This window comes from Calliphora vicina, chromosome 4 (assembly GCF_958450345.1).
Source record: "Calliphora vicina chromosome 4, idCalVici1.1, whole genome shotgun sequence".
In the NCBI taxonomy this organism is placed as follows: domain Eukaryota; kingdom Metazoa; phylum Arthropoda; class Insecta; order Diptera; family Calliphoridae; genus Calliphora; species Calliphora vicina.
In genome coordinates this window covers 14,927,903-14,998,085 of record NC_088783.1, presented here as the reverse complement: position 1 = coordinate 14,998,085, position 70,183 = coordinate 14,927,903, and the positions used below count along the sequence as shown (strand labels likewise).

At 30.1% G+C, this 70,183-nt stretch overlaps 5 protein-coding genes and 1 long non-coding RNA gene across 10 annotated transcripts; all 6 read right to left on the bottom strand.

Annotated features, from left to right (window-relative positions):
- Nucleotides 1–4,263: 4,263 nt before the first annotated feature.
- On the bottom strand, nt 4,264–6,204 carry LOC135957081 (uncharacterized). The gene is made up of 2 exons (XR_010576398.1): nt 6,093–6,204; nt 4,264–5,206 (listed from the first exon to the last, which is right to left on the bottom strand). It is a non-coding gene; the product is annotated as an uncharacterized LOC135957081 (long non-coding RNA).
- Nucleotides 6,205–8,644: 2,440 nt separating this feature from the next.
- On the bottom strand, nt 8,645–15,507 carry crm (cramped chromatin regulator). 5 transcript variants are annotated; one of them, XM_065508710.1, is made up of 9 exons: nt 15,266–15,507; nt 14,881–15,205; nt 14,419–14,824; nt 13,500–13,703; nt 12,127–13,436; nt 11,902–12,066; nt 9,436–9,895; nt 9,160–9,308; nt 8,645–9,098 (listed from the first exon to the last, which is right to left on the bottom strand). In XM_065508710.1, exons 2-9 carry the CDS (start codon nt 15,130–15,132, stop codon nt 8,997–8,999), a joined length of 3,048 nt encoding a protein of 1,015 aa, XP_065364782.1. In that variant the 5' UTR covers nt 15,133–15,205; nt 15,266–15,507; the 3' UTR covers nt 8,645–8,996. The 5 variants fall into 5 exon arrangements, with proteins under 5 accessions (XP_065364782.1, XP_065364781.1, XP_065364783.1 ...); XM_065508709.1 differs by having other exon boundaries at nt 14,881–15,216; nt 15,277–15,507; XM_065508711.1 differs by having other exon boundaries at nt 15,277–15,507.
- Nucleotides 15,508–17,788: 2,281 nt separating this feature from the next.
- On the bottom strand, nt 17,789–20,528 carry LOC135957822 (syntaxin-4-like). Its single transcript, XM_065508626.1, has 7 exons — nt 20,435–20,528; nt 20,257–20,376; nt 19,910–20,003; nt 19,456–19,698; nt 18,808–18,881; nt 18,055–18,192; nt 17,789–17,990 (listed from the first exon to the last, which is right to left on the bottom strand). Exons 1-7 carry the CDS (start codon nt 20,465–20,467, stop codon nt 17,823–17,825), a joined length of 870 nt encoding a protein of 289 aa, XP_065364698.1. The 5' UTR covers nt 20,468–20,528; the 3' UTR covers nt 17,789–17,822.
- Nucleotides 20,529–22,368: 1,840 nt separating this feature from the next.
- LOC135958940 (syntaxin-4-like) lies at nt 22,369–24,337 on the bottom strand. Its single transcript, XM_065509889.1, has 5 exons — nt 24,122–24,337; nt 23,410–23,483; nt 23,221–23,355; nt 23,035–23,145; nt 22,369–22,552 (listed from the first exon to the last, which is right to left on the bottom strand). Exons 1-5 carry the CDS (start codon nt 24,324–24,326, stop codon nt 22,481–22,483), a joined length of 597 nt encoding a protein of 198 aa, XP_065365961.1. The 5' UTR covers nt 24,327–24,337; the 3' UTR covers nt 22,369–22,480.
- A 9,861-nt stretch (nt 24,338–34,198) lies between these two features.
- On the bottom strand, nt 34,199–47,642 carry LOC135957486 (syntaxin-4-like). The gene is made up of 8 exons (XM_065508234.1): nt 47,324–47,642; nt 47,117–47,230; nt 38,642–38,735; nt 38,147–38,389; nt 35,136–35,209; nt 34,934–35,068; nt 34,759–34,869; nt 34,199–34,691 (listed from the first exon to the last, which is right to left on the bottom strand). The coding sequence occupies exons 1-8, from the start codon at nt 47,354–47,356 to the stop codon at nt 34,617–34,619; spliced, it is 879 nt and encodes a 292-aa protein (XP_065364306.1). The 5' UTR covers nt 47,357–47,642; the 3' UTR covers nt 34,199–34,616.
- A 6,456-nt stretch (nt 47,643–54,098) lies between these two features.
- Syx4 (Syntaxin 4) lies at nt 54,099–64,980 on the bottom strand. Its single transcript, XM_065507717.1, has 8 exons — nt 64,830–64,980; nt 64,584–64,682; nt 57,652–57,745; nt 57,323–57,565; nt 54,756–54,829; nt 54,515–54,652; nt 54,344–54,454; nt 54,099–54,285 (listed from the first exon to the last, which is right to left on the bottom strand). The coding sequence occupies exons 1-8, from the start codon at nt 64,860–64,862 to the stop codon at nt 54,214–54,216; spliced, it is 864 nt and encodes a 287-aa protein (XP_065363789.1). The 5' UTR covers nt 64,863–64,980; the 3' UTR covers nt 54,099–54,213.
- Nucleotides 64,981–70,183: the final 5,203 nt, after the last annotated feature.

Below are 70,183 nucleotides of genomic sequence, written 5' to 3'. Positions count from 1 at the left end.
CTAGAAAACGATTCGAAAAAGACTATAATACCATTAAAAAAAGGGTCGAAAATTACTCTAAACTAACAAAAAAAAGGAATCATAAATGACTCATCAAGAAGAGTCGCGGTAAGGTACAATTTTCTCCCGACAAAAGTATTATTTGCGATCAGAAAATGAGCGCATATTCCAGCTTTTTAATCGCGCTGAAGTATCAAAAATTACTCGAATTTGAATAAAATTTTCAAAAAATGCTAGCTGGGACCTACAAACACACAAATACAAAAACTGAAAAAATAAAGAAAAAGTCATACACCAGTGCTCATGCGTATTCCTAGTTGTCTCGTTGAGTGGACAACGACTACTAAAATGTAAGAGCATAAGAATACGTGTGATTTGATTCTGCACAATTGTGCTATGGGCTGCGCATTACTGAATTAGAACTAACTTATAAACAAATTATTTTTATTGACTAGATCAGGGAAAGGCAAAACATGGGCGCCGCGTTTTTCATTTACTCTTCTCTTACGTACGTGTGCACACGCATTGTAGAGAAATAAACAACTTTTAATCAGTCTAGCTCAGTGATGTTCAAAAATAAAAATGAAGATATTTGGTGAGAGAGCTACCCAGCAAACATAATGTCAAACACTTAAAATAACAACAAAATGAAGAAAGTTTAAATTTAGAATTTTTGTCAAATAAAACCAATTTATTAAATGAATATAATTTAAATTTTAAGGAAATGATAGAATATACATTATACGGGCGAAATACTCTCAAATTTTTTATTTATTTTTAACTTTGTTTTTTTGTGTTCAATTGTAATTGAAACGCGTGTGTTTGCTATGCTTCATCCAAAAACCAACCAACAACAATGCTTATTGAATTTCTGAAAAAATGAGACATTTATTACGCTCTTTAAAAGAGCGTAACAAATGTGTTTAAATCCGGGATCGGCAACTCCTATGCACTGTGCATTGTGGGCGTTACTAAAGTTACACAGACTTCTCACACGCATAGAAAACACAATTCAGTCTCATATGAGTTGTCACAGAAGAAGGTTGTGTTGTCGCTCGTTTCTTGCTTTTGTTTATGAATAAATGTTAATGCAGAGGTGGATAATTCATATTATTGTTGTACCTTATTTAGCATCTACACTACATATTAAGTAGTTTTTAGAATTATAAACTATTTTAAATATTTTTTCTCTTACCTTTTGATGCTTAATTCGGTTTTTAGAAGTTTCTTGTAAATTATTATTTTTTAATACACAATAATTGCTAGACAAATAGGTTAGTTAACATGTTCAGTTTTCCATTCCTGTTTTGTAGTGAAGATGAGAGTACAACTATTTCTCATTTCTTGTTTTTTCGCTCATACACTTATACAAGTGCAAAATGTAGTAGTATATGTCTGCCGATCGCGGATTTACACCATGATTTTTGCAACGTTGCTTTTTCGACGTCTCTTTTTGTTTGTTGGCGAGCGGTGTAGAGAAGCTTGGGGGTAAACAAATAGACTCGATTTGTGTTTTTCGTGTCTTTTTTCAGATTTCTCTTTATACTAATTTGTTTTCTTCTTGTTCCGTTTTATTCTTTTCTTGATTTTGAAGTTTAATAAAGCTGCAAAAAAAGACATGCAACAAAAATTCATCGTATAAACGCAAAGGTTTTTGGAAGCAACTTCAAAAGGGAATTAAGAAAAAACGACGTTGTAAAAATCATGGTGTAAATCCAGTGTAAGGGTCTGATTAAAAAAAAACACGAAAGGAAAACAATTTTAAAATGTCTCCATGAAAAATCTTGCACACAGAGAAATACACATAGAGCGGAAACTAGAAAAAAACTCAACAAACAAAAAAATAATTTCTCAAAACAAACACACGAGTGTTGTTTTTGTTTTCACATAGTTTTTTTTTTACTAATACATTCTCAACACTTATTTTTTTGACAACTGACTTAGGCCTTTGACAGGAGAGTTTCCTATCTTTGTATATTAATCTATGGTTTAGCAAACAAAAATTTTTAAATTTGTTTCTAAATCAGGCCTTAATAGTCTTATAAATCTAAAATTACTCTGACTTTCATTTTAAATTAAAACTAATTTTCCATTTTCCAGTACCTTAAATTTTCTAATTTTTATCAAAAAATAATGTATGATTTCAACACTATTTTGTTAAAAAAAATAAACTTGTAAATTCAAAATCTAATAAAAGATCTTTGTTATTTATTAAAAAAAAAATATATATCCAAACTTTTTTAAATTTTATTAAAAACAAATAAATGTTTAAAATATCAATAACTTATTTATATACTACAATACATACCTTTTTTAAAAAAAATAAGTTTTCAGTTTTAAGGTTATCAAAAGAAAACTAAATAATAAATATTTACCAGTTCCCAAAATATACCAAACCAAATCCTTTACCATTCTCCCAATACCAATCCCTCTCCTTTAAATTCGATTTTTAGCTTAAATTTAAATTCATAAAGAAGAAACACAAATATATATTGAATAAGTAATAACAATTTGTTCCATAAAAAAATAAATGAAAAAAACCTACATATTACAATAAAAAGCAAACATGTCTCTCTGTTCATCATAAATAAAAAAAGAGAAAAATCATTTAATAAAAATTCTAAATAAAAAAAAAATAAAGTTTTTAGTTTTTATTGTTGAAGAAAAATGTTTAAAGAAATTGGGTAGACTCTTTTTTTGAGCTTTTAGCATTATTAGATATTTCAAAGACCTTTCCAATGATGTACATATGTATATAACGGCATAGTAATTCGAACCTACATTGGTCAAAATCAGTTAATGATAATTTCGGTCTGACTTAAATTTAAAATATGTATGTATCCACAAAATTGAGACCTGTACTTTGCGCACAAGGTTTAGATGGATAGCCAGCCAGCCAACTAAACGGACGGACATGTTTAATCGACTCAGAATCACGATGTCCCTTAGCCTGTGTGTGAAAAGTAGCACAGTGTGATTTATATACATACATACATATGTAGCGCTTTATTTCGTTTTATTAGCGATATTCAGACCAAACATGAATAAAAAGTCGCAAGAGTTTTTTCCCTTTTCCTATTCAAATTCAGCAGTGCTAAAAATGGGAAAAAACTGATTTTTATACCCTACACCACCATAGTGGGGAGGGTATTATGCGTTTGTGCAGATGTTTGTAACGCCCAAAAATATTAGTCTAACACCCACCTTAAAGTATACCGATCGACTTAGAATCACTTTTTTCGGCTCAAGGGCCAAGCCAAGAAACTGGCTGAAATCGGTCCATTATTTCACCTAGCCCCCATACAAATGTCCTCCCGAAATTGGACTTTATCGGTCATAAATGTTTAATTTATATATATATCTCCACAAATTACGCTCCAAATAAATTTTATATACACAAAATTCATGTCACCAAATTTTGTTACGATCGGTCCATAATTAGTCATAGCTCCCATATAGACCCGCTTCCGAAAATCGCTTTAACGTGCATAAATCGCTTAAAAATGTTGGTAAACACACAAAATTCAACATAGTTAACTTTAACCTTCGCTTTACCAATACCCACCCGGGTGACCACATCGATTTTATTGGTTTAATATTTTTTTTAATTTTGTTTCGATTTTCTAGAGTTCTATAGAATTTAATAGAACCATTTTAAACTTTTTATAAGGTTTTTTCAATTTTTTAAAATTTCGTTCGTCGCATATATGTATAAGTGTAGTGTCACCCGGGTGGGTATTGGTAAACCATGTACATAAAAAACCTTTGGTAAAGCGAAGGTTAATATAGACATAAATCACACGACCTAATTTTATGGTGATCGGCCCATAATTGGTCATAGCCCCCATATAAGGCCCACTTCCGAAAATCACTCAAAAATATAAATTATTGAAATTTTAAAAGAAAATTTTTTTTTGCTCTTTTACTTAGTGTAGGGTATTATATGGTCGGGCTTGACCGACCATACTTTCTTACTTGTTGTATACATGTTTGGGCTGATTATTAAGAACAGAAGGTATTTAGTAGTAGACATTTTTTTAATGAAAATTGGATTGATTGATGCCTATCAAACTGCTCAGATGAGTAATACCATTATTTTATATTGGGGTTTTCCCCCATTGTGGGTCTTCAGCAAACCCTATCAAACCATAAGAAATACATGGTGTTTGTGTGTAAAGTGTTTCATCGTGAGGCATAGCCGGAGTGTTTCTACTACTACTTTTTTTTGCAATTGTAAGCAGAAAAATCCAAAAATAAAACAAGTTTTTGTATTTTAAAAAATTTATTTCAATAAGTAATAGATGTTAAAATTAAATAATATGAATGTTGGTCTTGTAAAATAATAAAAAATCTTTTCATTTAGTTTTTATATTTTTTCCTACATCTTTTTTGAGTGCTTTCTCAAAAAGTTCCATATCAATATCGTCGAGCTGTAGTGTATACTCATAACCCAATAAAGGATTGTAAATCTTAAAACATTTTATTATTTTACCCGTTTTCTTATAATAACCAAATCCATACAAAATCAGTTTGTAGAAATGTCTCACATGGATCAGTTTATCATTACGCGCAAGTGACTTAAATTTAGAAGTTTTTATTTCATACAGCACTTTTTGATCAAAGATCAGATCAGCATTGCCCTCAAAATATTCACAATCAGTTGCTGCTTTCATTTCGACTCCTGAGTAACGAAGTTTTTGAAAGTATTTTATAACCTCGAGTAGAGCAATGTTGTCGGTCTCGATTTCAGCTTCTGGCAGTGGATCGTGAAATGACAATGAAACCGATAAAGAAACTATTTTAATGCTTTTTAAAATATCCATTGCTCGTTTTTGAGAATCTTTGTAAATTAAATAATGCTGTTGGATATCGTTTTGCAAGGTGCGATCTTTTTCATTGTCTTTAAAATAAGTATCCGAATCTTTTAGAACCAGCTCGGTGACTTCATCTGTTAGTTTAGTTTGAAATTGATTGGACAGCAGTTTACGTATAAAATAATCCATAAATAAGCCATAATTTCTAGAAAGATTATTTTTTATTATACCACTGGGATATTGAAATTTTCTGCCAACTACTTTGGTTTCAACAACAATGTTTTTTACTAAAAGTTCCAAAAATATTTTCAGGTTTGGATATTCATTGAGCAATTTATTGGCGATATTAGTGGCATTTTCCTTTATTACAACTTTGTTATCCATTGTGCTTGCTGTTGGAACAAAAAAAAAAATAAATTACGTTTTTAAAAATTATCAATCCAAACACAAAAAGTAAACATTTATATATCGCACTTGATCAACAAGAGGGTATTAACTCAAAATTTTGTAAATTTCACTTTTTTCAAGAAATCAACTAACAACATCAATATCTATCTACTGTAAAAATTTCAACGTATTCCGATTACTCTTTCATCTCGAAAACAACACTTGAGACCATTCTCATGATAATATAGTGACTATTTTTATACAACAAAAAGGTATTATTTCAAGTTAATACAAAAGTTGAAATAGAAATGCATCGTAAATTTTCATCAAAAAGGTATTATTTTGAGTTGAGCGTTTATTCAAGTTAAAAATAATCAAAGTTTTTTATTTATATTTTGAGTTGATACTGTTTTGTTGATAAAATTGGTTTTATTTTATGATTTTAATTCGAAATGTGACTCTTTTTATAATATAATTGTTTACATTTTGTCAGAAAAATGGTAGGTATTAACTCAAAAAATAGATTTTTTTTTGCAATAATTGGAAAAATTTAAAAGAAAAACAAAGTAATTATTTTTTTAATGGTATTTACATACAATGATGTATTCAGATTATCAAATTCTCTTAAAATGTAACCACAAACAGTTTTTATCCTCTACTGAAAATTTTAAAATTTTTGAGTTAATACCCCCTTGTTGATCAAGTGCGATATAATGTTTGTATGTACATACATATGTATAACCAATTATTGTTTCTATTGCGAAATTGTTTTATTAAAATGATATTTATTACACCATAAAGAATAATATGCTATGTATGTATGTATGTACGAATTTCTAATGCAAAAATTTCACTTGTTTTATAATAAATCCTTTAATATTTATTATTCACCTTTTAATAAACAAATAATCCGAGAATTTATATGTATGTTTCTAATAATTTGTAAAATTATACTGAAAGCTCAAAGAAATATTCTCGATCATTTATAGTAGTAAAATGTGGGTAGTTCCCCCCATTAAATGTTATTAACAAAGCCAAGGCGTATTGAACAAAGCAAACGTCTTGTGTATTTTTTTTTAGTGACACTGCTGTATTGCAAATGTAGTATTTCAAACAATCAGTTTCAATTTGGTACTTTTTTGCTATTTTCGTATCTCCTTGGCTGTTTTCAAGTTATTTTATTGAATCATGAATTAGAACTAACTTATAAACAAATTATTTTTATTGACTAGATAGAAAGTCAATAAAAATAATTTGGTTTTTATATAAAAAATCGTATTTAGTCAAATTACATCTTCCAAAGATCTTACTTAAATAAAAGCCGTTGCAAAATTGAAAATAACGTATCATCAACTGCAAGATTTTCTTATATGAGTATTTAATTATTAAATAGTTCTTTACCATGTTTTTGATAGTATCCTAATTCTAAAAAATCATAAAATATATAAAAAACCTTTAACTGCTTTTATTTAAAAAAAAAAATATTTTTATTTTTTATACAAATAGGGTTACGAAATTGCACTATCAATTTGAATTTAAAGATTTTAGCGTCAGGTTTCAACGTTCACCATCTTTTGTACGTATTGTCATAAGTGGATACTTCTACTTATCAGCAAAGTTCTCCCAACATTAACTGTTAAAGGTGCTAACACTAACATTAAGGCTACTGGAAGCTCTAGATATGGAACATTCTAGTTTTGTCCGTTAGATAGTTCATGAAACTTCTAGAATATAAATAGTAACATCAAGTTGCAGTCAGTATTACCAGTGTATTCTTGGACATTATAAAGTGTGTTTTTAAAAGATAGTGATTATTGGGCAAATTTAAATAAAGAATTGTTACAATTTTTAAACTACTGATCGCTTTAAAAGAATTGTATATATGTATGTATATACAATTCAGAATATGATCAAGGTGGTTGTCAACGAAGCGCGTAAATTTTTATATTTGTCTTTGATGAGAATAAAAAGAAAATAATGTTTTTTTTTAAATTTTAATAATTGATATATAAAATGAAAAAATAAAACTTTATTGAAATGTTCCTCTATTTATAAGAATAGTTTTTAAAATATTGAAATTAATTAATACCTATTTTACTTTAAATATTTTAAAAAATACTGTTATGAATTTGTAGCTTTTTGGTTTTTAATTACCAAAGTTCCCAGCATTACTAAAATGTACTAGTGCGTCTCTGGTTTCAATGTATACATATGGTCCCAAAAGAAGCACCCAGTCAATAGTACTATCGTCTAGTTGTAGACTTCCAATTAAAAGAACATGTTAAATGTCTATAGTAAATAGTTTTGTCTGGAGTATAATAAGTCACTAGTACTGGTTACTGTGTCAATAGAAAGTCAGTACAGTTTCACTATTGACATTTCCTGCAGGCTAACTGTTAAATTTGTATAAACATAGTCTTATATTAATCCTTGAAAGTATTGTATCCAAAAAAAAAAAACGTTATCAGCAAGAGCAAATTTAGTATGATTAAGGTCATTTGTGATATCCTTTGTTCAAGGAAATATTGTTTTTCCTGTGTTCAAAAGAAAAGTATTTTTAGGAAAATATATTGAATCTAAGGTACATAATGGAGGCGTTCGTAAATACAGAAAAGTTGTGAATCACTGATTTAATAACCTGCAAGAGTAAACTAAATGATGCGGTAGTTTCATAAATCTGCAGCATCACTGCCTATAATATGCATTAAAAAACCATTGACGTAAAGAAATGATGGCAGATATGATATTTGAATTTGTTATGTCTCAATACTAATATGGAAAATCAGAACAGTTTATTTTTATGAATATTTTTTTATGTTAAAAATATGTACTTACTCATGCAATAATCCAAAAATTTCAGCTGTTTTCAAAAAGTCGAAAGAGTCGTTATTTTTATAATTTTTATTTGACATTCGAATGTTTCGTTAAAAACTTTTTAGTTAAATTAAAAAACAAATTTCATTTATAAATGTTGTTAATCTTTTTAAAGGTGTATTTTTTCTTGTTCCACAATAGTTTCTACAGTCTATTTTATATGTATGTATATTATTTTTGTTTGATTTACAAAAATAAAATTGATTAAGCTTAAATTAGAGTTGTTTATTTTTTTAGCTTAAACTTGAATTTTGCTTTACAAAATACAAATAAGGGGCTATAAAAGGAAAATACGTCCAAATAAAAATTATTTTAATACTAAAATTAATTAATAATCATTATAATACTTAAATTTTGGTAAAACAAATTAAGGAAGCTAAAAACGAATTGGAAAATATGTTAAAAACAAACAACAACAATGATAGGAATTACAAAAAAAATAGTAGTATATAATAAAACATTGGAGGCATTCACAGTTTTTGATATATGATCTTTTGTTGAACAAAATATTTAAAATAAACGGATAAAAAATGGTCAATAAATTCATTTCAAGCAGAAAACTGTAAATAAGAATTTAGTAAAATCGGTATAGTAAATTTACACTTCAAATAAATGTGGAGCAAATGTCTTAAAATTTTCAAAATATTTATATTGAAAATTTCAGTCTTCGAGAAATACATATGTAGAGGGGTAACTAAGATGTCAAAATGTTTTTAGTTTCATAGTTTACTAATTTAGTAGTTTACTAATGTATTAGTAACATACTTTATTAGTACATGTGCTTTGTTAATTTTGTTCGATTTTCAACTCTATGTGTATTTTCTATGGTATCCGGTCTATGTGTATTTCTCTATGAGTTTAGTTATAACAATACCAAAAATAAAGAATACTCTATTTACTGGGGGAATTTAAAAACACTTGTTAATCTTTATCTTGACTTTGAAATAAGGCTTTTATCTCCTGAAATTTGTGCATATAATCCACACTACTTTCGCTTATAACCGAAAGATTCGAAGAAGGATCCTAAAGAACGAAAAAACATATTAGAAATATATAGAAATTTTAAAGAAAATCTCAAACATACCAGCATATCGCGACTAGAATTGATTTCATCTAGATGGCCCAATAAGCTGGTCAAAGAAAAATCATTAATATTATCCTCCAGCCACTTAGAATTGGAAGAAGTTTCTCTTAACAGATGCATAGGTGTCAAACTATTTAAGAAACTGGTGTCTATAATACAAAAAAGTAAAATCAAGATTTAAAACATGTTTAACTAAAACAAATTTTGTATGGAAATTTTGTTTAATAAACTTTTTATAAATTTTAAAATTGATTATCAATATGGATAATTACTTACTTGAACTTTCGTCAAACGCACTGTCCACCGAAGGTATACCGGATGATGAACCATCGGTATTATCTACACCTGGTTCCTGTAAGTCTCTATATTGTTGCTGATAATGTGAAGTTGAGGTTTGTGGCATTTCTTCAAAATCGTTAAGTGTTAATGAATTTAAAAATGTATTGCAGGCATCATGTTTTTGGGTATTTTGATTAGATGTGGTTGTAGTGGTGATTGTTGTGGCTGTTGTTGTTTGTGGTTTATATTTATCAGCTTGATTCCAAGGCACTTCTTTACTTTGTGCTGCTGTTATTGCAGTTGTTGTTGTTGTGGGTGACATTGTAGCAGAGTTATTGGATGTTGTTAACGTTTGTGTTGAATTGCTGTTCAGTTGACCCGTAGTGTTTGCACTACCATTACTTGGTAGCAAAAGTCTTTGTACGAGAACCTGTCGTGACATTTTCTGACGTGTAAGCTGCAAATAAAATAAAAAAACAAAAATTTTAGAATCAAAGGATGTCTACGTAATTTATACTTTTTTATTTTTTTGTTCAGAAATTTGATTTTTTTTCCAAGTTCAGTAAAAACAAGTAAGAGAGCTATATTCGGCTGTGCCGAATCTTATATACCCTTCACCAAATTATACTTTAAAATAAATATTTTTAGGTAAACAAAAAATTTGTTTTTAATTGTTTTTCAAAATTTTTTTCGAAATTGTTTTTAAAAAGTTTTTTTAAAATTTTTTTTTTGGAAAAAAAAATTTGTTGAAAAAAAAATTCGGGTCAAAAAATATTTTTGCCGATTTTGACCCATTGTAGGTCCAACTTACTATAGCCTTATCTACATCGTTGCAATGGACTTTGAAATATCTATCATTAGATATCCATATTGTCTATATTAATGACTTAGTAACCCATATATAGATCAAAAATAGGCCAAAAATCGAGGTTGTCCCGGTTTTTTGCTCATATCTCCGTTATTTATTGACGGATTTTAAATAGCAAACTTCTCGAAAGTATGTCTGACAGAATTATTGATGATTTGGATCCCGAAGATATCTGGGGTCTTCAGAAAATTGATTTCAACTAACAGACGGACATGGCTTAATCGACTCCGCTATCTATAAGGATCCAGAATGTATATACTTTATAGGGTCGGAAATGAAAAATGTAGAAATTACAAACGGAATGACAAACTTATATATACCCTTCTCACGAAGGTGAAGGGTATAAAAACATAAGAGCTTTGTTCGGCTTTGCCAAATCTTCAGAATTGAAAGTTCGAAAATTCGAAATTAAGTTAGGAAAATTATATCTTCTTTTGATATATAAAATTTGTTTTAAATTTCGAAATTTCAAACAAAATATTTTTTGAAAATAAATTAAAGAATTTTTTTTCTAATTTATGGTTTTTTATGCTGCAATTTGGTATTTACAACATTTATTTACTAAGTTCGAAAATTCGAAATTAAGTTCGAATATGGCTAAAATTTATTAAAATTAATTTGTCACATTTTATTTAACTTTTAATTTGTTTATATTCGAATACTCCAATACAAATGCATCAAAATAAATTTTAATATTTTTAGATATATTCGAAGTCTACGAAGTTTAGATATAAACTTTGTTGAAAAGAATTTATTATTAATTTCGAGAATTCAAAATTAAGTAAACATTTTAAGAACATTTTTGTGAAATAAATTTTAAGATTTTAGATCCCAGTAAATACTTGCAACGAGAGAATAAAATCAAAATTTACAAAATTACTCTCATAAATTCTCAAAAATGAACACATTACCAGTAACAATTGTTTTATACACACAATTTTCTTATTTTATTCCTCTTAAAATGTAAAATGTATTCAATTTTATTGAAAATTCCTTCTTTTGAAATTTTTTCACCACAAAAATAAAATTGTGAATAAATAAACAATAACACAAAACATATGAAATATACATAAGCTTTAATAGTTTGTAACGAGAGAACACTCTCTAAAATTTATACGCTCTTGATTTTTTCTCTACTTGCAAGTTTTTTGAGTTAATTGTTACTAACTAGTAACAACTTTTAGTTATTGAATAGAGCTTTTATTTTTGTTAAATTTAACATTAGATTTTTTAGTAAGTTCGAAAATTCGATATTAATTTCAGACTTTTTCGAACATGGAATAAAATCATTAATAAACATTTATTAAAAACCAAAAAATTTGTCAAATTTAATTTAATTTTTTTTTAGACATGTTCCCACTAAAAACATTGTATTCCAACTTGGGTAATAAAAATTCTTAAAAACTTTTTTCCACTATTTTGGAATATTCGAAATTAAGAATTTTTGAATATTTTATTATCTTATAAAATTTTAATTCCAACATATTTTTTTTTAAATTCCAAGTTTTGGTGAAAACAATTTTCAATAGAACCTCAATTTGGTTTTACAATTAATTTTCAGAATTATTTAAATACTTCTTCCAACTCTTACTTACCGTTGTCAATTGCTTAACCGGATCTATAGATGTCCTTCTCACCGGTATCATAGGTTGTCTGAAAATATTGCCGGTATTACTATCACTGGCCGCTGAACCATTCACTCCACAATTGCCAAACGATTTATTGGCAATAAATGTACGACCCGTTAGGTCCCTCTCAAACTAAAAATAATCAAAAACTTCAACAATAAAACACAATAACAAAAAAAATCTTAATTTTACCTTAACCTTGGCGGCATTATTACGCTCACATGTACAGGGACGACGACGCATGCGTTCGCTTAAATTCGCTATTAACAAAAGTTGTTTAAGTTTATTACTTAAATCGGATGTTTGTACAGAATTTTGTAAATTCCTTTCATCACCATCTTTAGCACATGTATTGGTAGATGGTTTTGAATTACACAAAATAATTTGTTTTGAAATGTTAGTTGCCAGTTCGTTAGGTAGCGATGATTGAGATTCACTCTTTGTCGGCTGATTGGTGGGCATCCAATAATAGTCCAATTGTAATTTGGAATCATGACCAAAAACAACATACAAATCACCGATTGTTATATCGCCGGCATTTGAAGAGGTCCAGCCACTTCGTATGCGTTGTATAACATCGTCATTGAGCAGAGGTTTGAATACTGAACGTGATGTTTTGCTGGCAAGCGAACGTTTAGAACGTACCGCAGTATTTAGTTGTGACATACAATTTGCACTTGTAATTTCTGTGGCGGCCGTAGTTATAGATGGTACTGGAGCAGGTGGTGGAGGCGGTGGGTTTTGAGGTTCTGTTGCAGCCACATGTTCTTTGCTATTATTAATTTCATTCGAATCAGACAGTAACTCTTGTATTTCATCGCTTAGTTCATCACCACTGCTTTCATTTTTAGCATTGTTAAACGAATCGTTTTCATTCGAGGACAATTGAGCCTCCTCCACTGTAACTAGAATGTTTTCATACGAATTATCTAGGCCTTTCACTCTTTTCAATTGCTCCGGTGAACGTTTCTCGGAACCACTTTCAGTGCGCAAACGTTTGTTGCCGCTTGATATGTTTGTATTGGAGGTAGCTGATTGTAGAGCCGATGATGCACTACATCGCTCTGCATTTAGTTGTTCTCCCCTGACCGTAACACCCATGCGTTCCTCATAAGCCGTTAAACATATATTGACGCTACTTAAGTACTCGGTAATACTAAGTAGAGGTCGATGTATGGTTACGCCTGGTTTGGGTAAGAAACAAATTTCACTGTCTTGTACATTTAAATCGTTCAAATGTGTTGTGGCTGATGCTTGTTGAGGTGTAGTGTTGAGGGATTCTTGGCTGGCAATAAGTTTAGCTTCATCGGCTATTCTTACATCCATGCTGCGCCATTTATGCTGAAATGTTTTAATGAAATTTACCAGTTTCTTATGCAACGGCACTGTGGTTCGACATCTCGGATTTTGAGCAATGGTTTGAACACGTCCAAAAGCTTCCATATTAGCTGGACTAATAACAACTTCTATTTTAGAGGGCAAGCGTATATCCTCCAATGTGTCTACACAGACAGTTAAATGTTGATGATTATTAACATTTTTTTATTTTATTTTTTCTTACTCACCATCTAACTGATTTAGTCTTCTCAAGGCTTTACAAGATGGCGTTTTAATGCGTATATTTTTGCCTTTACATCGTACAGATATGTGTCCATGATAAATGAGATTTCGTAATTTCATAAAATGTTTATCGGTTACAAATTGCAGTTTTCGTCGCATTTCACCATAGTTGATAAGGGCATATAGTTCCTGCACTGGTTTACGTACCTCTGTAAGAAATATTATTTAATAAACTTTTAATGCACGTTATTTTCTAAGTTTTACTATTTTAGCATTCAATATTTGGCTTAAAGATACAAATCTGTGACTTTTTAAAATTTGTCACCATTAATATTGTTTCAGATTTTAAGACTAATGGTGTAAATTTATACATTAATAAAAGTATTTTTTTGCACGTTTCGGAAATGAAAATTTCTTCGTTCGACCAAAAACCAGCTATATATACCAGATATACCCCGGAGGTAAAAAACATACTGAGTAAATATTTCATACTGAGTAAATATTTCATTAGCCACCGATTTTTGATAATCCATATTTCAGGGGTAAAATTAAAAAAAAAAACATTTGAATGAATACAGATTTCAAAAATGATATAAAAACATTTAAGATCGATTAAATGTTTTAGAAGTTATTTAACATTTTTATGAGTTCCCTATTTTTTATTTCAGCGTCTGCTGAAGTAATTTATGAGGTTAAAACAATTATAATACCAATTATACATTTTATTAGATTTTGCATTTCTATTATGTAATACACCAAATCTATAGGATCAGAATTTTTTCTGAAAATCTTTGGCAGATTTCTACAGAAATTTTAATAAAGTATGTTTCTGTTAAAAATTGTTCGCAATAAACTTGCTTCTTAATCTTCCAAAAACGAAAATTACGCACAATTTCTAAAAAAAATGTTTAGCTTTTAACTCACCCTCTGAAAATCGTATATATTTACAGATTTTATGATAAGTCTGATAATAATGCTGGCGCACTTGATCCTTCGACTTGAATGAGAAATCGGTGGCGGGACTGCGACGCTTTAGTTTCGTATTAATAAAATTGCCAATGGCTTCGAAATCTTTGCCAAACTCATTGAGGGCATCAAAGAAATGATTACGTTCAACATTTGACCAGGTGGGACGATTGGCACGAACTTGGGAGGGTGTTTTCTGTGCAGCCGAACGTTCTTCTTTGCGGCTCACATCACGTTCAGAGGGCGGTGGGGTTATTGGTCGTGTTTGTTGATCTTGGCGCATTTTCTGTATAACCCGGGCGCTAGTGCGCGTGCCATGACAATTGTAGGTGGTAACCGAACCCAATAGTTCCTCTGTGTCCGCCTGCAAAAACAATACAAAGAGAAAGTAAGTGCATTCAAATTTATGCAAATGCGTACATTATTTTTCTTTACCTCTTGTACAGTCGTCTTAACATCTAGCTTTTTGTCAATTGCCTCTTTGCCACGCGAATGGGGTTTGCTTGGATGTGTTACGACATTTGTTGGCGTTGGAATTGTTTCACTCGATGTGGACATTTCTTGAAATTTTTCCTTTTTTGCTGCTACAGCTACGTCATCTCTATTGCAGCCATCATTGGCATTTGACTCTGGGTTCATTAATTTGTCTGCAGGCAATTGACCTTTATTCATTTGTAAATATTACAAAAATGTTGTGTTGTATTCACCAAAATTATTAACTGGTTAATAATTTATAGATCCTTTTCTGCAAAAAACCTTGAAAATTTTCAATCTATTTTAATCAGAAGGTCTTTAAAATTAATACTTTTCACAGACCTCCTCCAATAAAACACAATAAATACCAAGATGGCTGTCAAATGTTTATTAAGAATTTTCGAGCATTTTCCGCCTTAAAATTTTAGCACTTTGGGATTTTAGAAAACACACACATTAAGCCTATAATTTACACAGTATTTTGCAATAAAAATATACGAAAATGATTAAAATTCTGCTTTATTTATAAAGTCAAAGTGAAAATTTATGCGTTTTTATTTATTGTCCTCTTCAATTAAAATTTGTTTTGTTGTATTTACCATAGGCAAGGATGCCAGATATGTTTATGCAGTCTTTCATTCCATTTTGTTTCTCACAAAGCAACAACGATGTATGAACAAATTAAGTGAGTAACAATAATAATATATAAGTTATCACGTTTAAATTAAAGAATAATTTCTTTTACCTCAGTTTATACTTTATATTCTAACCTGTATATAACTATAAGCTATTTTGCTGTAAACAAATTTAAATTAATTCAATTTCAAATTAAAATATACGGCAGCCTGTTTAAATTCAAGGTTGTATTTAACAATGTCTTTTTATGTGGCAACTCATGTTTTATTTCCTTAGTTTCTTCTTCTTTATAAACGTTAAACGGTCGCAAAGTAAATAGCTCAAGTTAATTTATTAATTTTAATATTAACAAGTGCTGAAACTTTTTCGAAATTAGTGTTATCATGTAGAATAATTAATGCTTAATACGGGTAATATGAAGTTTTGAAGCTAAATATAAATTTCAATCGAAAATATTTTGTGCAAAAAAAAGCTTAAAATTTACTCTACTTAGTGTTGGTGTAATGAAAAAAAAAACAGTAAAAGCGCGCGTTAGAAAAGAGCGTAAGAGAGTTACCAGTGTTTTCTTGGCTTAAAGCGTGCTACCAGCTATTTTGTAAAGTTTTGAAGTGGCCGGAAGTATTAAATTTTTTGTAAAAGATTGCAAATAGAATAACTTCAAATGAATTGTGTTTACATATTTATAATTTGAGAAAGCTGATCAAAAAAGTTTTAAGAATTGCTTTTCTTTCTCTATTGCAATTTCATCCTATTTGAAAACATATTTTTTAATTTAATTTAATACTATTTTGTGTATGTGTGTTTTTTTTTTTAAATTTCTACATATAAATTTATTAATAGTACTATTAATAATATTATGCTGCATCAAAAAAATGCAGGAGTTCTCACATAGCAAAATTATTGTTTGGAGAAAATCGATAAGTATGTATGAACTCTATCATACTCGATCACTTCGTTTATTACTTTTTCTTATTATTAACCGAATCTTAACAATAATTTTCTGTTTAAAAGGCTAAACTTATATTTTCCACACAAAAGCAACAATTTTAAAATTAGTTTCAAAAGAACATACCTATTTGTATATACCCTTCACCTTCGTGAGAAGGGTATATACTATAAGTTTGTCATTCCGTTTGTAATTTCTACATTTTTCATTTCCGACCCTATAAAGTAAAGTCGATTAAGCCATGTCCGTCTGTCTGTTGAAATCAATTTTCTGAAGACCCCATTCAGATTCGGCACAGCCGAATATAGCTCTCTTACTTGTTTTTGTTGACAGTTAAATTCGAAAATGCCTTAAATTTGGAATAATAGAGAATAGACATAGAGCGGAAACTCAGTTGTCAGAAACCTAATTGGTGAGAATGTATTAGTAGAAAAAACTATTTTGAGTAATTTGTTTGTTTGGGTTTTTTCTAGTTTCCGCTCTAGTTTCTCTATGTTTGGAATCCTATACACATCTGGCATCTATTGAAAATAAATTGGAGGTAATAATATAAAAAAAAATAATTGAATAAAAAAATATCTCCATAAATTAGTTTGATCTAATAAGAAGTGAAATACAATATAATAAAAATAAATATAAATAAATAAAAGGCTGACAAACGATTCGAAACGATAACTGTTTTATGGATTAATACGTCAATGATACTGTAACGCAACCGAATGTGCGGTAACAAATATTAAAATGTATTATTCCGTTTCGGTAACGGCACTGTAACGGTAATTTCGAGCCTTAGAAACTATGTGGGTAACGTTTTATAGCGACTACGCTAACGGTAACTAGCTTTGGAAATAACTTAAATATAATAGTTTATATCGTTAGCTAAGTGTGCAAAAGTTCACAAAATCCTTTGTTTTAAATATTTTGGAAATATATTGGTATGATTTACAATGAAAAATAGTAAAAGTTTAGAAGAAGTACATTTTTAAGTCATTTTATATTATGGAGTTAGTACTTTTCCATACTACAGCATAACAAGAAGACACGATATATTTGTAAACGTTTTTTAAACGTTACTTATTCTAACGTTTTGTATTAAAATCTCAGTTTCATAAAAAGTGGACTTAGTACTTTTACTAAGCTAACGAAACAATTATTAATAAAAGTAAAATATAAAAATTATTTAAAAAAATTATTTATTTATAAATACTACAAGTGTAAAGTGATTTATTTTTCAGTCAACAACAAACTCTCAAGAATACTCATTGGTAAGTGTTTTCTATATTTATATTCTTTAGTTTAATTGCATTTACTTTAACATACAAAGTTTTAGATTGCAACAAAAACAACACATTTTGAAAAAACTGCAACATCTTTTCTTTTGTATTTTCTCAGCAGTTTTCAATACTTCTATGGCTTCTTCCACATAATTGCGCGTTGCATCAAAATGAGTTTCAATGACTTGAATTTTGTCACCCTGTATTAAAAATTTAAATGATTTATTTTACAAACAAAAAAAAAAGTTAACAAATCGAATATACCTGTTCTGCCACTAGAGTTTGCAAACTTATGAATAAATTATGAACTTCAGTTATGGACTTTTCTAGTTTTTTCAAATCCTCAAAACGGTCTTGTATTTCTTGTAGAGTTTTGCGTTCGGTTTCGGTATCTTGGAGAATCTGTTGAATTAAAAAAAGAACTTAAAGAAATTTAAAAATATCTATGCTAAATAATAAATGATGCACAATTAGGCAATAGAGCATAAACATAATATGGAACATGGATTAAAATAACATGTTAAGCTTCTTTCTTCTCTTTTGTTCTGACCAGCTATTTATAAAGTGATATTTGTTTCTTATTTGATAAAGGTTATGAACTTCGTTGACACTCGTGTTCAGCCCCTGGAGACTATGAAAGCCGACCACTGTATATAGTACAACTTTTGACATAATAGCAGTTTTGTAAAATAAATTATATCTCTTAAAAAATGCAAATTTAAGCCCTTTTAACTGATGTCCATATCTTTGCAATCAGATTATAATTACTAAAGATATTTAAGTGTACATATTAGGGTTCCTAATTCCTGGCAAATATTAAAAAAATCTGTTCAATCCCGGAAATTGCAGGCAATTTTTACCGATTAGGAACCCTAGTTAGACAGCTCAATGAGTTACTGACATACAAATTCTAAACCGATATCTTAAATTTCTGCACATGCACATTATAACTCTAGTAAGTTTTATTAAAAAATGTTTCAGATTAAATTATATTAAATACAATTAAAATTAACTTACGTTTGATTTAAATAAATTTGTATTTTTATTTTCTATCAACGTTTCGATTTCGTCATCCGACAAATTGCAATTTACTAAAAAAAATTTCAATATTTTTATTATAATTATGTCATATAAACTATATGTATGTCACAGATTAATACAGATATGTAACAAATGACAGTTGTCAAAAAAAGTAATATCGAACCGAATGGTTATTTTGACGTTCTACAACCACGTGACACAGCAATTCCCAATTATACAATTCTTGTAACGTCGAACAAAAGAAAATATAAGAAAAATCAAAATCAAAGTTTGACGTTATAGGAGTAAATAAAAATATTGAAAACTCTCCCTAGAGCAGTGATGTTCAAAAATTCTCTAGGGCCTAGAGATTCTACCTTCTACAATAATTGTATCATGCCACTTTTGTTGTGATTTGCAGAGCAAGATAAAAATTACAATTTTCAATAGACAACGGGTGTGCTTTGACACACAGCAATTTTACTTGTAAAAGCAGACTATATTTGTCCCTCTTTCCAAACCACAGCCGTTTTGACATTTTTTTTATTTGTTTTCTATTGCCATATTACTGAAACCAGCTGATTCATATCTGTATAATTTGTGATATACATATACATATACTTATATTTAGTAATATATACTTACAAATTTGCGATTGCATTTGCAATTTTTTCTTTAACTTCTGCTCAAATTCCAATAGAAATTGTTCATTCTTAGTCCAGATTATTACATACTGTTGAAAGAAACCAAAGTACAGTAAACGTTTCATGCGTGCCAAGGCACTGAAATCTTCTTGATCGGGTAGTTTACTTTCTAGTTTCTTAAATTTCTTAATAATATCGTTACCAATCTTTATACTTTCACTGCGTATTTTATTGAAGTCTTTTGCTGCAAGTATACGGTTTATTAATATACATAAATAAGTTTGTATTTTGATGGGTGCAGGCGCGGATTCAGGTCAACCATTTGGGTCAAAATTTGTTCTACATTTTTCTTCTTTTTTATATGAAAACTTTTCGGTTTTGGGGGGGGGGGGGTGGATAATCCTATTTCTCCCCCTCAGGATCCGCGCCTGGATGGGTATAATATGAATACATACGATTAAAATTATTCATTTTCTCTGCTGTTGTCATAGATTTCATGTTCAGCAAATGACTTTCGATCTCTCGGAGTTGCTGGTGTATGTATAAATACTGAAATTAGAATTAGATATTAAAGTTTATATTTAGCATTTGTCATGATACAATAACCACGTCCTTCATTTGTCTGATGCCTCCAAATAACTTTCGGACATGTAATAGTTAAAGCAAAATATATTTTAAAAAAAGTCACAAAAAAATCAACTTAAATCCGAATTTTCGCAAATTAATTTAAAATCCTTTAGTGTTTATTACGTTAAAGTTTATATGTATATGTCGTATTCAATACAAATATACTAAACCTTACCTTTTTCAATACATGTCCCATTGGTCCATTATATGGCTTATATTCTAGCTCCACTTCTTCCTCATCCTCTGCAACTTCGAATTTACTTAGATCATTTGAAGAATCATGGATTTGTAAACTCTATGAAATAAGTCTATTATTATTGGTTTGAAATAATTCACTATAAAACATCACCCACCTTCTTTAGATCTGTTAAACGCTCTTTAATCATTTTTAAAAAATCTATTTATCTTCACTCTTTCTCTAATGTTTATTCTTCTACAGTTTTCATAATACTAGTTCCATTTGCGTCTACTTAAGAACATTATATTAATGTATAACCACAACGAATGTTACTAATTCAAAATGAATGTATACATGTGTATGTACTGGTATTTATTTAATTTTAAAATAAAATTACAAGATATTTCTAAATTCTCTTACTCGTATTTCTGTATCGAAATGTAAACAAGCGTAAAGAAATATTTTATTTAAACTTTTGTTTTGAACAAGTCGGATACTAGAAATAATATTTTTCTTATTAAGTATAACTAGGATACCAAGTAATAAGTTAAAATTTTAATCATCCTACACAATAGCATTAACATTACAAAGTAATAAGTTAAAATGCTAATATACCCGACTGTTCTGCATTGACAGTCATTTTCTTTGACGTCTTATTACTTGGCTGATACCCATTTATATATTTTTAGGTTACTTTATATAACTTAAGTGGTAACTGACTTCGTTGCCACTTTAGTGTCTCTAAGTAATGTCTCTAAAAATAGGGTGTAGTCACTTTGAAGTCTATTGTCACTAAGTGTCACTACTTGGCATTTAACTCATTATTTTAAAAATTAGTGATCACAGATCAAGCTCCTTTTCTCGATTAAACGCTTATATAAGTTTTTTATATGAAAAATTGATTTTTTCCGAAACATGAGTGATCACAAATCGAGTTTCATTTCCTGATTAAAAGCTTATATACAAAGTTGTGATGGATTTTATTTTTTTGGCTTTTTTCATATGAAAAATCGATTTTTGGTCTGAAATTGTAGTGATCACAGATCGAGCTTCTTTTATATATTAAAATCATATTTACAAAGATATGAAGGATTTTAATTTTATGAAAAATCGATTTTTGGTCTGAAATTTTAGTGATCACAGATCGAGCTTCTTTTCTCTATTAAACGCTTATATACAAAGTTATGAAGAATTTTAGATTTTTGAGTTTTTTCATATGAAAAGTCGATTTTTGGTCTGAAATTTTAGTGATCACAGACCGAGCTCCTTTTCTCGATTAAACGCTTATATACAAAGTTATGAAGGATTTTTGATATTTGAGATTTTTCATATGAAAAATCGATTTTCTTCCGATATATGAGTGATCACAGATCGAGTTTCATTTCCTGATTATACGCTTATATACAAAGTTGTGATGTATTTTAGATTTTTGACTTTTTTCATATGAAAAAAACACTTTAGGTCTGAAATTTTAGTGATCACAGATCGAGCTTCTTTTATATATTAAAATCATATTTACAAAGATATGAAGGATTTTAATTTTATGAAAAGTCGATTTTTAGTCAGAAATATGAGTGATCACAAATCGAGCTCCTGTTCTCGATTAAACGCTTATATACAAAGATATGAAGCATTTTAGATTTTCATATAAAAAATCAATTTTTAGTCAGAAATATGAGTGATCACAGATCGAGTTCCTTTTATAGATTAAAATCATATTTACAAAGATATGAAGGATTTTAGATTTATGAAAAATAGATTTTTGGTCTGAAATTTTAGTGATCACAGATCGAGCTCCTTTTCTAGATTAAAATGTTCTATACAAAGTTATTAAGGATTTTAGGTTTTTGAGTTTTTTCATATGAAAATCTATTTTTGGTACGAAATATGAGTGATCGAGATCGAGCTCTTTTTCTCGATTAAGCGCTTGTATAAAAAGATAGAAAGGATTTTAAATTTTTGATTTTTATCATATCAAAAATGGATTATAGGCCAGAATTATGAGTGATCACAGATCGATCTCCTTTTCTTGATTAAACGCTTCTGCCAGAGTCAGAACGCATGTTACACAGCTTTATTGTTTTAATTGTTACATATTAATAATATCTGTTATCTTTAAGATTTTTTAATACAAATTTATTTTTCAAAATTTACACGCTTATGGGTTTGATCTTACAATTTCTCTTAAACTTATATTAAAATAATTGTATATATCCGGCATTTATTTTTTCTTTCTAGGTATTATTAACGATGTTACGGCAAATATTCCCAATACTATTAAAATTATCTTGTTCTGAAATGAAAATCGAAATAAAATTATGAAGTAACAGCAAAAATGAAAGCAATACTACTGCTTTTGTTATAGCTATGCCTAGAGAAATGGAGCTAAGTAACAGTTACAAAAAGCATACAGATTTAAATTGCTGATCGCCAAACATTTTGAAGCGCTTATGATTGGGAAAGTGCTTATGGAATGAATGTTTCCGATTCTTTGCTGCGTTTCTGTAAGCTTTCATTACAATCTATAACAGAAGCAGTAGTTAGTATGGTTCGAAAGAATTAATTCTTATCTAAATATCAAAATCAAATTAAATTTGTTAATGGAATGGTTCATTAAAGAATTCATTTCGAATTAATTCCTAGGTATAGTTACTTAGTATCTCAACAATGAATGAATTCAACAATGAATGAATTCTCTTCAAATAAAATCCTTGGAATGATTTACTGACATTTTATATTCTGCATTAAGATTTTAGTGAATTTTGGTGAACATACTTTTCGATTTTTATTTTTTAGTTTTTCGGCTTGTTTTAACTCCTGGGCCGCCACTTTCACATGATCACGAGAATCATTAAAATGATTTTCTATGCGTTGTGTTAGAACACCCTAAACAAATATAAAAATCAATGAAATTTATGATAAATTTTAAGATACAAATAATACGAAATTTATTTAAATTACCTGATCTGCTATTAGAATTTGAAGACGTATGAACAAGGAATGAACTTCTTCAATAGATTTTTCCAATTTCTGTAATTCATCCAAGCGTTCCTTAAGAGCATGCAAAGTTTTGCGGGCTTGTTCGGTTTCTAAGATCTAAGAAATGTTAACATAACAGTAAATATTTGTTAATTGAGTTTATATACTCACATTGCCGACATATAAAGTGGTAACTTTATGAGATATTAGAGTGTCAATTTCCTCCTCAGTTAGATCACAATTTACTAAAGTGAAAAATGTTAATAAGATAAATACAATAGTTTTCATAATTTTGCAATTCAACTTATAAAAGTCTTTCTAATTCTTAAATATGCACGTTCAATATAGACACAGCCTCAGAAGTGAGTAAACACTACAAATTATTTGATTTTTTTGAAAATGCGAAAATCTATCCATCGATTAAAATTTTAAAGTTTCGATTTGTTGGAGATTGGCCTGAATAATAGATTCGGACTAAGATTTAAGTCGGACTAATGATCTTCATGATCTTAAAAAAAATCAAAAAATTCATTGGTGTTTACTCACTTTTGAGGCTGTGTGTATATTGACCGCGATCCAGTATCGCGATATTTATTGAACGTTTATCAAGCAGTATTGATGGATCCATATCGCAGAATAGCCTAATATTCTGATAGCCAGATCGTGTATCACGCAATAAATATTGAACGTTGAGCATACTTCGTGATATCAACGCGCGATGCGTTGGTTTTCTAATCAACTACCGAGCCATACAGCTCAAAAATAATGTAAATACGCACGATCCACCAATCCATTAAAATGGATCGCAATCCAATATATATTAAACGTGTAGCAGTACCCTTAAAGTGATCCCTTGATATGTTACAATTTTAACTTTACTTACATATTTTCGATTGCATTATTAGATTTTTCTTTAAATTCTGCTCATAGTCATGGAAAAACTCATTATTTTTACTCCACATTATCACATAGTTCTCAAAGAAACCACAATACATTGAACGTTGCATACGACCTAGAGTGCTGTAATCGTTTTCCGATGGCAAAGTTGTGCGAATTAATTGAAATTTGTTCATTAAAAGGTTGCCCATTTGTAAGGTATTTTGACGTAATTGATAAAAGTCTTCTTCTGTAAAATAATTATCATATTATTAGCTAGAATTTATATCAAAATAAAGTTTAAAAATATTGGTACAATCGCAAGTGATATTTTCTTGATTATTAAAAATAGGAATTTGAATTTGTATTAATTTTAAAAATCATTTATTTGGTTTATTTTTAATTTGTATTCCACACAATGTCTTAAAAAAGTAATGTTTTATTGCTGAATTATTCCTAGAAACATAATTATGTTTAAAATACTTACCAATGAATTGTTTATGATTCTTTGCCTGGGTCATAACTTTCATTGATTCGATATTGGCTAATATTACATCAAATTCATGGATTATTTTGTTGTACTATATAAAATAAGTTAATAAAAGTATTATTTATTATAAGATATCAATGATTTTAAATAAAATATATATGAGAGGATGTTTTAGTCGAAATTAACCCTTTTAATGTATTTAAGAAGATGTTACGACCACAATTTGAATTAGATTTGAATTAATAAAAATTAAAGATCTTAAAAGTGGTTGAATAAATTCCATTATGTATTAATTCAATTATGAATTAACTCAATACGAAAGCAAATATGTGATCGTACTCACTAGCTGATCTTGATCTTTCAAAAATATCTACATATGTTTGTGTGTATTCGTTTACACTTACCATTTTGAGTAAAGCATCCAAAATCGGGTTGTGCGCACAATCTAAGCATTCCTCAATTTCGTCAGTGCCAATTATAACCAAGGACTCCGTTGAAGCGTTCAAAGAACAGGCCACCTGCACAAAAGTGAAATTATCTATGGTAAAAATTTTTCTTTAGCTACTACATACCATCAGTATTACTTAGAATTAGTATAATAATGACTTATTTATCAATTGATATATAAGCACTTATTATTAAATGTAACGAATGATACAAAGAATCACCATAATTCTTATTTAGTTAAAAATTTGCCAAATTTTCCATGTCCTCTTTACTAGAATACATTTATTTCCAAGTACAAACCCAGACACCACCAGATCCCTTTTCATTTTGTTACTTTTTTACCATTAAATAAACCGGATACATTTGATTGCAAATAACAGCAGTTTAGATCTAGTTTCTTACTGGTCAGTTAAACGTAGCTTAAGACGATGTTATATTAAACCAGAAACATATTTAGCCGGCATTTAACAAATGATAGTGTTTCCCACAAATGGAATGGATTGCTGACTGTTAGCATTGCCGTACTTTTCAGTCAAATATATGCAATATTTTAAATATTGGCATCTTATACTTAGGTTTAACTCTTAGTAGTTTAAAATTGTAACAACTCTTTTTTTATTCAAATGTACAACAACAGCAGTTTAAATAGTCACTATGTGTTTTTATACCCTTCACCTTCGTGTCTGTCTGTCTGTCTGTCTGTCTGTCTGTCTGTCTGTCTGTCTGTCTGTCTGTCTGTCTGTCTGTCTGTCTGTCTGTCTGTCTGTCTGTCTGTCTGTCTGTCTGTCTGTCTGTCTGTCTGTCTGTCTGTCTGTCTGTCTGTCTGTCTGTCTGTCTGTCTGTCTGTCTGTCTGTCTGTCTGTCTGTCTGTCTGTCTGTCTGTCTGTCTGTCTGTCTGTCTGTCTGTCTGTCTGTCTGTCTGTCTGTCTGTCTGTCTGTCTGTCTGTCTGTCTGTCTGTCTGTCTGTCTGTCTGTCTGTCTGTCTGTCTGTCTGTCTGTCTGTCTGTCTGTCTGTCTGTCTGTCTGTCTGTCTGTCTGTCTGTCTGTCTGTCTGTCTGTCTGTCTGTCTGTCTGTCTGTCTGTCTGTCTGTCTGTCTGTCTGTCTGTCTGTCTGTCTGTCTGTCTGTCTGTCTGTCTGTCTGTCTGTCTGTCTGTCTGTCTGTCTGTCTGTCTGTCTGTCTGTCTGTCTGTCTGTCTGTCTGTCTGTCTGTCTGTCTGTCTGTCTGTCTGTCTGTCTGTCTGTCTGTCTGTCTGTCTGTCTGTCTGTCTGTCTGTCTGTCTGTCTGTCTGTCTGTCTGTCTGTCTGTCTGTCTGTCTGTCTGTCTGTCTGTCTGTCTGTCTGTCTGTCTGTCTGTCTGTCTGTCTGTCTGTCTGTCTGTCTGTCTGTCTGTCTGTCTGTCTGTCTGTCTGTCTGTCTGTCTGTCTGTCTGTCTGTCTGTCTGTCTGTCTGTCTGTCTGTCTGTCTGTCTGTCTGTCTGTCTGTCTGTCTGTCTGTCTGTCTGTCTGTCTGTCTGTCTGTCTGTCTGTCTGTCTGTCTGTCTGTCTGTCTGTCTGTCTGTCTGTCTGTCTGTCTGTCAGTCTGTCAGTCTGTCAGTCTGTCAGTCTGTCAGTCTGTCAGTCTGTCAGTCTGTCAGTCTGTCAGTCTGTCAGTCTGTCAGTCTGTCAGTCTGTCAGTCTGTCAGTCTGTCAGTCTGTCTGTCTGTCTGTCTGTCTGTCTGTCTGTCTGTCTGTCTGTCTGTCTGTCTGTCTGTCTGTCTGTCTGTCTGTCTGTCTGTCTGTCTGTCTGTCTGTCTGTCTGTCTGTCTGTCTGTCTGTCTGTCTGTCTGTCTGTCTGTCTGTCTGTCTGTCTGTCTGTCTGTCTGTCTGTCTGTCTGTCTGTCTGTCTGTCTGTCTGTCTGTCTGTCTGTCTGTCTGTCTGTCTGTCTGTCTGTCTGTCTGTCTGTCTGTCTGTCTGTCTGTCTGTCTGTCTGTCTGTCTGTCTGTCTGTCTGTCTGTCTGTCTGTCTGTCTGTCTGTCTGTCTGTCTGTCTGTCTGTCTGTCTGTCTGTCTGTCTGTCTGTCTGTCTGTCTGTCTGTCTGTCTGTCTGTCTGTCTGTCTGTCTGTCTGTCTGTCTGTCTGTCTGTCTGTCTGTCTGTCTGTCTGTCTGTCTGTCTGTCTGTCTGTCTGTCTGTCTGTCTGTCTGTCTGTCTGTCTGTCTGTCTGTCTGTCTGTCTGTCTGACAAAACAAGACAACCTCGATTTTTGACCTATATCTGGATTACTAAGGCATTAATATGGACAATATGGATATCTAATGATAGATATTTCAAAGACATTTGCAACGTATATAAGACCATAGTAAGTTGGACCTACAATGGGTCAAAATCGGAAAAAAAAAATTTGTAACCCGAATTTTTTTTTCAAAATAAAATATTTAAAAGACACAAAAAATATCTTAACGGACAAAACTAGAATATTCAAATTCTAAAGCTTTTTAATACAAACAATGCTAATAACTGCGTGCTATCATTGTTGATAAGCACAAACTGATGAACTGTTTATAACCATAATGAATTTGGCAGGCAGTCGTTATAGACCTAATGGAAATTCGTAACAATTAGAGTTTTTCTTTTCCTGCTCTTTTTCATTTCCCCTGAAATCGGGATTAATTTTTAAATTTCCCGAGATCCTGGGAATTTCCGCCTAAAACTAATTATTTTCAATATTAAGAATGTAGACTTCGTTAAAACTCTAAAAACAAATAAAAAAAATCCAATAAAAATTTAATATAAAGAGATAACCTGACTCGATTTCTAATTTTGGTTATATACAAGCCTGTCAGCATTTGTCATTTGTATCGTAATAACTTTTTTAATTTAATTTTGAATTGGCAATGTTTAGCTTATTAAATCAAAAATTAAGTAAAGATGTTAATTAAGCCTTGAAGGTGGTTTTATACCAAAAATTTTCGTTTTACTCTTTGTGAAAAAGCAAAATACTAAAATAATTCCACTTTCGATCGGAATAGAATTCTGTGACAGGCCCGAACATTCACGAGTTTTTGGATTAATTGGGTTAAATCTGTTTTGTTGTATGAATCATCTGCATTTGTTTAGAGATCTTTTAGAGAATATCATGTTCAAAAAACATCACATAAAACTAAGGAAAATAATTCCCGAGAATTCTCGCAAAATTTCCCGGGAATTTGGAATAGAAAATTCTGCGGAATTCCCGGGATTTCCAATATACCAAATTATTGGTATATTTGAATTAAATATTTTTTGTTGTATGATTCTTCTGCATTTGTTTTTTAGCTTTATCTTTTAGAGAATATCATGTTCAAAAACCATCACATAAAACACAATTTCCCGGGATTTCGAAACGGAAAATTCCCAGAATGGGAAATTAAAGTGTCACTGTGTAAGTAGCGAAAAGTCATTATATATATTAGCATTTTAAGCCATTACTTGGTAATGAAAGCTTTATCTGGGAAATTATTAAAAATTTCAAACTTACCTCTTTAAGATCGGGTAAACGATCACGTATCATTGCAAATCTTTTATTTTTTTTTTAATTCGTTTGGATAGACAAAAATATACACCATTGAATACGATAATACGCTAAATTTATTACAATAATTTGAAAATCTTTGTAATAGTAATTTAATTTTTTAAACTTTATGATTTGGGTCTATCAAATTTGTAACCATATTTACAGCTTATCCACAGATGGCATATTTTTTCTATTGCATTACAGAATCAGGCATATTTTGTTGTATGCATCCTTTATCCAAATATTTGTTAAAGTTATTTTATCACTCACACGCTTCGTGGCTCAACTTTGACATGCTATAACTGATATGTTCTTTTTCAACCATTCAAGCAGTTTTCAAGTTTACATTCCCACTGTGCTTGCCTTAATTCCTGTTTTTATATTTGTTAACACTGTTTAAATATTGTATGAATTCGTTTTTGTGTATTACGATTATTTTTAAATTTATGAACTGAATTTTTTCATTCATCCTAAAATGCTGTTTAGCTGGGCGCAGATGGGGATAAACTAAATAATTTTTGAATGTTTACAGATTTTTCAGTATAATCCAAAAAAGGTAAAAGACATTAAATAAATTAAATATAAGTGTTTGTATTGGCATTTTGTAATCAATCGATGGAAATAATTTAATTACCAAATATGTGTGAGGGGATTCCCAAGACAAATATTGTAAATATTTGTCAGCCTAATTTATTCGATATTTTTTGTTAGTTTTAATTTTTCCCTGAAGATGCTACATAATGGGGTAACGAAATATCGGAAATAAAAAACAAATTAAAAACTTTATTAGTCTGACCTCAAGCTCAATAAATAAGAATTACAATTATTTTAATTTTTTTTTGGAGAATTCTTTAATCTTTATCAAAAATCGTAGAATGATAAATCTGATATTGTATTCTTCACCAAAAATCGATTTTCTCATATAAATTTCCAAAAAATTGCTTATATAAGACATTTTTCATTCAAAATTTATAATGGAAATTTATGATCACTGATATTTTCTATACTACTGATATTGATATTGCTAATATTGTTGTTGATAGTATGACGAACATTTTCTTAATTAATCTATTGGCAACTGCTAAGGGGCAACTCTCAGAGATTAAAACAAAGTCGACCAAAACTTCAACAAATTTTATTATTTATTTATTTTTTTAAACACGAGTTGTCTTTGTTTTTATATACCAATACTTACAGAAATATGTATTTAAATAATGCAGTAATAATTGAATTAAAAATAAAAAAACGTGTGGGTTTTTGTTTATAGCCAAATAAAACGCATTCATATTTGTAAATGCTTTCAACTTTCATTGACAAAAAATATCATTATAACACTTAAGCCAAAAGTACTTTAATACCAAAGTGAAATAAATATTGGCATTCGTTGGTAACACATCGTAATATTCAAATAGAATAGAATCAATACTACATCGAGCCCTAAAAGCGAAAATATTGTTACGAAATTGTACTTGAATTCAAATATAACGATTTTAAGGGCTGATTTAAAAGTAGCATAATGCTTTCAAATAACAGTGCTGTAATAGCAAACTGTAACATATCTGTGGGCATTATTAAATAAAAGCTTTCAGTTGATTTGATCGTAAGTTGGCAACGCTGTATTCGAATTCGAATATTCAGTTAAAGAACATTGTAGAAAGTACACCACAGATGGCGTATGTATTAGTAAGATCTACAATATTCGAATTTTGACAGTTAAAGAGCAATCTAGAATGCAGATGACAGTGTTATAAATAGTGGCAGAGGTTGCAGTCGTTAGTGAGTTTATCAGAGACGCTTTTCGAATAAACATCAACTGAGTGCCTTAAAGTGTGTTGTGTTTTTCAAGTAAATTCGTGTACATTATAAATTGTGTCTGTATTTCTGAGAATTTATAAACGTGTATAAAAAACATTGAGTGGCTATTTAATTCTGTGGTTGTTGTACATTTTGAATAAATAAAGAGTTGTTACAATACAAACTACTAAACGGCTTTTATTTGCAATCAAAAGTATCCGGTTTATTTAAAGGAAATAAACTAACGTTTTGAAAAGGTTAAAACGTAACAATATCTTAACCATCAATGTATTCGATTTTCATTAAATGGTTATTCGGGAATACAAAATTAGTATTTTAGTAAAATTGTTTTATGCTAAATTCCCAATTTTTAATTTGATAAATTCACTGAAATTTATTGTTGGGGGATAAGCTAGTTCCTATGAGCATTTCAATGGTTGCTTAGGCCAGATCATCAGGAAACCTTTTTCCAAAAGGCTTTAGAAACACTAAAGATATTATACAAATAAAACTATAGAGTGTTTGACAATTACAGACACTCAAGCTTTATTTGTAAAAATATCAAAGCTTAAACAAAACGCCAACAATAAACCGTGATTTTATCTTTTCATTTTTAAGTTTAACTTGAGTATTCAGGAACAGTTGCTTTTTACATTACATTAAAAATAATTGATGGCTTTTCAAATAAGTGGGTACCGTGCTGTCTTATTACTAAATATCCCCAAAAATATATAAAATTTTCCATTTTCTTAATAGTGAACTCTACTATTTATTATAAATCGAAAGTGCAAACCAAATACAATTATGTAGAGTTCTTTTAAAGTCGATGATAACCGCCTGAGTGCAATCATTTTTAGTACAGATTATTTACTTATTTATAAACCAGTTTCATGTTAAAAAATCCAAATTGATTCAGTCTCATTCTATAAATGTTGTTATCCAAAATCAAAACACTTTTATAAATTTAAAGAAGGATTTTATAACCTGCACTGGTGAACAAACGGTGTATTTTATATTTTAATTGAATCATAAAGTTTACAGAATGGGGTTATAGCACATCGGGCTAGCTTTCACGGGTTAGCTGGCACATACACATTATTTTGTCGAAATTTTACATGATAATTGTGCATAAAAATGTCTAAACTTTATTGATAAAGCCTTGAATTTCTCTTAAATAACCAATTTAAAATAATTCCAATGGTCATCAAAACGAGATAGAGACACTACCAGAAAATGTATCAGGCTGTATGGCATCTGGTTGAAACCATTCACTGCTCTGGATGATATATTTTTAAAATATTTTTAACAATGAAAACACTACTAATCCTGCACAGCTGTCAAACTATTTGTTTGCTTGCCAACCTTTCGTGAATTGTGGTAGACGCTTAATATTAGGGTTAGGGTTCGAACAATCGACTTTTTGCTGAAAAAAGTCGAAATCGATTTTTGGTCGGAAAAAAGTCGAATAGTCGATAAAAGTCGAAAATAGTCGATAAAAGTCGGAAAAAGTCGAATAGTCGATAAAAGTCGAAAATAGTCGAAAAAAGTCGACATTTTAGATTGTTAAAAAAATATTTAATTTCAACATTAAACTAAAACTATTGCAATTTGGCACACTTGCATTTTTTGTAGTGTATGCTAATATAAATAATAAATAAATGTTTATAAAATAAAGCTTTTTTCTACACAAAATTCTTCCAACATTCTTCTAACTATTATCGCCTTGATAAATTTTATTTTTATTGCTAAACATTACAAAAGGCGCATCAATAAATGTAAAAACTATGTATATACTTTTTACAAGAAATGGTAAAAAGTTGAAAAAGTCGAAAATAGTCTAAAAAAGTCGAAAAGTTGATTTAACTAAAATGTCGAAAGTTCGAAAAGTCGACTTTTTAAAAAAACGAAAAAAATCGAAAGTTCGAAAAGTCGAAAAGTCGACTTTTTAAAAAAAGGAAAAAGTCGAAAAGTCGACTTTTTGTTTCAGCTATAGAACCCTACTTAATATGTGTGTTAATATAAATTCGAATTTTACTAGCACAGACAACAACCACATTTTTTAACATTGAACATTTAAATTTGTATGTAATGTATGTAAAACTAGCATATTACCCGCTACTTCGTTAGCATATATTTTGATATTAAAATAAAAGTATGTCAATGTAAAATTAAAAAGTGTACCTATGTAGCATGAAAACATCTCAACTTATAAAATTATTTGATTAGCAAATAACGTTTGTACATAATCTTTAAAATATTTAATTGTCCTATTCCAGCTGATTACTATTTATTTTAATTTTGCTAGGTCCATTAATATAGATATATTCAAAAAGTATCATTAGAATAATGAAAAATTACAATCGGGATGAAATTTGCACCAAAGTTAGTTTTATTGGATAGTAATTCAGACACAATTTTTCAACAAGATCGGTCGAGATCTCTTCGGTCAAAGTTTGACATTTTGGTCAAGCAGGTGTTTTTTCTTATCCATGTAACATTAATTCCTATTGTTCTTAGCAAAATGTGTCCCAAATAGTTTAGATAGCTCTTTCTTCAATCATTCGAAAAAAATATTAAAAAAAAAATAAAAAATTTTTAATATTTTTTTTCCGAAATCAAAAACTTTTTTGACTTTTTTTTTAAATAAAGCTTAGATATTTTCCTTGAACACCTATTTGGTCGCTTAGTGGGATGCGAGTGGGATATCTATCAAAATAAATATTTTGTAACTCAAAACATAAAATTTTTGACTTTTTTCGCAAAATCAAAAACATTGTTGACTTTTTTTTCAAAATGGATCCTTTTTAATTTTCTCTTTTTTTAGCTCAAACAAAAGCTTAGATATTTTCCATGAAGACCCTTTTGGTCGCTTAGTAGGTTGCGAGTGGGATATCTATCAAAATTGACATGAAATGCCCCATATATAAGATAGTGTTGATTTTGTATATTGGGAGTGAGCGTATTTATTCTCAGACAGTGAGACATAACCAAATTGACTTAGAATTAAGGTGCGACCCAGAATAGAATTTCCTTTGAATTTGAATTTCCCGGCTCTTAACTGAAAGGTCAACACTGCTCCTGTCAACAGGCATCGATTTCGTATGTTTCGTAATTATTTTTATAAAAGTTGTTTACTGAATTTCGTTGTGGCCGTACAAGTACGGAAGATGCCGAATGTTCTGGACGCTAAATTGAAAAAATCACAATATGGTGTTGCCCGATCTGAGATTGAAAGTGCGAGAGATCGTGGAAGCCATAGTCATCGTACATGGTTCAGTGATTTAACTTTTTGAATGATCACTTGGTTATGAGAAAGCTTTCCGCAAGATGGCTGCCGCGTTTGCTCGCAATCGGGTACACACATGTGCAGTTCTCATGGCAAAAATCCATTAATTAGGCTACGATTCTCTATTCTCCCTATTCTGACCTATTCTTCGGATTTATACCCGAGTGACTACATCTTGTTTCCAAACCTGATGAAATAGCTCGGCGGAAAGAGATTTGATTCCAACGATGAAATCATCTCACAAAAATCTTTGTTTTAGGAAGGGAAATTGGAGATACGTTGAACTAAGTGCATAGAGACTATGTTCAAAAATAATTTAATTTTTTTATCCAAAAACCTGTGTTTCATTCAAAAAGGCACTGATGTTTGGAACCACCTTTTTCGGTCTTTGTCATTATATATTGGCAAATCATATCAGTACTGTCAGATAAATTGTTTAAAATCATTACCTCATATTAACGAAAAATTGTCAGTTATGAGGTGTAGCCATAGAATTAAAGTTTAGAATTTCTTACCTAAAAATAAATAAAGACAAATTTGAATTTAAACAATTCTCTGTTTTATTTTGCAATGAGTATAGAAAATAATAAATAGATAAATGTATGTTCTTAATTTTATATACTTCACAGCATTAGCAACAAAGATATTATGTGTCGTAGGAACTATTCTTTGTCTAACTGTATACTTAAATATGTAACTTATAACTACATACTAAACTAACTACAATACTATAATAAATTCATTAAATAATTACACTAATAAATATACTTTCAGTATAATAAAAATAAATTAATTTTAAATTTAGCTTAAACTAAACAACATTGCAGCATAATTACTTTTATACTCATACGAAATGTTTTGAATGTACTGAAAGAAATTTAGCACCATATTTATACAAAAAAAAAAGAAATAGACTTATGATCTCTCTATTCTATGATCTTTTGGATTCATAACTCATAGTGTTAATAGGGCTATAAGCATAAATAACGATACTGCAATTATGGCCATTATAATAAAAATTAGCTTGCTCTGAAATGAAAGACATTGTATATCAAATATTTATATTATAAAGCTTAAATTATAAAATACTACACACTTTTTGGTTCTTTTTCTTGTAAATATCGGCTTCTTTAATCTCTTTAGCTCCTATTTCCACATAGTTGCGAGCATCATTAAAATGTTTTTCTATGCTTTGCATTATAACGCTCTACAATGGAATATTAAAAAATTACAATTAATTAAATTACAATTGTTTATTTTGTTTAAATTACCTGATCAACTATTAAGGTTTGCAGGCGTATAAATAACGAATGAACTTCTTCAATGGATTTTTCCAACCTTTTTAAGTCTGCCAAACGATCTTTTAGATCTTGTAAAGTTTTGCGAGCCTGTTCGGTTTCTAGGATCTATAGTAGAGAGAGTTGTACATTGTTAAGAAATATGCATTTTAATCAATTGCATTTGTATACTTACATTACCGGTGTATAAAGTGGTTTGTTTGTAAGCTACTAGAGTGTCAATTTCCTCTTCTGTTAGATCATAATTTACTACAAAGAATTTAAGAATTTAAATAGTAGCGATTATTAATTTATTAATTATTAATTATGAATTATTTTTAATTTATTGTTAGTTAGATTATCCCAATTGCCTAACATTCACCATCTAGGTTTTCTAGTCGGATCCCTTCTTGGTATTTTTATATCCCCCAATTTTTCCTTATTCGAGCAAAAGCTGGTCATTGGGATAATTAGTGTTGCAAAGTTTCGTACTCCTCCCATATGGTCCTAAAGCCCCTTGAATCTAAATGAAAATAAAATCTAGTTCAAAACTATTAAAATGGTATGCTTGACGTTGTTCTCCAATATTTTCTTTAATAATTCAATAATAACTTATTTTCCTTATCTTCTTCTTCTTTATTTACACATCCGTTATTCGGATATTAGGGATCGTACAATTCTATGTTTATAAATATACATATCTATACACATTATATTTTGATGTTATGCTAAAATGGTCAGCTCTCGGTTCTTTGCGGCGTGTAGGAGGGTATTTACATGTCCTGTCCTGGATGTTTTCCAGCCATGATGTTTCTTTATTGCCTCTACCACGTCTTCCTTCAATTTTTCCTTTAAGGATTCGTTGTAAAATGTTGTATTTATTGTTCCTCAATATGTGTCCTATGTATGAAGTTTTCCGTTTTTTTATAGTTGATATTTCTATAGGTAAATTCTCAGCGAGTTGTTAAGTTTTCCCTAATTTATTTGACACGTAAAAAACATAAGGTAGACTGTTATATATCAATGGATAGAGGATTTTGTCTACTTTTCAAAAATGTATATAACTTTTGACAATTAAAAAATTCATGGAATACTTTTTTGAAAAATATGACCAAAAATGCTTTTTATTGAATTTTGCATAGATACAAATTTTTCAAATTGAAATAAAAATTTTATTTATGAATATTTTTTAATGAAATTTCACAGTTATGTAGATTTTTCTATTTAAAATGGAAAAATAAAAACAAATTTTGAAATTTGTTATCAAGTATCCCGCAATTCCCAAAAAAACTTGAAAAATCGCAAATATGGGTTTTTTTCGTTTTTTGGCTATAATATCCATACCAGGGGTGGGGTTATCGGAACCCTTTACAAAATAATTAAGAACATATTGTGCCATCTAAAATAGGTTACTATGGCTGACTTCATAAACGCATTTTGCAAAGCTGTTGTTTTGGCAATGTCGCAAGTTCATTATTGCATGGCAATGCTTGTCCAGCCGCAGCATCTGTCAAATTTGTGAACTGTTTTTATTTATGATTCTTTACAAAACATTTATGCGTTCATGAATGTCACAAAGTATTGCTTGGCCTAGTAATTGCTTTGCATTACTGCGTTTATGAAGTCGGCCTATATTTTGATATCGACTATGCGATTTGAGAATTTTTGCCCTAAAGTTGAATTTTACATAAAAAATAGGCATTTTTTGAATGGACCTGATCCCGTCGGTATCAAAAATTATAAATGTTTTTTTCATTTAAAATATTTGGCGTAAAGTTAGCTTTTCAATAAGTACAAATTCATTATACATCCTCTTAGAAATTTTTTAGATAACTTAAAAAGAATAAAAGTACGTTTTTCCCAAAAAAATTGCGAAAAATCGCATTTTTTAATTTTTTTAAATTCAAATGCATGTAACTTTGGACTCAGTCATGATTTTTAAACACTTCTTTCTTTATTTGATATATAGATCTATTGTTAATCCCATAAAAGAAAAATGGATAAAATCGGGGAATATTTAGAACCGCGGTCACCAAAAAACTGGAGTAGGGTGGGTAAAAATGTTGAAAATTTAATTTTCAAATGCGAATATCTCCTAAGCTATAAGAGATAATTGATAGCTACGACGAGGAGATTCTATATGTGTAATTTTTTTTAAATCGGAACACAAACGAAGAAATTGGATCATTTTAAAAATTGAACATACCCGAGGTGTCCCACTTTGGGAACCCCTGGTCCCGCTCCTGGGGGCTTATGAGGTCCAAATTCAAAATTTAAACTCGACTACACTTCCTCTTTGCGCATGTGAAATTTCATTAAAATCGGCGTAAGGGTTTAGAAGTTACAGATTTATTTCCATTTTTTTTATTCTCATACCACTGTGGGGCGGTTAATTTTTGTATGACAATAAATTTTGGCTTTGGTATGACAATAAATTTTGTCTCCCTGATCTTCATTCTTTTGTGAATGAGCTTCTTTCTCCATTATGGTGAACTACAGTTTGGCTTTACTATCATGTTTGGCTCTTCTTCGAGCCCGTTTAAGAGTGTTCTCTCACTTTCTCCGAGGGTTTTGAGTTGGATCAAAAATATTTTCTCATTGCGCCTGTAAAACATCAGAATATTGATCATAGACCCACAAAAGTGGAGAGAAGGATCTGGGTGGCTAAAATATAATCTAAATATTCTCTGTTGATCAAAAGTGTTTGATATTGAAAAAGCGAAACATTGGTTCAACCAAACAAAAAAAAAATTGGAACAAAATATCCGTCATCCGAAGTTTAAAAATAATTAAAACTCGATATGGCCTAAATGAGGATTTGACACATATTGCTAATAGCTAACTTATGAACAAATTAGGCTGAACAGGTACACCGTTTTGGAGCAAGATAAATAAAAAAAAATAATATAACTCTCCAATATGTATACTTTATCTTTGATAATTGGTTGAAGCTGTCTACGTGTTTCCAGAAAAGCCTACGAGATCGTCTAATCGAATTCAAAAATGTCTATGCTAAAATTAAGAGTCTATAAGATTCCGCTAATCCGAATATAGCCCTCTAACTTGTTAATATTTCAAATACATATGTATGTATGTATTTGTTCTTTACTTTTGCCAAGAATTTCATTGTGACCCAACTATCATTAATCTCTTCTGCTGCAGTCTAATAAATCTCTTAACATCTAATATTAATTAATGACCACTTACATATTTGTGATTGCATTTGTAGATTTTTCTTCAATTTTTGTTCATACTCATTGAAGAATTCATCATTCTTACTCCAGATTATAACGTAGCGCTGAAAGAAACCATAATACAGTGAACGTTTCATGCGAGCCAGTGTGCTGTAGTCATTTTCCGGTGGCAGAGTGGTTTCTATCGATTGAAATTTACTCATAATATTATTGCCAATTTGTATGGTATTTTGACGTAATTTATAAAATTCTGTATCTGGAAAAAAAAAAATAAATTTAATTTCATTATAAAACTTAAATGATGATAAAAACAAATAATAATTATAATTTATTTTAAAGTGCAGTAGTCACGTAACAAGTTGTAATATTGAATCATATACATATACAGCGTGCATGTTTGACAAAAAATATATTCTGTATATTAATTAATTGCAATTCACGTGTTTTAGAAAAATTGTTTTAGATTTAGTTTTGTTTTATTTAATGCATTTACAGTAGAAATACTTACCCTTAAATTGTTTAGAGTTCTTGGCCTGGGTCATAACTTTCATAGCTTCAATATTATTTAATATTTGATCGAATTCAAGGAGTATTTCATTGTACTGTTTAAAAAAAAGTTAAAATAAATATTTTAAGTTTAATACTTATTCATAATGAAAATATTTAAGTTAATGAGCTGTTATTTAGGGGAAAAGAAACTGAGATCATTCTTAATTTAAATTTATTTTACTTAGATTTAGCAAGAATCGCACTTAAAAATTGAAGTACGATTCATACTCATTTGTGCTTAGAACAAGTAGAAATATAATTGATTAAAAAAATCAAACGCGGATTTTCTGAAAACAATAATTATATATAGTTCTTTGATGGTAGGTACTATTCTGTTTCTAACACTTTATATGAAAGAGACCTGTCAATTTAAAATGGCGTTGTTGTTTAGGGAGAAACAATTGACCCCGCCGTTATCGCAAAAATTGTAAATAGCGTTACCTCTAAATACCGTTAAAAGGAGTGAGAAATATCAATGAGCGGAAGGAGAGAGAAATATCAATGGAAAAAATTACTCTCTTTTCACACATAGAATAACAAAATACATACCAAAATATATTCTCTTGAATTAGGTTTTTGACAACAGTTGTCATCTAGCCGTTACCCCCTGTCTATACTTTATAAATATTTGTCATAACCATGGCAAGGATTTTCATGCACTAAAAAATTCAAAATATGCGCTTATAATATGCACTATAAAGGGAGAAAATATGCACTAAAAATGCCAAAAATATGCAATAAAAACAAGTTTTTTATTTGAAATATATTTATTTATAAATGAAAAATATAAATTTCACTAGTTTCAGATAGGGCAATTATATGGGGGTTAGGAGAAATAATGGTCCGATTCTAACCAAATTTAAATGACCTCGTCCTTAGAGCAATTGAAAAGATTCTACCAAATTTTGTCGAATTATCTTTGACAAAAAGACACGATTTCGTTACATCATATGTATACATCAGACGGTAAATGCAGACTGTTCTGCAGGTATTATCGAATTACTTCGTTAGAAAAAGTTTAATGATTTCTTGCAAGCATTAAGTTTCTGACATTAGGGTGGTAGCAACAAATATCTGGTGGATAAATACTAGAACTAGAGGTCTGTGGCCCTTAGAAGAAAATATTGGTCTTCCCGAGACAAAAATATTGATATATCATACTTTAAGATCCGTCTGTAAATGGCAAATATATAACAACAAATGTAAAAAGGCGACCCCTACGTTCGGCAAAAAAAAACTGTTCATAACTGTCTTGCAGAAATACATTATATGTATTAATATGGTCTAATGTATAAAATATATCCAAAACAAAATTAAATATGCAATGAAATGGAAAAATATGCAAAATATATATTTATAACAAAATATGCAAAAATATGCAACAACAAATCGATGCCATTTTGTTGCAAATTCTTCGATTCGGAAAGATAAATTGTCAAAAGTGATTTTGAGTTACTGACTACAAACATGAATTTGCATAGAAGTCCTTGACCTGATCATAACAATTAATGACATTTGTTGTCAAGAAGCAATAATACTAATAAATGGAGACTATACCTGATAATTTTTTATCTTGACAACCATTTTGATGTTTATCATGATAAAAATTTATCAGGTATAGACAGGGGGTTACCGATATTCTATAAAAATTCAAATTTCTAATTTCAAAATTGAGTTTAATGAATCTAAAAAATATAAAATAAAATTTAGAGTCATTTTATTTGTTTGTGCAAGTGGCAATTCTGAAATTTGGCAGCTGTGATTATTAAAAATGGAGCGCTTTATGAGACAACAACGTGTCATCTTCTCCGATGAAGCGCATTTCCATCTGAATGACTTCGTGAATACACAACATTTTCGAATTTGGTGCTCAGAAAATCCTCATGCAATCCATGAGAAATAAATGTACCCACAACGAGGTGTGGATTTTGATCAGGCGCCGTGATTTGAAGATGAGCGGCATTCGTTACAGCAACATGATAACGGAGTTCTTGTGGCCTCAACTGAATGGCATGGATCTGAACGATATGTGATTTCCACCTGTTACACCGCGCATGCACCAATTTCCAGAACAAATTATCTCAAGAAATTTTGATGTCAACTGACCACCAAGATCATACGATTTAACGCCATGCGATTTTTTTCTTTATGGTTTTTTTGAAATCTCGGGCTTATGCGATTAATCCAGAATGAATTTCTGAGCTGAAATCCAAGATCCAACTCGTCATCGATGAGATACAACCACATATCTGTGAAAAAGTCATGGAAAATTCCATGAAAAGAGTAATGGCCTGTCATCAGAGCCGTGGGAGACATTTGACGGATATTTTATTCCATACTTAATCGGAACATGGTATTAGCCACAATTATTCTTAAAAGGTTGGATACTGTAGATGCTGGACTTAGAGACGAACATGCTGGGTTTCGCCCACATCGTAGCTGTGTCGATCAGGTAAATACACTTCGAATAATTATTGAACAGTCGATCGAATGGAAGGCACCACTGTACATGGTTTTCGTTGACTTTAAAAAAGCGTTCGATGCAGTCAATAGAAACGCTATATGGTCAGCTTTAAATAGGAAATAAAAATGTGCATTCTTACTGAGACAGCCTTTATAATAAAATACCACCTTTTTTTAATTAATAATTTAATTTTGCATGAAATTACCGTTACCGAACTAACAACAAATACCGTTACTGTTTTTTATTGTTATAAAAAGAAAACACATTTAAACATTTCTTGCAGATCAATCCATAATTAATCATAACTCCCGTATAAAGCCCACTTTCGAAAACCGCGAGCATAAATCTCTTAAATATGATGTTATCCACATAAAATGCATAAAGTTTTATATAGAAAGAAATCACGAGACCTAATTTCATGGCGATCGGTATATAATTGATCTATAAAGGATCACTTCCTAAAATTTATCATGAAAAAATTATTGATATTTGAAAAGAATAATGTTTTTGCTCAGTGTTCGGTCTTGACTTGACTTTACTTTCTTACTTATTTTTTTTTTTAAATTCATAAAGAGATAAGCATTTATTTCTATTGCTCTTAACCCAGATATGCCGACTGTACTACATGTACTTCTTGTTTACAGGATACGTCACGTTTATCAAAATATAATTTTTTTTGTTCACATACTTAGTACTCACCAATACCTCATTTGAGATTGTGTGATCGCATTATTTTTTGCTACTATTTTTGAGTTATTCAGTCATTATGGACATATCTCGTTTGTACGGAAAGTAAAATTTTGTACATTTACAAGTGAATAAATACTATATTTTTTTGGAATTTATATTTATGAAGAGTAGCTTGATTGTTATATGCATGAATGTTTCATTATTGCGTTTTAGTTTTATGTCCTACACTTTATATAGAACGACTTAAAAAACCACTTTTTTCAATAAATTTTTAAAAGACTATATTTGCAATGTCTTTTATTTCTCATTTGCTTCCAGAATAATATAAAAGTACTTTTAAAATGATCAAGCTCAAGCCGTCGGCATATCTGGGTTAATATGTATTGCAAACTTACAAATGTACATAATATACAAAGATTTCTGAATTAATTCCCCGTTTATATGTTTAATAACCCAAAAATAAACATTTTCTAATTTGTTGTTTTACATTTTCAGGGAATTTGGAATTCTTTTTGAAATGTATCGAGATTTGGGGAATACCATAAAAAAGTGTGAATTATTTAAACAAAAATCACCTATCTGATTTATAAAAGTATGAGTTTTAAATAGACTTTTTAAAACCCCGGTTTATCGGTTAACCGAAAATTGGCCATTTATCTTTAAAAAAATAACTAAAAATACCCAAAAGAAGTACACTACGTAATTAAAAGATTAAACATGTTTAATAAGTATATAAATATAAACTGGGTAAACCAATTAATTGGGAAAAACCCAGTTTTACGGTTAATCGGTTTATAAACACTAGTTTTAAAACTATAAGTACACAGTTTTTTTTTCAGATAAAATACTTTTCACATTATTTGAAATAAATTTTTTAATAGTTTTTTCTTCTTCTAGATATTACGTAAACATTAAGGTGGATCTTATTTTTTTATTTTCGATTTTTCAAAAAAGGACAGCAGCAGTTTTGTGTTAGGTTAGGATAAAAAAAATTTTGACCAAAGTTTTAACTCGATTGGTTACGAGGGTTAAAGTTCGTGAGAACATTTACAAGTGTTTGTAAAACAGAATATTATAGGCCAGATAATTCTAAATATACTCTGAAAGTTTCACTAAAACTGGACAACCTTAACCCTTAAATGCATGATTTTTACTTTTATTTTTCTATAAAGTATCAAATATTTAGTTGATTTTTATTTATTATATTTCATTTAGCTTTTCGTTAGCTGAAACTTTTCGTACTCCATTTGATTTTTCTGAATTAGAATCTGAATTAGTATCAAGCTCATATTCGTCTAAAATTAAGTGGAACTGGAATATAGACAATTGGCAACAATATGCATTAAAGGGTTAAATCGTGAAGGACAAAGGAAAAATTTTTCAATATTTGGAATTTCTAAATGAATGATAGAGAAATACTATATATTTGTGTGCCGATTTTAATAAAGTTGCGAAAAAAATACCTCAAGGTCTTAGATTTACAATAACAGTGCAAACATGGAAATCAACCCTTAAGAGTACTAAAATGACCCTCAATTTGACTGTGTTTTTCGTGATTTTAAAAGTTGCGGGTCATTTGGACCCAAAGTTCTCTTAAGGGTTAATTTATATTTTTGCAACTTTCATTAAAATTAGCAAAAAACTATGTAATATTTCGCTATCTTTCATTTAGAAATTCCAAATATTGCAAAATGTTACCTTTAATCTTCATGATTTAAGGGTTAATGTTGTCCGGTTTTAGTAAAACTTTCAGAGTATATTTATAATTATCTGGCCTATAATATTCTGTATAGGTTTTACATAAAATTTATAACAGTAAGGAAATTGGTATCATTCGCCAAAATATGGCCACCAAATTAGTTTTTCCCGAAAATCGCAAAATTTAAATTGCAGGTAGGGAAAAACTGTAGATGGTATTGACATATTTTTTTCATATTTTTATTCCCTATTATATTCTCAATAAATCGCTGTGTAATGATCAAAAAATACTGAAATTTGTTAAACAAAATTTTTAAAAATTTGAAAACGGAGTTTTAAAACTGCCGCTAACAAAAATAAATTTGTTCGGTCATACCTGCGAGTAGGTTAACGTTATCCTACGATGACAAAAACTCTTATACAAGTAACTATGGATGTATGTAGTTGGCATCACGTGAGAACGGCTGAACCGATTTGGCTGATTTTATTTTTATTCGATTCGAAATTTTCAGGAGATGGTTTGTAAAAAAAAATGTTAAAAAATTCCGGGTAAAACTCGGACATTTTTTTTGAGTCCAGTCAACTGTAATAAAAAAAGCCCCCTAAAGTATGCAGTAGAAATTTAGATATTTTATTTGCAAATAAATAAGAACAGGCAGGTGTATGTGGGTTGGAGAAACTTGAAGAACTAACATTAGTAAATAGCTACTGGGCGAAGCCGGGGAAGTTAATTAGTTTTAATTAAAAATTAGCTTTTATTTTAATATTTTTCAAAATATGTTAATTTTGTTTCAACATTTCTTGTTCCAGTGACCTGAGACACGTGAATGGCCTAGGGAAATTTTAATAACTTGTCTATTATATCTCATTCCAAAGACAATTACGTATACATTTCGATTCTTTTATATTAAATTGCCAAAGTAATTATTTAATAGCAACATTTTTATAAAGACTGAAAAAATTGCATTTTTTTTCCCTTGTAAATGTTCTCACGAACTTTAACCCTGCTGCGGCACGCCAATTTTTAACCAATCGCGCTCAAACTTTTGACAACATTTTTTTTTTATCCTAACCTAACACAAAACGGCCCTTCGTTTTTGAAACAGATGAGTTTTAAATTTGTCCATACATTGAAGGTTCACCTTAGTAAACATATAATTTATATGAATTACCGATATAAAATTGCTGTTCATAAAGACCTACGTACATTTTAAAAACATAAAAGTAATATTCTATTTTTATTGTGGTAATTCAAATTATAAAGATTCCACTGTTTTATCTTTATAACCTTAATTATGAAATGAGACTTCAATTTGCATGCACTTGCAAATTAATTTTGATAGCTGAATACATTGCTACAATACAAACAGAAATTCTATCTATCTATAGTTATGAGTTTGATTTCAATTCTTTTCATAATACCTGTCACCAAACATTATTATCATATTCATATTGTTATTCTGTTATATTGCAGTAGAAATGATCATCAGGTCAGCGAAATTCATGTAAATGCTTGTTTGTAGTCAGCAAAAGGAAACGAATTTTGATGAAATACTTTTACGTATCATAGAATTAGTAAAAAAATGGCATCGATTTACATTTGTTTCTACCCAAAAAGATGAGGGGTATATTGATTTTGTTATCCAGTTTGTAACATATCCAAATATTGAATTGGATCGTCATATATATTTTTATCATATTAAGAAATTACTACTAACAACATAAGAAATCTATTCTAAGTAATTAATTCTAAAACTATTGGCTATATGACTTAAAAATGCGGGATTTACAATACAATTTACAGTATGGTGAATGCGTTCCATCGGATTCAACGTGTCAGAGATGGATCGTTCGGTTCAGAAGTGGTGCTTTTAACACGGAAGACAAATATCGCCCAGGCCAGCCAAAAAAGTTTGAAAACCAAGAATTGGAGGCATTACTACATGAAGATTGTTGTCAAACTCAACAAGAGCTTGCAAAATCATTGGGAGTTACTCAAGCAGCAATTTCAAAACGTTTGCGAGCAGCAGGATTCATCCAAAAGCTGGGAAATTGTGTACCATACGAATTGAAGCGGAGAGAACTTGAAATAAGAAAATCATTTTTCCATCAAATCATTACTTGCGATGAAAAATGGATCCATTACTATAACCCGAAGCGTAAGAGATCGTACGTGAAGCCTGACCAAACAGCCGAATCGACCTCAAAGCCAAATATCCATAATGGTTAAGGTAATGAGCAGCTGAAATCTGGCAAGACCAACATATGGAACCTGTACCGAACGCAACTGATACGTTTGAAGCTAGAATTTGCCGAAAAACACCCTGAATATAGGCCACAGGCTAAAAACTATTTAGAATGAAGTGGTTGGGAAGTTTTGCTTCACCCGCCTTATAGTCCAGACCGTGCCCTGTCCGACCACTATTTTCGATATTGGCTTGATTCGTTCTTGTTCTCAAAAGATGGTAAGTTTTTTTGGCTTGGAATCCATATGTTGCCAGAAAGATGGGAAAAGGTCAACGATGGCCAATACGTTGAATAAATTTATATTGTATAAAAGTTTTAAAATAAAAGCTAAACATTTGAAAAAATCCTTCATTTTTAAGTCATAAACCCAATATAATTTTAGAGTTCTTTTTAGGAATAATTTTGTTTGGCCATTAAAGAGCTGCATTTATTAATATACAGTGAACTCGCTAAAACGTGAACATTCGAAAGTGTGAACGTGAACATTCGAAAGTGTGAACAAATTTATTTTTACACAGACTATTCTAAAACGTGAACAAAACCTGGAAGTTCTAAAACGTGAACACTTTTTTTATTCTTTACTTTTTAAAGAATGCCTTGGTAAAAATTAGTTCATGTTATCGCGAGTTCACTGTATTTCCCAAATATCACTTCTGATTCAGTACGGCTTTAATAAAAAAGCTTTTTGGCTATTGTATGTTCTTATGAATTGTCTGTCGGGTTTTTTGTTTTTTTGTTTACGAAAATATTTTTTTTTTTTGGCAACATTAATGAGAGGAGCATGAGAAGCAAAAAAGAGATCATAAGAAAAATAAACCGACATTGCCGCTGATCGTAAATTAGTTAATTCTTTCATTAAACATTATATGCCGGCGAACATACTTTTCTTATTTATTTTGAAAATTTTCAGTTTGACTCAAACACTATAAGATTGTATTTGACTGATAAAAGATTCCATTTTGTTTTGTTTAAATTAGTTGAAGTTATTTAATTTATTATTCAGTTTGGTCAAAATTTAGATAAAATATATTAAACTACTGTAGCGTACACGAATATTTTCCCTACAACCATTGTAGGTATTGATCGCTCTTAATTTGTTAATATAAATGTTGTGAATTTATTTATGTGTTTTTGCTATTCATTTATTATTGTTTACACTCTCCTTCCCATTAAAATTTTAAGGTATTTTTGCTCTCATAAATACTTTCACATTTTAGCGTTTTTCTCACATTATCACTCGCTCTCACCGGCTGATCTTGATTATTTCAATTTGGAAATATCTATCTACATACATATGTATCTATGTGTTTGGTATGTTTATATGTATATACTTACCATTTTGAGTAAAGCATCCATAAGCGGGCTGGGCGAGCGATCTATAAATTCATCAACTTCCTTCATATCGATCAGAACCAGGGATTCGGTAGAAGCGTGGAATGTACATTCCACCTACACGCACAAGTGTAAATTTTGTTTTTTAGTTTGTGGCCATTAATAAATCTATTTTTAAAAATTGCTAGTGTATTTAAATTAAGAACTCACCTCTTTAAGTTCTGGCAAACGATCACGAATCATGTTTATTTATTTATTTATTGTTTTATTTTAGACGATTTTGTTTCAATTCTAAAAATACCGTCCGTCCATTTATCATATGTAGTATGTATTGTATGACAAAATTGTTGTTAATTTGACTCATGCAAAGTCTAATAAATTATTAATTTTGTTCTTACTCTCACCACCACCGTTGGTTTAAAACCGCGTTTTTATTTTAATTGTTTATATCTACTTATTTGTTGTTTTATTACGATTATTATGAAATTTCATTTAATTTTGTCTTTCATCTCACCATGTGAATGATGTTTTACTTGGCACAGACGGGGATAAACTAAAAAATGTTTGAGTGGCTAAAGATTTTTCTTCTCAATAAGAAAATAAAAAAATCAAGCACAATAAATAAATGAAATATGTAATAATGTTTGTATTTGTATTATTGTTATTATTATAATTTGTATGTTTTTTTTTTTTTAAATAAAAACCCACAAACAGTATCGTTGCTACGCTTGGGGAATACCCTTAAGTTTAAACAATTCACAATAAGTGAATTTATTTGCATTTGCCTACAAGAAGTGCTAGCATTAAACAGCTAATTTTTGTTTAAGAATTATTTGTTTGTTTATCTTATCTCTAAATGATAAAACATTAAAAGATAAAGAAACATAGGTAAGTTTTTGTATGCAGATGTTGTATATTTAATATTCGTCAGTCTTTTTAAGTTGTTTGTATTAAAGAGTTTTGAGCGCCCTAAATAAAAAAACTCGAATTAAATTAAATTTTACATTTGTGAGAGGGTATTCCCCAATAATTTATGTTTTACTTTTTTGTTGACCATTCACCAGCGATCCTAAAACATTAATGCATATTTTGTACTTTTGCTGTTTTTATTTTAAACTTTATTAAACCCAGCAATATTCATTAGTACCAATAAAATATATTTTCCAACTCTCTATACTATATAGCCTTATTCGATTTAATGATGACCGAGCTTCCGCAAAAACTAAATTCTGTTTGAGTAAAGTTAAGCGGTTAAGTTGTTTCGAGTAACACAATTGAGTAGAGTTTCATGAAGTCGAAGGTGACTAAGATACGTCATTTATTCATTTATTTATAAACCAGTTTGTAAAGTGCCTAAACTGAAGCAGCCCCATTCTATAATTTTAGTTTTATAGTCATATCCAAATTACGTTTTTCAAGTGTTATTTCGGTAACAGAAAAAAATAACCGAAACATTTAATCCGATTGTGAGATATTGCAGGCCATTGGCAAATAACATGAAGAGTGTTCTCCTCTTCGTCACCACAATATCTTCAAATACATATCATCACCGCTCAGTTGAATCTTTAAGCACTGATTTGTATTCTGAAATAACTAAAATGATAATGCCCAGTAATAATACCCACATACATTCTCAATTCAGGTTTGCTAGTGCCTAATAGTCAAGTTATATACATCTCGGAGAATTAGTCTGCATCAAGTTCTCACAACCAATCCCCGTATCAAGATCCGCTCCTGCCCTTGGCAGCTTCATTACCATCTTAAGCGAATTAATAATCTGTTATCAGCCCTTTTTTCAAGTGTTTTGAATTTAGAATGTCGCAAAATCCATATTATCATTGTAGATCAATTTTCGGGGAACGTTGGGAACTGGAGCTAAAACATATTGAAACCTGTTATCAGGTATGCCTACATACCTTTTTCAGAATAGGGCAAGGCAGAAAGTCTTTATGCATTAATTTTACAGTTTTGTTTATTTTTAAATGTTTATAATACTAACCACAAAAAACGAAAATGTTCTTTATTTAAAAAACAATGTACAGAATTTTAACCTCATTTAAGTTATGTGTATGAAGGATGTAAGATTTTGCAAATACTTCGGTTTAATAAATAATGCTCAATGTTTTGTATAAAAGAGTCGAGAACAACTTTTAACATCTATTACTCTATAAATAATAAGAAGCGGGCATATGCAATTTGTGAGTCGGTTCTTTTTATCAGATCCAGAACAATTTCAGAATTTTGTCATCCATCAGCTTCAAGAGCATATTTATGGATGTCTTGGTTTTAAATAACATATTAATCTTGCCAGCAAAATAGCATATGCTATAACATATTTTGGTAATTGAATAGACGATGAATAAGGTTCACAAAAAATATCACATAGGGAATGATCCATTCTAAAGTGGACAACAGAAGGATTTGTCATCTCAGATTTGATCGAAATTTATCATATTTATTAATCATAGAGTTTTTTATTCAAGACCTTTAAAAAAATTTTAAATTTCTCAAAATAGGGACTTCCGAATTTTGACAGTAGATAGCAACAATTTCACCCAGTTAGACATTTTCTTGTCAGGTTTTCATAAGACGCTGGTCTATGTAAGTAAGACACAAACCACAACAGTCTCAAAACTAACATAACCCCTTTATCTGGACTACTATGTCATTATCATAGGCAATATAAATATCTAATTGTATACATTTCAAATACTTTTCCAACGACGTTTATAATGTTATAGGAATTTGAACCTACATTGAGCAAAAATCTAGAAAAAAAAAATTGTTCACCCAATTATTTGTTCACCATAAAATTATTTTTAAAAAAGTGTTCAATCTTTGGTGTAGAATATATAAGATTCGGCACATACGAGTATAACATGTTTGTACGAAATTTGTTTTGAAGAATTTCGAACTCTTACCCCCATTCACACGAATCCTGGTTATGCGTTAACTAATTGTTATACTATCGGTTAAAATTATTTTTGTATGAAAACTGTCAGTATAACTATTAGTTAACACATAACCAGACTTCGTGTTACTGGGGGTAAAAATTTAAATCAAATCGGATAATGAATCGTCTCTGAAGTTTGGAAATTTGGGTATAATCATGATGTAATAAGTAAGGTGAGAGCGTTTCAATTTTCTGAAGACCCCAGACATCTTCGGGATCCAAATCTTCAATAATTCTGTCAGACATGCTTTCGAGAATTTTGCTATATAAAATCAGCAAAATCGGTCCACAAATGGCTGAGATATGAGGAAAAAACGAAGACAACCTCGATTTTTGACCTATTTTTGACATATATCTGGATTACTAAGACATTAATATAGACAATATGGATATCTAATGATAGATATTTCAAAGACATTTGCAACGACGTATATAAGACCATAGTAAGTTGGATATACAATGGGTCAAAATCGGAAAAAAAATTTTAACCCGAATTTTTTTTTCCAAAAAAAATTGAAAAAACAAAAAAAAAAATTTAAATTTAAAAAATAAAAAGTTTAAAATAACAATCGAAAAAATTTTTTTTCCAAAAAATGAAAAAAACAACTGCAAAAAAAATTAAATTTTGTTTACCTAAAAATATTTAAAATTTTGAAGTATAATTTGGTGAAGGGTATATAAGATTCGGCACAGCCGAATATAGCACTCTTACTTGTTTAAGTTCAATTTTATTGATACTCACCTGATTATTTTGTATCTTTTATTTATTATTTTTATTAACGTTGAGTTTAGCAAAAATTTGCTTCGAAATGTTGCTTTTCTGAATTAAAGAGATTTTAATTTTTGTTAGAATTTTTAAATTTATTATTTTTTTATGTCAACACACAATGTAAATAATCTTTGACAAAATCGTTACCAATGTAAACCAAATTTCATTATCCAAATTTCATCATATGAAATCTTTTATTCACATTTTCATTCATGTTTTTTGATTTGAAATTTTTTTCTTTGAAAATAAAATTTATTAATTTTTCAAAATAAATTCAGTTTGACAAAACTTAAGCACTTTACAAATAGATAAATAAAAACAAGTAAGAAAGTATGGTCGGTCAAGCCCGACCATATAATACCCTACACTAAGTAAAAGAGCAAAACAAATTTTTCTTTTAAAATTTCAATAATTTATATTTTTGAGTGCGGAAGTGGGGTTATATGGGGGCTATGACCAATTATGGACCGATCACCATGAAATTAGGTCGTGTGATTTATGTCTATATTAAAGTTAACTATGTTGAATTTTATGTGTTTACCAACATTTTTAAGCGATTTATGCACGTTAAAGTGATTTTCGGAAGCGGGTCTATATGGGAGCTATGACTAATTATGGACCGATCGTAACAAAATTTGGTGACATGAATTTTGTGTATATAAAACTTATTTGGAGCGAAATTTGTGGAGATATATATATAAATTAAACATTTATGACCGATAAAGTCCAATTTCGGGAGGACATTTGTATGGGGGCTAGGTGAAATAGTGGACCGATTTCAGCCAGTTTCAATAGGCTTGGTCCTTGAGCCGAAAAAATAATATGTACCAAATTTGATCGAAATATCTTCAAAATTGCGACCTGTACTCTGCGCACAAGGTTTACATGGACAGCCAGCCAGCCAGCCAGCCAGCCAGCCAACCAGACGGACGGACGGACGGACGGACATCGCTTAATCGACTCAGAAAGTGATTCTAAGTCGTTCGGTATACTTTAAGGTGGGTGTTAGACTAATATTTTTGGGCGTTACAAACATCTGCACAAACGCATAATACCCTCCCCACTATGGTGGTGTAGGGTATAATCAGCTGTGTTGTTGATTTCACCTTACTTAGTGCATCCTGGGTATAATTTAATTTTTTTAGTTTTTGACACAAATTTTGTATTGAATTGAAGCTGACAGACCTTGAAAGACGATTTTGTATGTCTGAAATGCTGCTTGTACGCTAAAAAAGAAAGTAATTTTTGCACCGAATCAATACTTGCGATCAAAAATGTATCCATTACGCTAAGCCGACTTAAAAATGCGAAATTTAGAATAGATGGCGTATGTTTTGAACGCGGTAGTTGTCATAGAGAAACATAGAGCGGAAACTAGAAAAAAACTCAAACAAAAAAATTACTCAAAATAATCACACGTACGAGTGTTGTTTTTGTTTTCACATAGTTTTTTCTACTAATACATTCTCACCACTTAGGTTTCTGACAACTGAGTTAGGTCTTTGACAGCAGAATTTCCGCCCTATGTCTATTCTCTATGGTAGTTGTTTTTAATAATTTTATATGTCATTTTGAAGGGTTCATATCTGTAATTTATTCTCACTTAGTTATTGAACATTATAGTGTAAACAACAACGTTTTTTTTTGCTTCGAAAATGTCGAATTTTGTACCAACAGAGAGTCATATGCGGGAAGTTTTGCTTTAGATACTTCTTTAATTCGAAAGTGCCGCTGAAGCACACCTATTGTTCACCAAAAGCTTCAGAGATGGTTTATGGGGAAGAAAGATCGCACAGGCCAGCGAATGAAGTTTAAAAACCAAGAATTAGAGGAATTATTCCATGAAGATTGTTGTCAAACTCAACAAGAGCTTGCAAAATCATTGAGAGCTACTCAATCCGCAATTTCAAAACATTTGCAAGCAGCAGGATTTATCCAAAAGCAGGGAAATTAGGTACCATACGAACTGAAGCTGGGAGACCTTGATAGGCGATTCTGTATGTCTGAAATGTAGCTTGAACGCTAAAAGAGAAAGTAATTTTTGCACCGAATCATTACTTGCGACCAAAAATGGATACATTACGAAAACTCGAAGCATAAGAGATCGTACGTGAAGCCAGGCCAACCAGCCGAATCGACACCAAATCAAAATAACCATGGCGGTAAGGTAATACTCAGTATTTGGTGGGAGTAAAAGTATCCTATCTATAATGAGCTGCCGAAATATGCCATTTCATGGAACCTGTGCCGAACGCAACTGATTTATTTGAAGCGAGCATATGCCGAAAAAAGCCCAGATTATGCGGCCAGACATAAAACCGTAATATTCCATGGTTGGGAAGTTTTGCCTCTATAGTCCAGAGCGTATGAGTTTTCAAATATTTCTATAAGACCGTGTTTTTTAAGTGATTTAAAAAATTCTGGATATTTTGACCTCTGCGAATTCTTCAAACCGCATAACTCTAAATTTTTTACCATAAATCCCAAATTCGAAAATTTTACCTTTTAACTAGCAAAATTTTGAAATTGTTTTATTATAAACAAAGTGTATTCAATATTGTGTATTTTGAAGCGCAGTTTTAAAATTATGTACTAATTAGATAAATCTCCATATGGTAACAAACTGTTTTTTATTATCACTCTTTGAAATAAAATAATAAATTTAATTATGAAGGCAATCACTCATTTTTGTTTTCAACAGATAAAAGCTTGAAAATATCAGACGATCCATTAAAAATAACAATTAATACTTGGAATCGTATATGTACATTCTCTACACTTTCATAAATTGTTTATAGGTACAGTAAAACCTTGATAATCCGGACATCAGTTTTCATTACATTGTGTACTCTATAATCCATTTTAAAAGCATTTTTAATACCAGAACAATGTTTTTAAATCTTTATTCGGTAGTCCGGATAATTTGATAATCCGGATTAGGGTCTGCAATCAATTATCTGGATTATCAAGGTTTTACTGTACTGAAATTGTCTAATATTATAACAAGAACCTAAATACTAGAAAACTGTACCTATGTCGGCGCTTATAGCCACCAGGGGCCAAATTTGTTTGGTTATTTACTTGTAAACATTGTTAACTAAGATCATTCTAAAAATAAACAACACTCACAATCATGAGATGACCAGATTACTAAAAAGAAAGAAACTTAATATAATCCATCCTAAATGAAGCCAGAGTTTTTATAGTTTTGTCTGAATTCAATAACTTTGGCATTTATGTAGTTAAATTTCTTTCAACAAAAGTCACTTCCATTAAATTTATTTAAAATTCTTTGGACTTTAATACTTCTTCTTTTTACATAAATAATTTAAATTAAAACATAACATAAAGTCTACCTAAATAGTTAAAAAAAAGACATCACAAAAATACACCAATTAAAATTAGCACCAGTAATACAGCAATAGCAATTAAAATAAGCATCACTTTTTTCTGCAATAAAAAATTAAATATAAAATTAAAAGAAAATATTGAATAATATACTACATACCTTTAAAGCTTTTTTATGCAAATTATCAGCTTTTTCCAATTCATCAGCACCCTTGTCCACGAACAGAGTGGCCTGTTGGGCATGAAACTCAACACGTTGTATGGTTTCACTCTGAAAGAAAATTATTAAAAATGAATATAACACTTCTATTTTATTGGATTTTTTTTTTACCTGTTCCATGACTAAACATTGTATCCTTAAAAATAATGCATGTACTTCTTCTATGGATTTCTCTAGTTTCTTGAGTTCATTGAAACGATCCATGAGATCTTGCAATGTTTTGCGTTCCTTTTCGGTTTCTTCCAAAATCTATATAGTCAGAAATGAAATAATCGCAAGAGTAGACTATATTTAATCGATAACATATTTTGTGGTCAGTGTTTTATGTTGGTAATTCATTAAAGGAACTTACATTTCCCATAAATAGACTAGTTGTTTTATTGGCAATTAATTCTTCGATTTCTTCTTCGGTGGCATCGCAATTGACTGCAAGTTAAATAAGTGAGAATTAGTAAATGGTTATAATTTAGAATATAGCTTCCACTTTAAACTACTTTGTTGGAATAGTGTTCTAGAAGCAATTGCGACTGAAGTGATATCAGCATCTGAAATTTTTCAGCCTTTCAAAATTACAGATTCTGATATCACATCAGTCGCAATTACTTCTAGAATCCGTTCTGCGGAACGGATTTTTCAGGAAACTAGTTCTTTGGCTAGACGATTTAAAAACGTTTACTTGTATGGAAAAATAAAATTTGTATATGTCCAAAATTTTAGATGATCAACAATTTTATCGTTTAATATCGTTTATAATTGAATTCAACTGTTTCTCTGATGAAAGAACTAGTTCTAGAAATGTTTCTTAAAAGTTGTGTTTGCTCTATAAAGTTTCTCTACAACTAGTTCCCATTGTGTCACTTTTGAATAAAAATCATGGCTTACAAAACTGGTTCCAAAACCGTTCTAAATCTTGTATGTTAGCTCCGTAAAGCCAGTTGTAGAAACTAGTTCTGAAGATTATAATTTATAACAAACAAACATGAAGTACTAGAATGGTTTCTATAGAACTAGTCCCAAGGATGTCAATTTTGAACACAAATTATGGCTTGAAGAACTAAATCTTGTGAGTTAACTCCGCAAAACTATTCTATACTGGTTCTGCAGATGAAAATCATTGCTTCTCGGAACCAGCTACAATCTTGACAATTTCAAACGAAAAAGAACTAGTTCTAGAACATTTTCTAAGAAGCTGTGTTTGTTCTATTCAGCTTCGGTAGAACTAGTTTAGAGGATGACAATTTCCAGCAAAAATCATTGCTTAAAGTACTGGTTGCAGATCCGACCGAAGTCATGTACATATATTAGCTCCACAAAGCTATTCGAAAACTAGTTCCGCAGGTGATAATTTTCAATAAAAATCATTGTTTTAAACTGACGATCATTCTTTTAATATTTTCAGATTCTATGGCAATTGAAGCAGTGAGTGGTTCCTTATTTGCTATTGTAATTCTCTCGTGAATGTTCAGGGCTGTCACAGAATGCTATTCCGATCGAAAGTGGAATTATTTTTGTATTTAGCTTTTTCACAAAGCATAAAACGAAAAATTTTGGAATAAAACCACCTTCCCTGAAATTAACATCTGTACTTAATTTTTGATTCAATTCAAAATTAAAAAAAAAAATTAAATATTTATTTTTTGCGAATTAACAGAATTAATTGGATTCTAACGAAGTTAATAGAAAAAAAATTAGAAAAAAACTCAAACAAAAAACTTACACAAAATAATGGCAGTGTTGTTTATGTTTTTACATAGTTTTTTCCACTAATAAATTCTCACCACTTAGGTTTTGACAACTGAGTTAGGTCTATGTCAATTCTCTAAGGTTAAAACATAATCTAGCCATTCCGATACAAATGACGACAGGTTTTTATATAACCAAAATTAGAAATTGAGTCAGTTTATCTCTTTTATTGGATTTTTTTAATTGTATACAATTATATTTTAAAACCAAAGACATTTTTTAGCTTTTTCTTAAAATTGAACAATTTGTTCTAGGCGGGAATTCCCTGGATCCCGGAAAATTTCAAACTTAATTCCGTTTTCCCGGGAAATGGAAAAGTGTGGAAAAAGAAAAACTCCAGTTACTACCCAATCACAATAGAGCAAGTCACGTGACTGGCTCCTTGGTTCCGCTTATATGAACGCTTTAAGTACTAGACAATTGAACTAACAATGCGAATATGTTCGACTAACGTTAACGAATAGTTCTAGTTATATTAAAGAACTCTGTCTTATTCACAGAGCTTTCCTTACTCATTTTAGATACTTTGGAATATGATACGAAATTAACCAGATCGAAAATTTGTATAAAAAAAGTAACTGTCAGTTACACGACGTCGAAAGAAAAGCTAAAAATAATTTATATGGAAATCATTCGAATCAAATTTTACCAACTCACACGTCGCGTTATAGAGAAAATGGGGCTAAGAATATTATATTATCATCGAATTATTATTTTGGGCATTTAGAGCATAACAAAAATTTTACCTAGTTTAATGTAGAAAGTATACTTTTACATATGCCTGTAATCTGTTTAATCTTTACAGGGTAAAGATTTAAGGGTAACAACTACTCATTAAAAGGTATAGTGCCTGCTATTCAATAAGCTATAGAGATTTAACTAATAAACAAACTTTAAACTGCGAGAAATATACAACGACAGCAAGCTATATAGTTTAAACTTTAAATGTTAGATTAAACTTCGAGTCTATATTATTTATATACCTTAAGATATATCTACTAGAAATATTTTTCAACATCTATACATTAATACTTCGAAATCTTCGTTTTTATATAGATTAACTACTGCGATACTGTTATTTCTATGCCTAAAAGTATACTACAAAAGTAATTGTTAACCTCAGATTAGTATATGCCTTAAAATATATACCAACAACAGCTATACATTAATACTTACTAATCCTCGATTGCATTTGTAAGTTTTTCTTAAGTTTCAATTCATAATTCTGTAAGAATGTCTCATTTTTGGTCCACATATTTATATAGCTCTGATGCAGGCCATAAAATAAAGTTCTCTTCATACGCGCCTCCAGCGTATAGTCATTTTCGGCCGGTAGATTTGCTTTGAATTCCTGAAATTTTGTCATCAATTGATTGCCCAATCGTAGATTGTGTTTTCGCAATTGATCCATTTCATTTTCTAAATAAATAAAAACATGCAATTATTTTCTCTCTCTTTAGTCACATTTTTATTAATTTAATTTAATTGTATTTGAAAATATTTACCATTAAAACTTCGTATGTTTGAGGCCTGTGTCATACGATTCATTGACTCCAGATTTGCTGCTATTTGTGCTAAATGTGTGCGTATTTCCGAATACTATAAATTAAAAAAAGAAATAAAATAAATAAATAAATACACATATTCGTATAAGTATAAGCAAAACGTTTTTATTTAATTAACACAATAAGATTATATGAGGAGCCGCGGAACAAAAGGTACTTTTTTGAATTTTTTTTCAAATTGATTTTTTGGTATTTTTATAATATTTGGGTTGAAATCTTCTAGAAAAAATTCAATTTCACAAAATTTTTAAATTTTCAAAAAGTACCTTTTCTTCTGCGGCTCCTCATATCTACATTGTACATATTGAGCTGGTGATTAATGTGTTTAAGGTTTAATTCACAGTGATTTGCTTTATTATTTAAATCTGTGAATGTTGTTTCTAATGCAAATTAAACTTAAAGTTTGTCTCAAGAGTATCTACTAGGGTATTCAATTAATCGGGTTTCTGGTTTAATCGGTTAATCGAGCAAATAATTAATCGAGGTTTAGATTTATTCGGTTAATAATCGGTTAATTTAAAATTATTCGATTAACCGAATAATTTCTATTTTAATTTTAAATTGAAAATACAACAACAAATTTTGTGTACAAAAACATAAAAAACAGCAAATAAGAGTAATACAAAATATGCGCTGTTCTATAATCTTTCATATAGTTTTATCAGTTTTCAAAGAAGTCAATTATTTTCTGTGTGAGAGTGTTTTTTTGTTGTAAACATCAAAATTAAAATTCATGTTTTCTCGTATATTTGATAAGTAAAAATTTGGGTTAAATACAGATTAGAAAGATATTAACATCAAAATTTATTTAAGAAATAGTAAAATGTCATAAAATATTCAAAGACTTTTTTCTCGAAACGACTTTTTTTGAATTATGACGTTGTTGCAGCAAATTAGCGATGTGTGAGTTTTTTTTAGGGTTTTAGTGAGATCTTCTGAAATAATCTTTTATAAAAAGAATATAATTTAAACGATTTTTTTCTTTAGATTTAATAAAACTTTTCTTGGAAAAAAACTCTCAAAAGCATGATAAAGAATATTCCTTTTTGGATTGTTTTAGATTTTGATTAATTTAACAGCTACGTTTATTTATGATAAAAGACTCATTTCAAAAAAGTTTCGTCTATACATGTAAATATAAACAAAGTTTCAAATACATGTAAATTAAATATGTCAGTTGTTATACAACTCACTATAATATCTAATTTTTTTAATTTGAAATTTATATTTGAATTGAAACGGATAAATAAATACAAAAGCATTTTTTTAAGTGCAAAAAAAAGGATTTTCGGTTAATCGGTTAATCGACACAAATTAATCGGTTTATTTGTTATTTGAAAATAGGCTATTTCAAATTATTCGAACAGTTAACCGTCTAAAATTAATCGGTTAACCGATTAACGGTTAACCGATTGAATACCCTAGTATCTACTGATCAAAATTACTTCAACTTTTAACACATAAATAATTTTGTAATTTATAAAAAAAAATCTACTTATAACAAAGCATTTTAATCCTAACATTTGAAAATTTACTTCATTTGATTTAGGCTCAAGTTTATTTAATTGTAATACATAATTCAACAGATATTGTACAACAATCCTAAGTTTTAATATTACTTTTTAAAAATATTCTTTGAAAAATTACAAATAAATGAGCTTGAGTTTGAATAATATAATTTACATCATATTAAAATTAATTGGAATAAAAACTTATAATGGTAAAGTATTTTTATATATTTTTAAATTCAGATTCGAGCATAATCGATCATACTAATCAGTAGATCGATATTCATTTTTACCATTTACAACAATATTATGAATTTTGTTTTAATATTTGGGGGATTCAAACGGTCTCCTATTAGGTCGTATTGTCATAAAATATTTTAAACAAAAAAATTATTAACTAATAAGACTTTTTGAGCTATGATTATTTGTTTGTCATAAAATAAAATTTTTTTGTTTGCAGAACAACAAGAATTTGTTTAAACTAAAAAAATATTTTACGACATTATGACAATACGACCTAATAGCAGACCGTTTGAATCCCCCAATTATTTGTTTGGAAATTTATTTTGTGTATTGATATCACAAATTAAACAGATATGAATCAGCTGGTTTCAGTAATATGGCTGTGGTTTGAAAAGAGGGATAAATATATCACACAATCTTTGCCTTTTTAAAATTGTATTTTTTCTTTCACTCTACAAACCACAACCATTGAGAAAAGGTTGTAGATCGTTATAGTAACCATACGGTTCGATATTACTTTTTTTTAAAAACTGTCATTTGTTGCATATCTGTAATAATCTATGAGTGATATATGTATCTTAAGTTCTGTTTCCTTTATTAATGAGATATTATTAAGGTACAACAATTTATTTAAATGTTACAAACGAAATGATGAAATGTACAAACCAACTTTTTCGCAAACACAACACATTTTGTAAGTACAAAGAAAAATTGTTGACAAACATAAATTCGGTTGTCAAAACGTATGTACATACATATGTAGTAGCTGTGTTCTATTAAAATATATAATTAAGTAAACAAAAATGAATTATAATTATCATTAAATCAAGGTTGGGTCATGGTTGCTACATAGTTACTGTTATCGCTAACCTAACTTTTAGGTTCTTACCGTTAAAATGTCGTTATCGTAGAAACATAAGGAATTAAAGACTTAAAAATTCCCTTATCGAGATATGTACAACGATTTCATAAGTTACTTGCGCATAAATAATAAAACAACAACTAAATTATAATGGAACACGTTTTTTGAGTTTACGAAACTTCGAAAAAGTGAATTATTCTCGAACGAAAACTTTCGTAAAATTATCCAGAAAGATGTGGGGTATATTGATTTTGTTATTCTGTTTGAAATACATCGAAATATTGACCAGAGTACGGAAATAAACAAATCGAAACGTTTGCTATCGTTTTGTTTTGTTCTTTGCAGTGAGTAAAACAAAAACCAAACATAAACAATGAGAATGATTGTCCCATTTTGTTTTGTATTGTTTTTGCTCATGAGCGCAAACTGTACATTAATATAAACGTACGCAGTTAGAAAAGAAAAGAGTAAGAACAATATTGAAACATTCTGATAAAAAACGTTTAACAAACGTTTGGTAAATGATTTACTCATTATAATAGAGAACACAGTACAAAAACAAACAAAACGAATAAAAAATACGTTTTTCTATCTGTTGTGTACTCAAATGTACGATTGTAACGGTAAATTAAATAATGCAGATGAGTGAAAAGCCAATCGTTTCATTTTCTGTTTTTGTCACTTGAAAAGTTTTTGTTTTGTTTTTGCTCATGTACAATACAATATAAAAATTTTGATTTGTTTTGTACATTTTGCAAACGTTTGCGAAATGTTTTGTTTGTTTTCATACTCTAATATTGACCACAAAAGTATATATGTATATTCTGAGTCCTTATAATATTCTAAGACGATCTAGCTATGTCCGATACTCTGTCTATTGAACGCAAGGTCAAGGTCATAAATCATCTAAAATCCAAATTTTTAAAATCTAAGACAAATCAGATAACTTTTAGAGGTGGCTTATTTTATATGAAGTTTCGATTTTTGGGTCAAGTAGCAATATTTTCAAACAAATTTTAAAAATTACGAGGATGGGTCAAAAACTCCGCACCTTTTTCAGATTTTTGGATAAAACATAATTTTGTCCAAAGTTTCTGCAATTTTTTAATCCCTTCCTAAAAATAATATTTGTCGAGGTCATCAAAATAGATATTTTTTGAGAGATGATTTCATAGTATCTCTTATGATATGAATTGGAACCAAAATTGCCACCACCAAACTTGACTTTCTTATTTTGTTACTGTCTCTTAAATTATATTTGGATTCATCCGAATAGAACAGTTTAAATGTTCTTTGGTAAATTTCCAAGAACGAATCAAGCCAATATCGGATACTCTGTTCAAAAGTGAAGCGTATCCCAGAAAGAGCGATCTGCATCGATCGAAATAGTAGTCGGACGGGGCAAGGTATGGACTATAAGGCGGGTGAGGCAAAATTTCCCAAGCACTTCTTTCTAAATAGTTTTGTAACAGGTAGTACAACATGTGGCCGAGCGTTGCCATGATAGAATATTGCTCGTTTAGATATGACCCTTTTGGTCTCGCAATACAGAGAATTACCTTAGCGCTAAGGATGGTGTCGATTCGGCTTGTTGGCCACATATACGATTTCTTACGCTTCGTTTTATTGTAATGGATCCATTTTTCATTTATAGCGTTCAAGCAGCAATTCAGACATACAAAATCGTCTTTCAATGTATCTCAGCTTCGTATGGTACCTAATATCCCTGCTCTCGTTGAGTTTGACAACAATCTTCATGGAGTAATGACTCCAATTGTGGGCCTTCAAACTTTTTTGACTTCCGTGTCAAAATCACCACTTCTGAACCGAACAAACCATCTATCGTGCATTGAAACCGTAAACACTCACCACAAGCTTCGGTGAGCAATCGGTGTGCTTCAGTGGCACTTTTTTCCAAATTATAGAAGTAAAGCTAAACTTCCCAACAACAGGGGGCGCAAATTTGATAAACAAAATAAAAAAATGTTTGAAATTAATTCTAATGTACATATGTATACTGAGATATCATTGGATAAAAGACGAAATACGCAAGATAGGAATTGAATTTTAGACCTATGGTTTCTTGGGGAGAATTTCATAGAATTTTCCGTAGATTGCGTTACTGCTATACGATTTTTCGTGAAAAAAATAGATCAACATACACATATTGTTTTATTGTAAGAGAAAAATCTGTGATGTACGGTATGTCACGTACGATATTAAATTTTATTTATTATAAAATCATCCAAAGATTGTTTTTATTTAAATATGACGGATTGTAAAGGAAAAATATTTCGTTTAGTGTATGAAAATATAACGCCTCTCACGATTTCGAAAGAACTTTTTAATTTTTTAAAATATATGTAGTTCCCTCTGAATGTAACATAAAGACCAAATTATTTTTCAGATACTCTTTTTTTTTTTGCAAAATCTATTCCACTCTATAGGCGGACAAATGTCACGTACGATGATGATATGGAATTGCCCATATGTGTTCTTTGTAGTGCAGAGGCAAGACAATTGGATAATTATACATCCCAAGAAATCTAGCGTGAAGACAATTGTCACTTAAGTGTCTCTAAGTATTCTGGATTATAGTCACTTTAAACGTTTTGTGAGTAATTCGCACAAACTGGATTTATAAAAATAATTATTTTTATTTTTGCTTAAGTATTGTGATATCCCATTTAACATAGCATGAAATGTCTCTTAATAACCTACAATGAAGTCACTTTAAACGTTTATTTTGCACTGCACTTTAGAAAGCAATTTATTGGAGAGTTGTCGAAGGAGGTTTGTTAGACGTCTATCTTTTTAGCTGACTATTTGTTAAAATAACTAGTTATATAGCTGATCAAGGAATTAGTTTGGTAGCTAGTAAGTAGAGTGTCTAAAAAACCGTCAAATTTTAAAAACCGGTTTCCGGTTTAACCGAAAAAGAGTGTTTTTGAAAAAAACGCTTTTGATTATTGTCTTTTAAAAAACCGGTTAAACGGTTTCGGTTTTAGTCTTCAAAAAAACCGGTTAACCGGTTTATATTAAATTTTTATTTAATATGAAAAAGGTTTCCTTAAATTTATTTTTATTTGTGGACGCTAATAGGGAATATGTTAAGAATTTTGTATTACATCTTCGGAAATTTTACATTTTTTAATTCTATCTTTATGCAATTATTTTATATCTTTTACGAAATATTGTCAAATGCTATATTCTTCTATAAAATAAATCAATATTTTTAAAAGTAGTGTCAAAGTTTTTCATAAATATGTTTGAATGAACTTTAGAAAATATATTTCATTAAAACCGGTTAACCGTCTTACAAAAACCGGTTTGTCAAAAAACCGAAAAGTTAAAAAAACCGAAACCGGTGGAATTTACAAAGATGAAAAAACCGGTTGACCGGTTTTCGGTTTCGGTTTTGGATACTTTACTAGTAAGGTAACTGACGCTATTTATCAAGTATGTGAATCCAATGCGATGACTACTTTGGACCAGTTATTAGACAGTCTCATTGTAATAAAAAAGGGTCAATGCCTAGGACATGTACGTGTTAAAATAACTAGTCACGTAGCTATTGAATTAATAAGTTCCCACCTTAAATGATGGGTGAAATCACTAGTTCAGGACAGTATCCTAGAACTGCTGGGAATCTAAGCTTTTTATGGTGAAAATCGTATGATTTGGAAAAGTTGCATTTACTGGAAATCTCTCTGCTGATCATACTTTAACGGAATAACGTTGATGTAGGGTATATCATATAGCCGATCTTGACATATCATTACTTTCTTACTTGGTTCCATTTACATTTGAAAGTGTGTGTGTGTGTATGTTTGCATGTTCGAACAAGTACAGACAAATATTAGTAATTGTTTGTTTTGCTTTTGTACAATATTATTTATAAAGATTCTTTTATAAACTTAATAAAAAAAAGAGCACAAGAATAAATTAAATAAATTTAATTGTTGTAAAAACAAACTGGTATGCTGGTACAAGTATTTTTTTATTTGCTTAAATCTGGTTATGTATTTTTTTTTTTATTAATAAAGATTCCACAAAATAATTTGAAATTATTCTTAGAATAAAAATAAAAAAAAACAAAATTAAAAAATACTAGGTCATTTTTAAGTTTTTATGCTAAATAAAAACAAAGAAAAATTTAGAGTAACTAAAGTTGTAAAAAGTCTCGTGATAGGATGGATGATATGTAGATAGATATAAAGATAGATAGATTTCATATATAGATGAAGGGATGCACTTACCGGATTTAGTATGGCATCTACGGTTGTATTTTGTTGCATGTTGGTTTGTTGTTCCACCGATATTGTTGTACCATTCGTAGATTTACAGCTATTTGAGCGCTGGCAAAAGAAATGAGCCAAATGAGTTTGTGATCACAAATATTATTTTGACAAATTTTTATTTAAATTTTTGTTGTTTTGTATTTTCTATTTCTTTTAGTATTTAATTGTGTTGATAACGTTGCGTATTGTATAACTCTAGCTTACCTGTATTAATTCTGGCAATCGATCTCTTGCCATTTTTTGTTTTTTTTTTGCTTCAGTTCGTTCTCTAGTTCATATAGTAGTAGATAGATGTGAGTAAAGTAAGAGTATCTGTGAGTGAGCAAGTGTGAAAACAGTTAATTGAATAGCTAAATACTAATACCACTGCAAAATTATTTATATTTTTATTATTATTATTTTTAAACGTATCTCGTTTGTACTCTATTTCTTTTTCACTAATTTACTTCAGTTTTTTTTTTTGCTCAGTTATTTTGAAAATTTCTGTAATTCCACTGGCAATGAGTGGATTTTTTTATCAGTATTTCAGAACTTTTGATAAGATTTTGCTTTGGTATAAAATAGCGAGTGAATGTGGTTGGTAATTGTTGTAGCTGCTGCTGTTAATAGATGTAGTAGATATTTGCTTCTCAAATTAGTGTAAATTTTTCTTTTGTTAGTTTAGTTGAGTTTTTGTTTGTAACACTTTATTATATCAATCTTCAATTTGGCCTTTAATAAATTAATTTTTTTGTTAAACTTTTGTTTTCATAATTTAATGGTATTATCTGTTATTTATCTGTTACTTTTGTATCTGGTAGTTTCAAGTGCAAAAACAGCATTGATTTCAAGACAAACACACATGAATACTGTTAGTCAGTCAGTCGGTAGTATACCAGTAGTAGTAGCAGTAGTCATCGTCGTCTCAATGACTAAATACAACAAAACAAAATCACAAAAATAAAATTTAAAAAAATAAAAAAAAATAAGAATTTCAACTCATGTTATTCTTGATTATATGTATTTTTTGCCCTTATTTCTGTAGTCTACTATTGTTGTTGCCTTCTTTTCTTTGTAATTGTTGTAGTTTTATTTTTTTGCTTTTACGCTCGTATTTTTCAATTGTTATAGTTTTTTTTTTTTTTTTCTATTTTGAATTGTTTCACTTTACACTTTTACACTTTACTTTGTCATAGACGGTGCTAAACTAAAACCCATAAAGAGAATTCTTTCCAAACACTCTTGTCTTTTTGCCGCACACATTCGTACTATTCTGCTAATAATAAAATTTAGTTTTATCTGTAAGCTTCTATTCGTCTCGTCGTGCTCTAACTAAACTTAATACACAGTTCCATGCTCGCAAAAATTCCTTAATATAGTCAAGACACTGACATAATAATTCAAATAAAATTTTTGTTTGTCAGATCTCGATTAGCAAATTTCACATACCAATAATATATTAAAGTAAGAAAGTCATGCCCGACCATATAATACCCTACACTAACTATACTATGAGCAAATCATTAGCAAAAATGTTTAGCTTTTTGTAAATTTATGACCTTTTCCCATGTTTCTGGCAACATATGGTTTCCGCGCCATAACAACTGCTTATCTTTTGAGGCCAAGATCGAATCAAGTTAATTTCGGATACTTTGTTCCAAAGTGAAGCGAATCCCAAAGAAAACGTTCTGCATCGATCGAAAAAAATAGTAGTCCGACTGGACAAGGTCTGGACTATAAAGCGGGTGAGGAAAAACTTCCCAACCACTTCTTTCTAAATACTTTCTAACAGGTATTGCAACCTGTGGCCGAGTGTTGTCATGATGGAATATTTCACTTTCATGTTTGAGCGTTTTTCGGCAAATGTTCGCTTCCAACGAATCAGTTGTCTACGGAACAGGTTCACTATAATGGTCTGGCCAGATTTGAGCAGCTCATAATAGATAGGACCCTTTTGGTACCACCAAATACACAGGATTACCTTAGCGCCATGGATATTTGGCTTTGGTGTCGATTCGGCTGGTTGGCCGGGCTTCACATACGATCACTTACGCTTCGGGTTATCGTAATGCATCAATTTTTTCATCGTAAGTAATGATTAGATGGAAAAATGATTTTCTTTTATAGCGTTCAAGTTACATTTTAGACATACAAAATCGTCTCGGCTTCAATTCGTATGGTACCCCATTTCCCGGCTTTTGGATGAATCCTGCCGCTGGAAAACATTTTGAAATTGCTGCTTGAGTAGCTCCCAATGATTTTGTAAGCCCTTTTTGAATTTGACAACAAACTTCATGAATTAATGCCTCCAATTCTTGGTCTTCAAACTTGTTTGGTTGGCCTGGGAAATATTTGTCTTCTGTGTCAAAATCACCACTTCTGAACCGAACAAACCATTTCTCGCACGTTTAAACCGATAGAACACATACACCATAAGCTTTGGTGAGCAATCGGTTAACTTCAGCGGCACTTTTTTTTAAATTTCAAGTTCTCTCATCTTCAATTCGTATGGTATCCAATTTCCCTGCTTTTGGATGAATCCTGGTGCTTGCAAACGTTCTTTTTGAGTAGCTCCCAATGATGTTGCATGCTCTTGTTGAATTTGAAAACAATTTTCATGGAGTAATGCCTTCAATTCTTGGCCATCAAACTTTTTTGGCTGGTCTGGGCGATATTTGCCTTCCGTGTCAAAATCACCACTTCTGAACTGCACAAACCATCTATCGCACATTGAAACCGATTAAACACATTCACCATAAATTTTGGTGAGCAATCGGTGTGGTTCAATTCGTATGGTACCCCATTTCCGTGCCTTTGAAAAAATCTTGCTGCTCGAAAACGTTTTGAAATTGATGCTTGAGCAGCTGCCAATGATTTTGCAAGCTCTTGTTGAGTTTGACAACAATCTTCATGGAGTAATGACTCCAATTTTGGTCTTCAAACTTCTGAACCGAACAAACCATATCTCGCACATTGAAACCGATGAACACATTCGCCATTAGCTTTGGTGAGCAATCGGAAGTAAAGCAAAACTTTCCGCATATGACTTTTTATTGGTACAAAATTCGATATTTTCGAACCAAAAAAAAACTTTGTTATTTACAATGTTCAATAACTAAGTGAGAATAAATGACAGATATTTACCCTTCAAAATGACATATAAGTTATTATAAACAAAGATAAGCCATCTATTGTTAACCCCGCATTTTCAAAATATCAATAATTTGTTTACATTAGTGATTTTCGGATGTGGCCCTTATAGGAGCTATGATCAATTAGGGACCTATCGTTCTGAAATTTGATCGTGGATTTATATACACTAGAATCGCCTGGTGGCCGAAATTCGACCACTCTTAAAACTTTTAAAGATGTGAAAGTTATTTCTGTTGAATTTTATTTGGATTCCAAAATTTTTATGAGATTTAGGCTCGTGAAAGTGATTTTCGGAAGTATATATGGGAGCTACTACCAATTATGGATCTATCGTCATTAAATTACGTCGTGTGATTTATTTCTATATGAATTTTATCTGAATTCCAAAATTTGTATGAGATTTAGGCTCGTTAAAGCGATTTTCGGAAGTGGGCCTTATTTGAGAGCTATGATCAATAATGGAGTGATCGGAAAAAAAATTTTAAATGTAATTTTCTTTTATATAAAACTAATTTGTGGAGGAATTTGTGCGGATACCTACATATATAAACAAGAGATTTATAACAAAAAAAATACTATTTCTTGATACCATTTGTATGGAGGCTATGTGAAATAATGGATCGATTACAGCCAGTTTCAATAAGCTTCGTCGTTGGGTCGAAAAAAATTACGGAAATCGTTTAACCTTCGCTTTACCAAAGGTTTTTTATGTACATGGTTTACCAATACCCACCCGGGTGACACTACACTTCTATAAATATATACGACGAACGAAATTTTAAAAAATTGAAAAAACCTTATAAAAAGTTTAAAATTGTTCTATTAAATTGTATAGAACTCTAGGATTTGTTCAGTGAGTACAAATTTCATTTAAATCGAAAAAAAATTAAAAAAAATATTAAACCAATGAAATCGATGTGGTCACCCGGGTGGGTATTGGTAAAGCGAAGGTTAATCGAAAAAAAAACGGAAATCGATTAATGACGGAAATCGTTTAATCGAAAGTGATTCTGGGCGTTACAAACATCAACACAAATGCAATATAGTGATGTAGGGTATAATAAATTCTCTCCTCGTCGTACATACATACATATGTTTCTACATACATATGTTTGTATTCTGACCGTATAAAGCTTTAATCAGTTTCTGTGTATTATTTTTAGCAAGCGTGCATATTAATTAAGTTGAGTGTATCTATCAATCGACGGTAGCCATCTCTGTTCAAGTATCGAAATACACTCTCATGTAAACAATCATACATACAACTACAATTCAATATTGGATTGCACAATTCTAGTATGCAATGTTTGTTGGTTTTATTAAAATGATTCTCAATTATTGATTTATATGAGAAAATTATTAAGAATACTCATAGGTCAGGTATGGGATTCGTTAAATGTTAGTTGGATTTATGTTTAAAAACATTTTAAGTGGCTCTTTAAATACATACAGTAGATATGGGTTAATTGCATAGTCTCTTCTAAATTAAATTAATTATAAATTAAAAAATGTATTCAAAAACTATCTATTGAATCTTTTTAAACCAATTTTTTCTTTGTACTTATTATAAATTTTTAATAACGTTTAAACTAGGGTTCTATAGCTTTCGACTTTTTCAGTTTTTTAAAAAGTCGACTTTTCGAACTTTCGACTTTTTAGTTAAATCGACTTTTTTAGATTATTTTCGACTTTCCAACTTATTTTCGACTTTTTTCAACTTTTTACCATTTCTTGTAAAAAATACATAGTTTCTACATTTATTGATGCGCCGTTTGTAATGTTTAGCAATAAAAATTAAATTTATCAAGGCGATTATAGTTAGAAGAAATTTGAGTAGAAAAAAGCTTTATTTTATAAACATTTATTTATTATTTATATTAGCATACACTACAAAAAATGCAAGTGTACCAAATTTCAATAGTTTTAGTATAATGTTGCAATTAAATATTTTTTAACAATCTAAAAAGTCGACTTTTATCGACTTTTGAGATAAAATAATCGATTGTTCGACTTTTTTCAAACCAAAAAGTCGATTTCGACTTTTTTTACCAAATAGAACCCTAGTTTAAACCCCATTGTGTTTTAGTAATTCGCTTGCTAACATTTTTAATTGCGAACCTAATTACATAGCCCCAGCTCTGTACAAAATTAAATAATAAAAAGAATTTTGCGTCAATAGCGCCGTCTTAAAGTCTCTAACATCCCCTCCCCATAGACATGGATTTTGTTGCACTCAATTCGTTTTCAAAATTACTTAAATAACCCAGCAAACTGTGAACAAATATGTTGAAATCATAGCCATAGAGAAAACACATAGAGCGGAAACTCTCCTGTCAAAGACCTAACTCAGTTGTCAAAAACCTAAGTGGTGAGAATGTATTAGTAAAAAAAACTATGTGAAAACAAAAACAACACTCGTATGTGTA

Coding starts and splice junctions, on each gene's coding strand:
- crm (XM_065508710.1), bottom strand. CDS start 15,132: ATGAATAAAGGTCAATTGCCTGCAGACAAATTAATGAACCCAGAGTCA. Junction 13,704..14,418: donor ATATATACGATTTTCAGAGG/GTGAGTTAAAAG, acceptor TATTTCTTACAG/AGGTACGTAAACCAGTGCAG. Junction 9,896..11,901: donor CGGTTAAGCAATTGACAACG/GTAAGTAAGAGT, acceptor TTTTATTTGCAG/CTTACACGTCAGAAAATGTC.
- Syx4 (XM_065507717.1), bottom strand. CDS start 64,862: ATGGCAAGAGATCGATTGCCAGAATTAATACAG. Junction 57,746..64,583: donor TAGATGCCATACTAAATCCG/GTAAGTGCATCC, acceptor TTTAATTTATAG/TATTCGGAAATACGCACACA. Junction 54,455..54,514: donor AATGTTTAGTCATGGAACAG/GTAAAAAAAAAA, acceptor ATTTTCTTTCAG/AGTGAAACCATACAACGTGT.
- LOC135957822 (XM_065508626.1), bottom strand. CDS start 20,467: ATGATTAAAGAGCGTTTAACAGATCTAAAGAAG. Junction 20,377..20,434: donor GTTTAACAGATCTAAAGAAG/GTGGGTGATGTT, acceptor CTTATTTCATAG/AGTTTACAAATCCATGATTC. Junction 20,004..20,256: donor TGGGACATGTATTGAAAAAG/GTAAGGTTTAGT, acceptor TTCTAATTTCAG/TATTTATACATACACCAGCA.
- LOC135958940 (XM_065509889.1), bottom strand. CDS start 24,326: ATGGGCAACCTTTTAATGAACAAATTTCAATTAATTCGCACAACTTTG. Junction 23,484..24,121: donor AATAATGCAATCGAAAATAT/GTAAGTAAAGTT, acceptor TTTTCACTTTAG/TAAATTGTGATCTAACTGAG. Junction 23,146..23,220: donor AAATTCTAATAGCAGATCAG/GTAATTTAAATA, acceptor ATATTTGTTTAG/GGTGTTCTAACACAACGCAT.
- LOC135957486 (XM_065508234.1), bottom strand. CDS start 47,356: ATGATTCGTGATCGTTTGCCAGAACTTAAAGAG. Junction 38,390..38,641: donor GAACTCTAAACAATTTAAGG/GTAAGTATTTCT, acceptor TTTTTTTTCCAG/ATACAGAATTTTATAAATTA. Junction 35,210..38,146: donor ACAAATGCAATCACAAATAT/GTAAGTGGTCAT, acceptor AATTCTTTGTAG/TAAATTATGATCTAACAGAA.